The following is a 72,089-nucleotide window of genomic DNA, read 5'->3' on the forward strand; positions in this document are numbered from 1 at the left end:
AGTGTTCCTTATCAAAAATGAGAGGCTTTTTGTAAATCCTCTAGCTGTTCTAGTTAGAAATGAGGGATTCATTTGAGTAATTATCATCCCCCATGCCCTGGGCCTAACTTTTAAAATTCTCCTTTGTCATTCAGCTGCTCAGGAAGTAACCTTGGAAGCATAGCTAATTGCCTTCCAATCTGTGCTCTTGAAATATAAAGATCATAAAAAAAAAAAAAATGAGTGGTTGAGGAGATTTTGGAGAGCCCTGCTTATTCCAGATGGCTTCTTCTCCAAAGGGAGAAGCTTTTCAAGTGTCTCACACGGTCCTGAACCCTGCGGGGCCTTCTCTTTCACTCACTCAAGCACAGTATGTGAAAATCCCATGTGGGGAGGGAGAGGGGAGAGAGGATGTGGGGGGGGTGGTGAAGCAAGGTCTTCTGGGTGAATGTGCTGCGCTCCCCCCAGCACTTAGCACAGAGCCTGCCGCGGAGTAGGCCGCCAGGCAGTGCGGGCGGAGCGACTGTGATCACACTCCAACATCCCCACCTGTCAGTGGAACATCTGACACTCATACCATTTACAGCACTTGTACTAAAAACGCTATTGTACCTTATGCTTTACTTTAATTGCTCAAACTGATGTCATTTCTAGTTTTGTTCTCTCTCTCCTGATGAACCTTCAGCTACTTGTATCTTGTTTCTTCCCCATGGAAAAGTTGCATAATAATTGGTTTGATTACAAACGTGTAAGATAAATAAGGCTGTCTCAGTGCCATATATGGGTTTTAAAAAGGGCCATTTCACATGAGGCATGTGAATTTTTAAAAAATAATTTCATTGAAAATAAACTGTCTTTTCCTACATTATAGGTGCTGTCCGGTAAATGATAGAATGTGGAACTTGCTAAATCCCAAATACAGTGAATTTGCGCCTTAACAAAATAAAATACATAGTAAATTAAAAGCTGTCCACAGATCCGCTGAATTTCTCTGATGCCTCTGGTCTGTATTATGCTGCACATTTGACTGGGCAGACTGCAGGAAAATGTGAAGACAGCTTTTGTAACATTCAACCAGAATGTCATTTTGAAACTGAACATGGGTCATTTATAAATAAACAAAGGGAACACTGAGATTAAAAAAAAAAAAAAAACCCTACCCAACTACCCTAATTAGGAAGGAGCGGAATGGCCTGAGGCAACACAATGCCATATTATTTAGGACCTGTTCTGCCAACAGAGGATTAGGCTGGCAGGTTTTGTTCTGACTGATATTCTCCTGCCGTGCGTCTATGTTAGATTCAGATCGCCAGGCTGAGCCATAGCCCAGAGAGATACCTGGGAGCCACAAGCAGATGGCCACCCTTTCAGGAAAACCTAGACTCATCAGGCCCTACTGAACCTGCAGCCAGTCGTGTGTGTGCACGATAGTCCTGCTTGGGGAAGCTGATCTCTACGAAACAGAAAAGCTAAAGGCTAATTTTTGCTTGAGATGTTTAGAAATATGTCTTGGTTTTTTGGTTTTTGATTTTTTTTTTTTTAATGGAAGGCCCTGAAGCAAGGCAAAAAGTCATGGTGCTGGGGTCTCTGCATACCAGGTAGGTGACACACTTGTCTCTAGAACCTGGTTCCTCAAATCTTCACACTGTGAAGTTGCCCTGGCATCTGGGAAGATCAGAAGACTCTAGAGGGACATGGGTGACTCTTTTTGGTTTATGATGGTGTTGGCCACTAATTAAGTTTCATAGAGACTCTCCATCTTAGCAGCAGGAGACACGTTTTAGCTTTCTTTGGATGACTAAGGTATGATCTGCCCCTCTCTTTTGTTCTGACCTTTCAGCTTTATTTTGTTGTGCCTTTTAATGAACTCTGTCCCATCTGGGCAAAGGGAATTTCTGAGCCTCTATGGAAGTAAAATGCATTCACCATAAAGATCATCCTTGGAGGAGGAATATCGACGATGCCCAGTTCCTAAGGCAATATTTAACCTCATTTGCAAAGACCAGTCAGCCATAGTTTTACCCAGTTATTCAGAAGAAGAAATCCCCATGTAAGCAATGTGGGATTTGGCTGGCTCTTTTTTTTTTTTTTTTAAGATTTATTTATTTATTTCAGAGAGAGAGAGAGTGAGAGCGCAAGTGGGGGAAGGGGCAGAGGGAGAGAATCTTCAGGCAGACTCCCCACTGAGTGTGGAGCCCAACACGGGGTTCCATCTCAGCACCCATGAGATCATGACCTGAGCCAAAACCAAGAGCCAGACGCTTAACTGACTAAGCCACCCACGTGCCCCTGGCTGGCTCATATCTCATTTCTCTCCATGTATAGGAATATGTAGCCATCTGAAGATATGAAATTAATTTAGTCTAGATTCACATTTTATATTTACTCAAGTGTGAACTCATAAAAAGTTTATTGATATAATTTAGGATGTGAAGAACTAAAATACATTCCAAATATTGATCAAAATAGTGTGTGAAGTGGAGAACTTCCTATCAAAATCATTGTTATGCATTGCCCGATCCCTCTCTGTAAAATCCTTTTCCTCCTCAAAAGCACACCCTCCAGTTGGTGAATTCTTGAGCTGATTTGCTTTGCAAGGTGCCAAACATGAAGATAAAGTAAGAAGTGTAGCCAACTAGAAGGCAGAAATATAAGTGTACAAAGAAGACATTTCTGCTAGAGTCTCAGGCATTCAGGAGGTTCGTAATCTTCATACAAATATATAAAATTTCTTCATGAGCTTTTTTCATTTGAATCCATTCTCTTTCTCTTCAGTTCTTCACATCAAGCCTGCAAAAAAAAAAAAAAAAAAAAAAAAAGGAAGCATTAGTTTTGTTTTCATGAGATATATTTAGGGATAGCTTGAAAATCAGTATGACAGGTAAAAGTCAAAATTGAAGACCTCATTTTCACTTGGAAACTTCGTCTCTTGATTCCATGAATGTAAAGTGAACTATGAGTAGGTGTAACCATCAACTTTGGCTCTAGTGATTTAAGTAATTCCAAACTAAATTAGGATGGCTTCCTTCTGAAAGGATTAGAGTATAATGCTAACCTTATGTTTACGACTTGCAAGACCTTTGGTGCCTGTGGTAAATTTGCAATCATGGCTCCAGTTCTCCCCCCCTCCCTGTATCCATCCCCACTGCCGTGTAACTTTTTAGTTTCCTACTATCGTAGATGGGGTATAAATTCCTCATGTCTGAGTTTGGCCACGAGACTTGCTTCAGCGAACAGAATGAGGCAGAAGTGATGGTCTGCCACTTCTGACCATGGACCTCAAGAGATGTCACATGTGTTTGCTAACTCTCTTGCACACCTGCCATTGGCCTGCCCGCTGATAAAGGAAAAGGATGAGAAAGATGTGCAGCTGAGCCACCCCAGCTAACATGCCCCAACCAAGCCCTGTCTAACACAGAGGCCCCAGCTTATACAGATGCGTAAGTGAGCCCAGCCTAAATCAGCGGAGCCATGAGCATATGAGCCAGGATAATAAATGACTTTGTTCTAAGCCATTGGATTTGGTGGGGGGAGGGGGGTTGGTTATGTACTATTGGCTAATGGATATAGTGCCATTTCTTTTAAAATCTCTTGGAATGCAAAGATCATTTGACGTTATTTACACGTTTGTTTTCCATTATTCCTGGTGTCATTCCTTGTATTCTTTACTTACGTGAACAGGTTGAATCTTTTCTAACAAGCAGAATGCTCACATTTTTTTATTGTCAGTGGCTGGAGAAAGAAAACTCCACAAACAAAGGTCCCTCACTGCTGTAGCAGACAGTAGGGCTTGGGTCACTCCATTTCCATTCTCAACTACCTTCACCCTTGTTTTTCTCTACTACAAAGGCTAGTTGCCAAAGACTCTACCTCCCGGTATGTCTTCAAGGTAGGGTTAGCCATGGGACCCAATCATGGCTAGTGAGCCCTGAGGAGAGTTCTGTAGCTGAGGTCTTTTATTTTTATTTTTTATTAACACATAATGTATTATTTGTTTTGGGGGTACAGGTCTGTGATTCATCAGTCTTACACAATTCACAGCGCTCACCATAGCACATACCCTCCCCAATGTCCATCACCCAGCCACCCCATCCCTCCCACCCCCCACCACTCCAGCAACCCTCAGTTTGTTTCCTGAGATTAAGAGTCTCTTATGGTTTGTCTCCCTCTCTGGTTTCATCTTGTTTCATTTTTCCCCTGCCTTCCCCTATGATCCTCTGTCTTGTTTCTCAAATTCAACATATCAGGGAGATCATATGATACTTGTCTTTCTCTGATTGACTTATTTCATTTATGTAGCAGAGGTCTTTAAGAAAGCTTTGCTTTCTGGTGTTTTTTCTTAGAGCCCATTGTGTCATTGAACATTTATAGCATTGCTGTAATGCAGTTTCTGTTTATATGGGCATACCTCATCTTCTTGTGCTTCACTTTATTGCACTTTGCAGATACTGCATTTTTTACAAACTGAAGGCTTGCGGCAACCCTGTGTTGAGCAGGTCTACCGGCGCCATTTTTCCCAACAGCATCTGCTAACTTCGTGTCTCTGTCACATTTGGGTAATTTTCACAATATTTCACACATTTGCATTGTTATATTTGTTATGGTGATCCATGATCAATGATCTTTGATGTCACTATTGTAATTGTTTTGGGGTGCTATGTACCGTGCCCATGTAAGACGGCAAACTTAACAAAGGCTGTGTGTGTTCTCACTGCTCCAACGACCAGTCCTTCTCCCCGTCTCTCTCGCCTCGGGCCTCCCTATTCCCTGAGACATAACAATATTGAAATTAGGCCAGTTAATAACCCTTACAATGGCCTCTAACTGTTCAAGAGAAAGGAAGAGTCATTCGATGCAGCACACTTCACTGTTGTCTTATTTTAAGAAATCGCCACAGCCACCCCCACCTTCAGCTCCCACCACCCTGATCTGTCAGCAGCCATCAACATCAGGCAAGACCCTCCACCAGCAAAAAGAGTACAACTTGCTGAAAGCTCGGATGATGGTTAGCAGTTTTTTAGCAATAGTGTATTTTATTTAAGGCATGAACATCTTTATTTTTAGACCTAATGCTATTGCACACTTAATGGACTGCAAAACAGTGTAAACATGACTTTTATAAGCACTGGGAAACCAAAAAATTCATTTCAGTCACTTTATTGCAGTGGTCTGGAACCAAGCCCACAATGTCTCCAAAGAATGTCTGTACTCATTGTTGAGATGAAATACATAGAGGTCAAAAGGCAAAGTGAGTAGCTCCAAGTCTCATAGCTGGTGAACAGAAAAGCTGGGATTTGAACTCAGGTGTTTTGACTCTGGGGTTTTTTCCACACCACTAACAGGGAAGTTTTGGATGGTTCTAAAACCAGAGGGAAAGATAGGGAAAGATTAATAATTACACAGCTGAAAACATTATCAACAGCAGTCAGCACAGGCTTTCATATTTCTTTAGCATTTTTTTTTTTTTTTAGAAACTCGGTTTTTGGTCCACGCCAGTCACCAAGAGGAAGCAAGATACCAACTCCAGAACCCAGGAGTTCTGGCTGAAATGCATTTTGTTGACCAGCAACTTCCCAGCCTCATCCGGGCCCTCCTGCCAGTCTGTTTCTGACCACTCTCCCTCATGCACCCTGCACTCTGAGTTTGCTGGACACTTACTGCTTCTGTAACACGAGAAGAGCCCTCAGGCCTCTCCCTCTGTGCTTATAACTTTGGACTAGAATCCCCCACCCCGCCTTCACCATGACTCTCCACGTAACATGCTGCGTTGTAATTATCTATTCTGTGCATCCTCTCTGTCCTCTCATGTCTTCCCTACATAGCTGTCCTGCCACGAGGCTGTCACCTCCGGGAGTGTGTGAACGTGTCCTATTCATTTCCACATCCCACTGCCTATCACAGCACCTGGCCCATAGCAGGGCCCTGAGGACTGACGCGTGGGACCACTCGGGGAAGTGAGAACAGGAGGAGACCTGGAGTTGGAGTTACAGCCAAAGCCACGTTCGCCAGTGTGAGGCAGCAGGAATGAGCGAGGGGCCACGCAGTACCCCAGGAGTGTTGATTGGATGTGCCGCATCCCCGTGGTGCTGTCACAGCTGCCCTGGGCCCCAGCTACAGCCCCATCGTGGTATGCTCAAGCCATTTGACTGCCGTGGTGACTGTGCTGGGTGACATATGGCCAGTCCCTCTGGCTTAGTGAGAGGCCATGACAATCTGCCCTGGAAGCTGAGACATTCCTTCGGCTTCTCTGAGCAGCATGGAAAGAGTGATGAGTCATAGCAAATTGTCACTGAAGCATCTATGAGGTGTGATTTCTCTCTCAGAATTGTCCAGACTGTGAAGTGCCATCTGCAACCCAGAAATGGGAGCCATTTCTGTGATGGGCTTGCTCGGGACTTTGACCACCACATATATGTCCCCGGTGGATGAAATTATGGCTATACTGAGAAGTGCAGGATGAACCATTTGCAATGATCCCTCAGGGACCCCTCACGACTGGGGTCAGCTTGTGGACCTCTGACTTTAGGCAGTTTGGGAAACACAGGGAAATGTTGACCCAGTCTTCCCAGATCATCATCGCCATGGTAAGAGGGTCAGATGATTTAGAAAAACAAACACGTGGAGTTCTTTATGCAACACTCTTCCCGGGGGGACCGTGCTCTTTCCCCTTCACTTGCTGTACCCACAAGCCATGGGAAGCATGGGGAAGCTGGTGGAACAGGGGACTCCTGTGCCCAAATCATCGGTCTGTGCTTCATATGGGGGTGGAGAAACAGCTGATGGTGATGGCATCGGTTTTGACCACCTACTGTGCGCCACTTGACACAGTTCCTTCACTTAATCTACAGTGTGAACTCAGTTCTCCCTTGTAGAAGGAGCCAGGCAAAAGGCAGCAGATGGGACAGAGGAGTCATGGCAGTTGTCCTTCTGCAGACCACCCTGCCCCCCACCAGCTTTCCCTCTCCCTCCTGGGTCCCAGTGGAATCCAAGAGGACCCAGCAAGCCTGGAAGCAGGACACTGCGGATGGCTGCAGTCACATATGGTCCTTCCAGCCCTGCAAAGCCCCCAAAGGACCAGAGACTCCATCCTTGACCTTGTGGGACTCAGTGTGTTCTCGGAATACCTGTCGGTTACCGGAATACAAGAATGCAAGAATTCGGAGACTTGGGGTCAGGGCTCAATTTTACAAACGGGAACAATGGGAAAGGATCCAGAGCTAAAATTGCTCATGCCGCAAAGCACACTTGTTTGTCGCGTTGTTGGAATGCAAGTGTGTTGGGTGGCATCCCGGGCCGCTCCGCTTTGCTGCCTAGACAGCAGCTGTCAGTTACTCTGCTGTGTCCTTTCTCTTGTAGGGACATCTGTGAGAATGATGGGGACTATGAGGCACTCTGCTGAAAAGTCACTCTCCAGGCATCCCACACAGGTTTTGTACCCAAATCAAAAAGACACAGAGGCCCCACTTGGGAAAGACACACCCTGGCTGGTACAGGGGCGATATACCACATATCTCCCTTGTGTCACCCTAAGTCCAGGCTGAGCAACATGTGATGTTTATGCCTTGCCATGACCCATTTATAGCTGTGTTAGTCATAGTGGCCACGGCCCCTCATACATCACTTACGAAATGGAGTCCACTCAAGACTTGTCTGCATTTAGTCCTTTAACCAGACACTCGGGCACTGTGCAGTGATTACTTCCTCCTGGGTGGGGCTAAATCACAGAGCCATAAACACAGTGACACTCAAAAGTTGTCAAGAGAAAGGGTATACCTCATATTCTGTCTGGTTCCATATGCAATGGCTGACCATGCACCCAGAGCAAAGTGGCGGAAGCTTTGGAATTGGTTGGAGGGCGTCGGTAGGGTCCTCTAGAGCTGATAAAGAACATGCACGCCCATTGGCCCCTGTCGGTGCCCTCAGGGAGACGAAGGCGGCACAAGCCACACCCGCGGCTCCTCTGGAACCTCATGCACCAGTGCCAGGGAAACAGGAGGAAGTGCGCCGCCTGGAATCGCATTCCGGTTAACTCCAAACCCGGAATTCTCTTTTATCCCAAACAGCCACTCATAAGGTAAAAGAAACAAAACTCTAAGTAAACACTTTTAAAACTTTTTTCTTAAACCATGAAGCGTCCACCCAGATTGGCTTTTGTGCATCATGAGGCCTCTGGTGGAGAGAGCGAAAATGGAAATGTTTCTACCAAGACCTAGTAAAAGCAGGGAAGATGAGAAAAAGCACAAAGAGCAGGACTTTCTTTTTTTTTTTTTTTTAATTCCGCACCTAAAATCCAGATTCAAACAGTGTTCTGTGCTGGACATGGAGAATTTGAGTAAGGAAAAGGCAAATTGCGTGTCCAGGTCAAATCTCACTAAAACAAGTTCAGAAGGGTTTTGTTGTTTGTTTTGTTTTTTTTTAATCCTATTGTATTGAGAATTTGTTGTCCTGGATAATCAAGCCAGAGTTGAGGGCCGGCAGCTGAGACAACATTGAGCTTGTTTGGGGAGATCTTAGCGGAGAAAGGGGCACCGTCCGAGACCGGTCACCACTGGCACCTTCTGGCTCTGTGGTCAGTTTCTGTCCATCCAGCAGAGCACAGACCTCCCTGTTTCTAAGGGGGCCAGTGATTTACTGGAGAAACACTGACCCAAGACTTCCCACGCAAAGCAGAGCTCACGAACACCAAAGGTAGACAAGGTGATAAAACAAATGGAGTAGACTGCTGTCTTATCCAAGCGATTCTCAGAGGTTCCAAAGATGGCGAACCCCTTCTGTGTTGTTTAGGCATGAGCATTCAAGGCCTAGAGACAATGGTGCTTGCATCAGAAATAGCCAACATCCTCTTAGAACCATCTGGCAACAGAACTGTGGCAGTCACAGGTTCTGGAACATCCAAATGGTAAACTAATTAGTTGACATAAGGTTAACAGAACCGATAAAATAAATATACTGCTCTATGTCTCTCTCCCGTAAGGCATCCTGGAAAACACATTGCCATGGAGATCACCTTAGAGCTGACTGACCTTTTCTGTTTGTTTTTACAGCAGCTGATGATGGTACCAAGAGGTCCAAGGACTCAATATTCAAATAAAAACCTGGCATTTGATGTTCCATCAGGCAAAGATAGAACTACAAAGCTTTAAAACTATTTTTGAAGATGAGCAGAACTAGAATTGTAGTACTGCTCCTCGTTTTCGAAATTAGGAAATTAAAATCCAGAGGGGTTGACTCACTTTGTCCAAGGTCACACAAACTAGTTAATGGCTGGTCCAGGATTAAAAAGCCTGTCTGGAGCTCTTTCCCCCATGCTGAAACTCTTTTTCAAAACTCATATAAAATGGGCACAAGTCATTTATACATACTGGCGGTATTTAAGGCACCTTGCAGGAACAACCGATACAAAGAAATATGTCTGTAGTGTATCAATAATCTGACTTAAACACCCTTGTACTTATTCTAATGGACACCAGAATTTAACTTAAAAAATATCTCTTGCCTTCTCAGAATTTAGCAGTATTTCTTTTTAATATTTTTTTTCGAGTTAAATGGACAAATCTTAAGTGAACAACTTGATGGATTTTTGCTATGTATGTGTGTATACAGCATGTATGGCTTTTATTTGTACATAGCTTTTCAATACTACTGTATCTGCCAGCATATCCTCAAGGGCTGGGTGGTTTGTTGGTTTGTTTGAGAAATACTAGGTCCCAGAGACAATAAAACAAGTTTCACTTTTGAAAGAAAAGGAAGGGAGGGGAGAAAAAAAAAACTTGCCATGGTCAGATAAATGGAAAAATACTGGGTTAAACAAAGATAAAGCATTTTCTAAGTTTTAGGGCTGCTCAGAGCTTTATTTTCTTTCTTTTTTTTAAGTTAAATTTTAGTCAGTTAACATACAGTGCAATATTGGTTTCAGGAGTGGAATTCAGTGATTCATCACTTACATACAACAGCCAGTGCTTATCACAAGTGCCCTCTTTAATCCCCATCACCCATCTAGCCTAGCCCATCCCCCACCTGCCTCCTTCCAGCAACCCTCAGTTTGTTCTCTTTCATTAAGAGTCCTTATGGCTTGTTTTCACTCTCTCCTGTTTTTCCCCCTTCCCATATGTTCATCTGTTTTCCTTCTCAAATTCCACATATGAGTGAGATCAGATTGTATTTGTCTTTCTCTGACTGACATATTTCACTTAGCATAATACACTCTAGCTCCATCCATGTCATTGCAAATGGTAAGATTTCATTCTTTTTGATGGCTGAGTAGTATTCCATTGTGTATATATACCAATCTTCTTTATGCATTCATCAGTCAATAGACATTTGGGCTCTCTCCATAAATTGGCTATTGTTGATAATGCTGCTATAAACACTGGGGTGCATGTACCCCTTTGAATCTCTATTTTTGTATCTTTTGGGTAAATACCTAGTAGTACAATTGCTGGATTGTAAGTAGTTCTATTTTTAACTTTTTGAAGAACCTCCATACTGTTCTCCAGAGTGGCTACACCAGCTTGCACTCCCACCAACAGTGTAGGAGGGTTCCCCTTTCTCCACATCCTTGCCAACACCTGTTGTTTCTGGTGTTGTTAATTTTAGCCATTCTAACAGGTGTGAGGTGGTATCTCATCCTGGTTTTGATTTGTATTTCCCTGATGACGAGTGATGTTGAGCATCTTGTCATGTGTCTGTTAGCCATCTGGGTGTCTTCTTTGGAAAAGTGTCTATTCATGTCTTCTGCCCATTTCTTAACTGAATTATTTGGTTTTGGGGTGTTGAGTTTAATAAGTTCTTTATAGATTTTGGATACTAACCCTCTATCAGATATGTCGTTTGCAAATATCTTCTCCGATTCCGTAGGCTGCCTCTTAGTTTTGTTGACTGTTTCCTTTGCTGTGCAGAAGCTTTTTATCTTGATGAAGTCCCAATAGTTCATTTTTGCTTTTCTTTCACCTGACTCAGGAGACATGTCTAGTAAGAAGTTGCTCTGGCCAAGGTCAAAGAGGTTGATGCCTGTGTTCTCCTCAAGGATTTTGATGGATTCCTGTCTCACATTTAGGTCTTTCATCCATTTTCAATTTATTTTTGTGTGTGGTGTAAGAAAATGGTCCAGTTCATTTTTCTGCATGGGGCTGTCCAGTTTTCCCAACACCATTTGTTGAAGAGACTTTTTTCCATTGGATATTCTTTCCTGCTTTGTTGAAAATTAGTTGAGGATCCATTTCTGGGCTCTCTATTCTGTTCCCTTGATCTATGTTTCTGTTTTTGTGCCAGTACCATACTGTCTTGATGACTACAGCTTTGTAATATAACTTGAAGTCTGGAATTGTGATGACTCCAGCTTTGCTTTTCTTTTTCAGGGCTGTTTTGGCTATTTGAGGTCTTTCGTGGTTCCATACAAATTTTAGGATGGTTTGTTCTAGTTCTATGAACAATGCTATTGGTATTTTGATAGGGATCGCATTAAATGTGTAGATTGCTTTGGGTACTATAGATGTTTTCACAATGTTTGTTCTTCCAATCCATGAGCATGGAACACTTTTCCATTTCTTTGTGTCATGTTCAGTTTCTTTCATAAGTGTTCTAGAGTTTACAGAGTACATACAGATCTTTTACCCTCAGAGCTTTAAATATACAGATGTATATTGTGTGTTTTGGGTGGTGGAGATGACACCATGTAGCGTTTTCAAAATTTACTTTATTACTGAATCATTATTCTGGTTTTCTACTGCTTGTATTCTTTTTTCATTAATCATTCATTAATTCACAAATAGTGTCTGTAGTATTTCATCAAGTGGATACACTAGAGTTTACTTAATTATAATCCTATTAATGGGCATTTGGGTTTTTAATCAGTTTTGCTATCATAAATGAACAAAGCTTTTTCCACATGAACATTTTCTTTAGGATGGATTCCATCAAGGCCTAACTGGGCTGTGGGAGATAGAAATTCTTAATGGCTGGAATTTTCTCCATTTACTAAGCCCCACACCCTCACTGTGTAGGCTAGCGGGGTGCCTCCTATACAGAAGACACTCAATATCTATTGAGGGAATAAGCAAGTGTCTGTTTCATGATCATTTTCCCACTCATCTTGGTGAATATTATAAGAGGAAAATTGGTAATTCTTTTTTCACGGAGCATCCCTTTGATTATTAGTGAGGCTGCACATTTTCTCATGCTTTTCTAATTATACATCCACTTTTGTGAATTGTGAGTTCATTTCCTTTACCTGTTTATCTATTAAGGTGTTAGTGTTTTGCTTCCCAATTTTCCTGGGCTCTTTATATAATTGCACATTTCATGCAAAACAATTTTCTTGATAGAGCTTGCTGTTTAATGTTTGGATTTTTTTTCAAGTACAGACATTTTTTTAAATTAGTAAGATTTTGAGGGATGATTCTGCTGGCTCTTCTTTTCTTAATTAAAGTTTTTAAAAATTTTTTTTTATTTGACTGGAGTTGACATGTAATGTTACATTACCTTCAGGTGTACAACATATGTGATTGGACAAGTCTATACATTATGCTGTGCTCACCACAAGTGTAGCTCCCATGTGTCACCAGATGGCACTATTATAATATCACTGAATATATGGCTTTTACTTCTTTAAGAAGTTATCTGGGGAAGGTTAAACCAATGCCTTCATTTTTTTCCCAAATTATTCCAACCATGATTTTAAGTTAGTTATAGCCAAACCCTACCTTTTGAAGCCATCGTCAAAGGACTTGAATTCTATCATCTTAAAAGTGATAAGAGGTCAAAAAAGAAGGATTTTCATGGGAAGGAAAGAAGCATCACTTTGGAGATGTGAGGTCACATTTATAGGCTTTTGGAAACCACTCCCAAAGCTGTAGGGCAGGTTGTTTTTAAACTATCCGGAACAAGAAGCATAAACTTGGCTGCAAGTTAGAATCACCTGGAGAGTTTTTAAAAATCCCAAGGCCCCGGCTGCCCCCAGACCAATGATATCAGAGTCTCTGGGGGTGTGATCAGCATTCTTTAAAGCTCCCCAAGGCCTCTGATGCACAGGCAGGGTTGAGAACCGCTGGCCTAGAAGGGCTTCACAGACTTTAAAGTCCATAGAAAGCACGTAGGGATCTTGTTAAACTGCAGATTCTGACTCAGGAGGTCTGGAGTGGGGCCTAGGTTGTGTATTTCTAGCAACCTTCCAAGAGATGCTGTTTCTTTTGGTCTTTGGCCACACTTTGAGAATCCAGGGTCTAGAGGAGTCGTTCTCAGTGTGTGGTGTGGTATTTTGCCCCCTCCCACGGACATTTGGCAATATGTAGAGACATTTTTGGTTATGACATCCAGAAGGAGGAGGTGCCACTGGTGTCTGGTGGGTAGAGGCCAGGGATGCTCTAAGTATCCTACAGGGCCTGGAACAGCCCCCACCCCAAAGAGTTATCCCGCCCAAATGTGAATATTACTGAGGTTGAGAAATGCTTCTGTGAAAGAAAATGATCCCAAACCTGAGCTGGGACAGCTGTGTGCTCTGGCGCTATGAGTGGTCCCTTCTGGGGCATTTCTAATAAAACATATGAATGACTTTCTGATCAACTCCAATTAGATTAAGGGCCCCTTCTGGGAAATTAGATTTACCTGCCTCACTAAATTAGCCTTGTAACAGAGTTTCATGACCACTTCTATCTGGTCTAACAGGGTTATCTAACCACATTATTTCCTATTCCAAGTTTTTGAACTAGCCTTTTGAAGCCTCTTTAAGGAACTTTGTTTTTGTTTGTTTTATTGAAGTATAGTTGACAGGTGGACAACATAGGGATTCCACAAGTCTATATGTTAGGCTGTGCCCACAGGTGTAGCTACCGTCCATCACCGTGCAATGCTACTACAATACCACTGACCGTGTTCCCTGGGCTGTACCTTTCATCCCCCTGACTTATACAGTTCACGACTGGAAGCCTGTACTTCCTCCCCCTCCCCCTCCTTTAAGCAACTTTGGAATAAAGCTTTGACATGTACTTGCAATCAATTCATCAGAGAAATCCCTTCCACACCCTTTGCCTTGCCAGCCTCCAAACTGGTTCCCAGGTGGGGCCCTGTTTATATGTTCAGCTCATGTTTACTGAGTACCTACTATGGAGACGTTTTGGTGCAGACTCTGCTTTCATATCCCAGCTCTCCTGCTTCCTAGCTGTGTCACCTTGGGCAGGTGTTCTTTTGAAGTGCAGGAAACTAATAGTATCAAGCTTATAGGGTTGTTGGGAGCATAACTTACTAAAGCATTTAGCAGAGTACCTCCCATGTAGTAAAAGAAAAAAAAAAAAAGCTTACAAGTCCCATAAAAAGCTTCTAAGTCAACATATCTCTTCCTCCCCCTCTGTCTTCCAAGCAAGATTCAGTCTTTGCCATTTTGACTTGAAGCTCGTTGTGGTGCTGATGGTTGGTGGAGGTCTAAGTGGCTGGAGTGGAGAATTGAAAAGAGTGAACTGAGTCGAAATTACAGAAAAAAGAAGGGCAGGGCTGGGGCAGTCCGTGGATAACTGGGTTTTGGGGAAATAATGAAGAGACACTTGGGGTAAGAAGTCTGTAGGGTGAAGGGATCTTGGGCTGATCATGAATCAAGAGACTCTTGGGGTAGTTCTACTGTGTGTTTTACAATGTAAATCCTTAGATGAAGATCTGCATTCATTTTTGAGGCCATTTTTGGCAACCAATTTATGCTTCTTTCGGATGTGGCTTGGGGCTTAGATGTGCTTAAATGGTCTTAAAGGTGGACACTAAAATGCCTGGCTTTAATTTGGTTACATCATATGTCAGAAAATGTATTAGGCACTGTGGATACCCTAGGGGACAATTTATCCCCCTTCAAGAAACTGAACATCTAGAAGGACAGTCAGATAATAAAATAAGTGGTAGCTGCTGTGGGTGCTATGCAGTTAAGAGGCCATGGAAGGGCTTTTCAGAAACTGTATTTAGACTGAGACCGAATGAGAGGCAGGAGGTAGCCAGCTAATGGGTATGGGAGAAAGACTTGAAAAGAATATTCTGAGCATGTGTTGTGGCCTCATGTCAGCATGGCACCTCCATGAACGGGGAGAAGTTCACTAGGGCTGGAGCAAGGAATGCTCTGAGTGGGGCAGAAATGCAAGATGGGAAGAGCTGGTGAGTATGAGCCGTTAGTGCAGGCCCTGGGGGTCGTGAGGAGCCGCTGAAGGATGTCCTGCAGGCAGTGACATTATCACTTTTGTGATTTTTCTTTTTTTTTTTTTTTTGAAAGGTCTGTTGACTGCAGGGCTCTGGCAACCAAAAACAAGTGAGAAAAGGCTTTGAGAAGTGAAGTGCACAGGTCACTTTGACAGCTGTGGGCCATTAATGCCCCAATTGTTCAGTGAGGTCACCTGTGTGACAGCAACAAGCATGGCGGGTGAATGGAGTTTGCAAACCTTCTTTCAGGGCAAGGAGAGAGGTCAAACACGACAGAACCTCCTAGCACTTGTCCAGGGGCTCTTGCCTGAGGACTGAGAAAGGAGGCCCCTCACCATTAGCAAAGGCCCAAGGGCTCCTCAGTGAAGCTGAAGTGTTTCAGCTCCAGATATGAGACTTTCATCAAGAGCTTAGGAAAATTCCCATGGGCCACACAAGCACTACTCGGAGAACTAAATATGAAACAAATTGCAAGTGACCACAGACTGCTGGGCAGGCAGTGGGAACTCATACTGAGCTCTCACCTGTCAGTTCGCAGTATTCTGTGGGCTAGGAAGAATATGAGCTGAAATAGAGCAGAAACGGACAGTCTCTCCGATCCCATGGCTTAATTTATTGAATAGGGGAAATAAGCCTTGGGAGAGAGATAGATCCGCTCCTAACAATTTAACCATTAATAAAGCCCTGCTATAAATGGAACTCAGGAGAGAAGGTAGCACAGCAGAGGGCAAAGGAGTGGGCCCCATTAAACAAAATAGGTCAGGCAGGGAGAGAGTCGTCATGTCTCCTGACTAGTTACGGTGATCAGAGATGACAGGCCTTGTCGTTTTTTAACTGATAGAAAAGGAATAGAGAATAAAGATCAGGTTTCTTTCTTGTTGTTGTCTTTCTTAGAAGATAGCCATTTCAAAGAGGATCCTGAAGAGAAAAGAACTGATAATATTGATCAGTTCTGAGTTTTGTGCTTAAAAATCTGTGTGTGTGTGTGTCTGTGTGTGTCTATGTGTGTGTGTGTGTGTGTGTGTGTGTGTGTGTGTTTTCAGAGACATAGTTTTTACAGAAAAAATTCTATGATTCTCCTAGGGAGTCCCTGTGGCCAGATCACTATCCTTTATCTGGGATTAATGAAATCCAAACTCCTAAGGAGGGTGTTCTTGCCATTGGTTTGATTGTTGGTGATAGTCTCTGCTTTTTTCTTATTTTTTGTTTTCTTTTTCTTGTTCTTGTTCTAGTTTCACCCTCAGAAATCAAAAGAAAGAGCCGGGAAACATCACAATATGGGAACAAGCCGAGGAGAGAGAACAGCATGCAAAAGGTAAAAGTTATCCCTCAAACACTGGATTTTCAGTTCTCTTCTGGATTTGCCTTCCGTTAGAGGTTCTGCTTTTTTCTCCTTCCTTCTGGAGCATTTCCTCCCTAATGACTCAAGGAAGTGAAGAAAAACCTTTCCTGAGTGCTTGTAATATACACTTTGCTTATACGTTGTCTGGTTTCTGAAGGCTTCCTCTGTTAAAAACATCAGGGAAACTGGCTTCACATTTGGAAATAATCTTTCTAATCTTCCAAAGATAAACAACATTTGGTGTTTTAAATAAATACAAGAAATTGTGGGTGGTAAGGATCAGTGGGGTTGAAAGAAAAACAAATATTGAAATGTTAAGGCTATGTGACTTTGGGCAAACCTCACTTCTCTGGACCTCAGTGTTCTCATTGGTTTTTAAAAAAAGGATGCTATTGCAGGCATCCTCCCAAATGGCCCCCCAGTGAATCTTGCCTCCTGGTATTCATACCCTTGTGTAGTCCCGTCCAATACCAAACAGGACTGATGAGGGTAATCAATAGCATATTACGGAAATGACAGAATGTAACTTCTAAGGCTAGGTCATAAAAGCCACTGCAGATACAGATACCTTGCTCTCTCTTGGATCACTTACTCTGGGGGAAGCCAGCCACCATCTTGTGAGAGCACGCAAGCAGCCCAGTGGTGAGGTCCACATGGGAAGGCACCAAGGCCTCCTGATAACAGTCATCACCCATTAACCAGTGGCATGAGTGCACCATCTTGAAAGTGGATCTTTCAGTCTTAGTCAAGGCTTTAGAGGACTGTAGTCCCAGCTGACATTTTGACTGCAACCTCATGAGGGACCCCAGGCCGGAACCACCCAGCTCAGCCACTTCTAAATCTCTGACCCACAGAAACTGAGATAATATTTATTATTGTTTTAAGCTGCTGGGTTTGGGATAATTTGTTATGCAGCAATAGATAATACAGTTGCTCAGTAGCCAAATTGTGGAAAGAGCCCAAATGTCCATCAACTGATGAATGGATAAAGAAGAATTCATATATATCTACAATGGAATACTACTCAGCCATCAAAAAGTATGAAATCTTGCCATTTGCAATGACGTGGATGGAGCTAGGGAGTATTACGCTAAGCGAAATAAGTCAGTCAGAAAAATACAGATACCATATGATTTCACTCATATGTGGAATTTAAGAAACAAAACAAACAAACATAGGGGGGAAAAAAGAGAGAGGCAAACCAAAAAACAGACTCTTAACTATAGAGAACAAACTGATGGTTAGCAGAGGGGAGGTGGGCGGGGGGATGAGTGAAACAGGTGATGGGGATTAAGGAGGGCACTTGTCTTGATGAGCACCGGGTGATGTATGGAAGTGATGAATCACTAAATTCTACTCCTGAAATGAATATTGCACTGTATGTTAACTAGCTGGAATTTAAATAAAAACATATATATATATATATATATATGTAATACAGTTGCTATAAGCCAAGTCCAGCTCTTATATTTTATGTGTCAATGAATAGTTGTTATTTGTGGGAAGCACAAAAAATGGCACTTATGTCAAAAACCATATCCTTAGCCACAGGATAGGAACATACTGCTTCGGGCATTTTTGAAATGGTGAGTAGCCAGACATTAGAGATCTGGCATCCTGAGAACTCATGGGTTCAGTTTTGTGGGAGCAGGCCAACATAACTGACTGATCTTGAACCAAAGCTTACAGTGCAACAGTTCAGCATTCAGTGATTAGTGCCTTGCACATCATACCAAAAACATAACCCCCTTGTATTATGTTTACACTCAGAGACTGAACAAGTTAAAAGAAATGCCAATGGAATGGGACTTACTTGGACTCTCCTCTTAATGAGTCACTCCAAAGGGTGCAACTGGGATTATTTGGAGAGAACAGCAGCCTGGCAGTTTTTAGAGTGAGATGGATTGGGACAGGGCTTAAAAGTTGCTGAATTCATAGTGAAACCCAAGTGACTCTCCAGAGTAGGGGACATATCTGGAAAGCAGGGAGTATAGAGAGGACCTACTGGGCTGGGTTGGACTAAGTGACACTGATGGTCCCCTGACCTACGAGAATATGGCTGGCTAAACACACATCACAACACTGACAAGGCACAACACACTCACTAGAGGGGACCAGAGTGTCTTCAATATGGCTATTGTTCTGGAGTCAATGGCATTCTGGATAACACTATCTCTTCCCCATGTCCTACCCCAAACAGAAGCTGTGGTCACCATTGGATCACCCTATGAATAAGTGTACATCTATGCTCCATGCCTTTCCAAGAATGCTTGGCTATTTCCCACATTTAGGGACTTTCATCCTAGCAACCTTGACATTCAACCAAAGAAATACTTTCCTAAGCAAGAAATATTTCATTTTGGTTTGTCCTGAGAAGAACTGAGAAACATTCTGTAAATCAGTCCTTCTGACCCAAGCTGCACGCTGGACGAACCTTAGGGGCTTGTGAAATATCCTTCTCCTTCTAAGAGTTAAATTGGTCAGAGGTGGGGCTCAGACAAGTCCAGGTGATCCTAGGGTACAGCCCACACTGAGGATCTCAGGTCTAACTATATCCAACAGTTCACTGCTGCCTGACTCTAAGACTACGATAACTAGAATAAAAACAAGTGGTTCCCACCCAAAGCCCAAGGCCAGGCCACTCAATTGTTCAGAAACTGGCTTCAGTTCTTACGTCATAATATTTGAGAAAAGCTATACTGACTGTCAGTCAACCAAGTAGCTGTGATCCTGGTCGTGTTTTGCGTTGGACTTGAAAAGTGTTCAAATTTAGAACCTCTTTTGTGTTTTCCTTCCACTTCCTGGACATCCCTAAGTATGCTTGATGAAGATTATCAAACGCGGCTTTTTGGTCTCTGCATATATTTGAAACATGGCAAGGCCTTCCTTGGAAATATTTCTATAGAGATTGGAAAAATGATTTTTCTTCTTTCTTCCCAATCATTGCATCTGGGGATCTCTTTGTAGTATTTCTTATAACTGCATGTAAATCTAGAATTATCTCACAATAAAAAGTTTTAAAAGAAAACCAAACGGTAGGCAGGATTTTGCCTGTGGGCCCTACTTTGCCAACCCTTGGATTGTAACAGTGTTGAATCTTGATGCCACTGGCAGAATTCCTCCATCTGTTATATTAGGAGTGTCCTTCTGAATTTACACAGCACATTTCACCTCCATGGAGCTTAGCCTATCTGGTACATAGTGAGTCAACCTGGGGTAATGGGTTAAGAGCCAGACAGCCTGGTTTGAATCCTGTTTGCCCCAGTATCTAGTTGGGCTACTTTGGGGGAAGTCACATAACCTGTCTTTGCCTCAGGTTTGTCACCTGTAAAATGGAGCTCTTATGTATACTAACTCATTTAAGAATCACAAGGTAAAATACTTGGCACGGTGCCTGACCCTCAGAAGCACTATTGTAAGCATTAAAGATTGTTGCTTCATTGATGCTTTGTGAATCTGAATTTCAGCAAATAAGTTTGACCAATTTGCTCACTATACCTTTGGATACTAGCTATAAAACTGTGGACCCGATGATGGGCTAGAGATTTCCAATGTCCAGACCTAAACAATCTAAATTAGTGGCACTAGGTCAGTGGTTCTCAAAGTGTGGTCTTCAAGCCAGCAGCAGCAGCCCACAGGAACTTGTCAGAAATGCAGATTCTCGTACCCACCCTAGACCTACTGAATCAGAAACTCTGGGGGTGGGGCCCAGCAGTCTGAGTTTCAGGAAGCCCTCCATGTGAAGCCGACACAGCATGAGAAAGTTTGAGAACCACTGCTGGAGGCCAATCTAAAGGGTTTCCATTGCCACAGCCCACAGGATGCTGTCCTTGGTGCTGCCTTGTCCCCCTCTCTCCTCGAGATCTCAGTTAAAGAAAGGGATAACCTTGCTTCTTAAATTGGCGGGTCAGATACGCAAAGCCAGCACCGGGGATAACGGCACCACTGGATGCTAGAATACGGACCTGAAATGAGGTCAGTCGGCTGGGAGTGCCAGCCGAACTTCACAAAGGCGTTTTAATTTTTAATAGAGATAGCTATATTTTCACCCATTACAAGTTTCTAACTCAAGTTTCTTGGCATTTTAACTCCTACATGTTCGGTGAAGCTGTCAGTGGTGACGTGGGTCCAGGCACTGTGTTCCTAGTTAGCACCGTGGCCAGCACGGCGAGATCGCAGCGGGTTGACCTCGAGTGCGGGAGCAAAGCCTGGCCTGCAACCTCTTGGCATTTCGTAATTTGATCACCTCGTGAGAAAGGGTGCCACCCAGGAGGGACAATTGAGTCTGGAGTCAATTGTGGAAGACTGGCAGTGAGATGGTGAGGAGGTTCAGGGGCACACTGGCATTTGCCTTCTGTGCTGCTCTCCATACTCTCTCAGCGATTTTGTCTTCTCTGAACCACGAGCTCTTCTACCCATGTACGGGGAGTCCCTGCCAGCCAGGGGCTCTGAAACCAGCTGGGTTGGTGGTGTGGCCCATTCCTGGCAGTGGAAGCAGGTCTATAATTGGCCCATAATTGAATTGGATTTGGCTCAGAATGATTCCCAGGCTCTCTCTCCCCTGACAGATAACCAGCAGTAAACTTCATATATGATTCTGCAGGGAATCCAGGATGCCATTTCTTGGCTGTTGGTGACAATGGAGAGCTTTCCAAGAGAGTTTACCTTTAGGGTGATTATTTCGGGGTTTCTTAAACTGGAGTCTTCCCCGGGGGCAATTGTTTGCCACCTGGTCTTTCTGAAATGAAGACATTTCAGCCTGATTTTCAAATCTGGGATCAAATCTGTGTGTGTGTGTGTGTGCGTGTGTGCGTGTGTGTGTGTGTGTGCGTGTGTGTGTTGTATGTTTTTATGCATACAATATGGGGTGCCTGGCTGGCTCAGTCAGTAGAGCGTGTGGCTCTTGGTCTCAGAGTCATGAGTTCAAGCCCCACATTGGGCGTGTAGCCTACTTTTAAAAAATGAAATAAATAAAATGAAAGATACAATATGAGTTTTTAAAATGAGGCAGCAAGAAAACCGTAAATAAAGATGAAAGTTCAGATAGTACATTTCCTTTGAGTTATAGCTATAGATAGAAATGGATAGATTAATTCTAGCTATCTTTTCATGTCTATGAGAAAAATCCTCCTGGGTATAAACAGAGCCATTACCTATTCAGTTCTGGCCCATGGCGCGGGCAGTAACTGACTCTTCTTTGGCACCTGCTGGAGACTGTGTGGTGATCCTACTTTTCTGATTAAAAGAGATCACACCCATTTTTAAAGATGCACTTAGCTAGGCTTGATTAATAGTCTTAAAATGAACTTTCTCTGGAAGGAGATGATGACACATCCCACAGTCTTCCAACCTGTGTGAAGTTGGAAGTCACCTTAGAAGGACCTGCAAATTCAGTGCCCTGCCTGTCTCACAAACCATTGTGAGGCTCAAACGAGAACATGGAAGTACTCTGGAATTCTTAAAGTCAAATGCAAGGGCTTGTTAATATTATTGCTACTATTAGCCTCTCGCTAAAAGATGTGATTTCGTTTTTGCCATAAAACTCCAAATAAGCCTCTGTTTCCTCGTTGCCTGGCTCCTGATGCCCCCTAAGTGGTCTGTTCACAGTGGCTGAGCTGCCATGTTGTTTGGCACCTGTGTTTATTAATGTCTGCCTACTTGTTTCACTCTCACTGCAAAGTCGACATTACTTAATGATCAAGTTAAGTAACATCAGAAAGAGGGAGAAAACACTCCTGGAGAGTAATAAGAGGTGTAAGTTGGATGTGAATGGGGCATAAGCCAGGACAGGATGTCACAGAGAAGACACCCAGGGCACTTTCTGGATGTTTAGATTGATATGGATCTTGTTTTTGTTTCTAGACCAGACTCCAATAGTACCTAGTCTGTGCACCAAAGATTCCTAAAAAGATGAGACGCCTCTTTTTGGCCATCAAGCCCGTTCAAAATGCTCAGTAAAATGTGGTCTCAAATGCATTGTTTCCCTTTTCCTTGATAGTAGAATGGCAGCTTGACCTTCCAAATATTTCTTAAACTGATTTTCTTCGGGGAAAAGTCTGAGATTACAAACCAGATGTATTTGCTGCTTAAAAATGGTCGGAGGGTGGAAATCCCTTGAAGTCTCCAAAACAAAATGAAATGGCTCGAGTGAAATGTTTGTAATTTTAGTGTCGAGACAAGGGCTTTGGAAACTGGAGGTGCTGCAGGTTTTGAAAAATGGGACTGCAGCGCCTCCTCCAGGAGAAGGAGCATACGTGCAGCTTAGAAATCATCTGAACTGGCTCAAGCTCAGATGGTGCAGGGTAGGTGGAGGCTGAGACAGAGAGCCTCTGGGAGGCTTACAGTGCTTCAGTGAGCTCCTATTAGTCACAGACAACTAATAGGATTTCATTTTCAGTGAGCTCTTTCGTATTCCCTGGGAAAAGATGCAGAGCTACTCTTTAGAGAGTATGTCATTTAAAAAGCAACCAACCGATTCCTGCCCTTGGTAGAAAGGGGCAGAGGACAGAGGGTATAGGCAAGATGTGGGGCCAACAAAGGGAATGAACACTTTCTGGGTCCTGGTTCACGCCAGGTGCCCCATCTGAGTCAACTCCGTGTCTTTATGGTTTCCTCTCAAGATTGGTATTATCACTCCTATTTATAGATGTGGCTCAGAGTGAGCAGCAACTTGCCCAAGGTCACAGAGTCACTACGTGATATAGCTGGAAGCAGAGCTCAGGTGTGCTCGACTCTAGCACATCCAGTGCCCGATGGTGACATGCTGTCGTCAGTAATCATAGCTACCACTGGGCTGAGGACTTCATACACACCGTGCAATTCAGTGTTTCTCAACCTCGGCATGACTGATACTTCTTGTGGGGAGCTGTCCCGGGGAGTATTGTGGGATGGTTAGTGATCCCTGGCCTCAACCCACGAGATGCCAATAGTATGTCCCCTGAGGTGTGACAACCAAACACTTCTCCAAACATTGCAAAAGGTCCGTTAGGGTAGGGAGCAAAATCACCCCTGTCAGGTAGCTATTTTTGCTCATTTTTCAGACAAAGACACGGAGCAATTATGCCAAATCACAGACCGAGGGAATGGCAAAGCCGGGGCCTCGACCTACACCCAAATCACGTCTAAAGTGTTTGCTCTTCAACCTTCTTTCAGTAGAATATCTGTTTTCCAACCTCCTCTCTAGAATCTTCATCACCTACATCCAAAGGCTGTGTCTTGTTTCTTCATTCGTACTGCAGCCTTGATGTGCTCAGGTCCCCTCTCTCATCCTCACCCACCTGCACCGTGAGCTCCCGGAGGGGCCCTGCCCCGTAGCACTGCCTGGCCTCTGACGTAGCACTGCCTGGCCTCTGACGTAGCACTGCCTGGCCTCTAGTAGCTGTGCCGGTGTTCGCTCACCCAACGAGTAAATGATTCCAGTACGTTACGCCTTCCCATTGAAATCGTTCATGCCGCTAACTTGCATTATGAAGCAAAAGGTTAATCCAGCTAAAGTAAATTCCAAGTAGTGCATGTACAAAATGATTAAAAGATGAAACGTAATTGAGTCTGACTAAACGGACGTTTGAGCACTCAGAATTTAATAAACCTGTTTGGTAAGTTCTCAAGAATTAATCATTAGCTCTGGAACTACAGGGCAGCCATGATTCCTATCATCTGTGTCCAAAATTGGGGGCGAGGCGCGAGCGAGGCACCGCCACGTGTGTATTCCTTGTTAAGGATTAGCTGTGCCTGCTCGGCATCAGGGCAGGCCTTCTAGGGAGGGAGGAAGAGCCACTGTCCTTTCTACAGAAGGCATCCATGACTTGGGGGCAGTGGGACCCGCTTGCTTTCTGCTGTTTTTCCAGCAGTCAAGATGAATTGTTCCAAGCAGCCTTTCGCCACTTGCCTGGACGAAAGTGACTCCAATCTGTCAACCGCTTAATCGAAATTTCCCTCCGTGAGAAGCCAATTGACCGACACTGCCTGGGATGAAAGCATCCACCACCTCGCCATCTGCTTAAAGCCCTAAACCGGAGGCTGTGGAGTGATCAGTTCACAGGCAGGGAGCGGTGGCGAGGGAGTACAAGGGAAATGTGCAAGTCTTGATTTGCTCCTCGTGATTCCTTCTCCTTCTCAAATGCCACAGCGTGTGGAGGGAGTTAAAACGAGCAGTGTTGTCACGATGCAGTCGAGCCTGATTAGACAGCCTGGAATTCACTTCCCCAGTTTTTCTGTGTGGGCTGCACACAGCAGGAGAGCGAAGGAGAGAGAAAAGCCTTCACAGGGAGGAGGGGTAGGAGCCGGCTGCCTCCTGATGACACAGAGACTCCTGCCAAGCCCTCGCTCATCCCCAGAGTGGAGCGAAGGCGGCCTCTGCAGAGGCCTGGGGCTCCTCTGCTGCCGTTTTGTCAGCACCGAGCCAGCTCCCTGTCATCCCCAGCACAGCCACTGTCGCTGCCTGCCGTCCCATCCCCTTCTCCTTTCCTTCCTTCCCTTCCCTTCCTTTGCCTTTCTCTCGGTCCTTCTCTCTTTCATGCTCCCTCTGATATTCACGGACATTAACCCTCTTTTTCAAGACCTTTAAAAAGAGCACATTATTTGTGCTTCCGGGCCGCTTTCTGCACATTCACCTGAAGCCGGGTAGACAGTCTGATTCGTATTTGAGTCTACGACACTGATAGCCTCCGCACTTGGCACATGCTTTGTGCTTAATGAATGCTTGTTGAATGAATGAATGCACGCATGAATGAACGAACGAACAAACGAACGAATGAATGAAGCAACATGTCAGAGTTATAGTGTCACCTCTTTGTGAAGGTGACAGTTTCTGCAGTCTCTTTAGCCTTTGCTTGTTTTACTCCGACCTAACACAGTGAAATATTTGCAAAGCCTGGAAGATACAACTAAGAGAACATGTTAAAAGAATGCAGTGGGTGACCGTGATTAAAATGAGTGGCTGCGGAGTATGACAGATGACCGTTTGCATCTCACCTCTGTGGCTTACAAGCGGGGTGACCCTGGTCAAGTTCGTAAAGTCTCTTAGCCTTCTTTCCCCGATAAGTGGCCGGGCAGCATCGTATGTACCCCACATAGTCGGCGCGAGGAGTGGATGAGATAATGTAGTGACGCGCAAGCCGTGGCATTCGGCACCCCCTGAGCACACACTACATCTACTAATGCTAGTGAGGGCGATAGAAATGATGACGTTGACGGTGCTGATGATTACAAATGCTTAAAAGACTCGATGAGCTGCTAAGATAATCTACTGCTTTCCGATACATTTAAGATGAAAAAATAACCTACAAAAATAGTTGTGTTTAAGGCCTAGTAGTATAACTCGGGAATATTCCATATATACCATACACCAAAAATACATGTAGTTACCAGCTGACAAAAGAATCCTATTTAAGAGGGTTTTATTTTTATTCCTAAGTCTCTGATGACTGTAAAGAGATAATAAATACTGGGCCATTAATTATTATTATTTTTATTAATGTTTTAATTTCTCTAAAATACAACGCACCGATTGTTTGGAAAGGTAAGTTTGCAAAAAGTCGGTCCCGACGTCAACATTTAAGCGAGGTAAATCAGGGTTACTTACTCTCAGCACTACTAACATTTGGGACTAGATCATTCGTTGTTTGGGGCTGGGGAGAGGGGCCTGTGCTGGGCATTGTGGGACATTTCCTAGCATCCCTGGTGTCTTCGCACTAGGTGACAGTAGCAGCCCATACCCACACCTCCTCCCAGTTGTGACAACTCAAGCTGTCTGCAGACTTTGCTGCCCCCCTCCAGTCCCCAAACTACTGAGATGGGGTCATGAGTTCCCTGTGTTGCAAGCAGGCCAAGTTGTCACCATCCCTTAGCCCATGGAAATCTGCGTGCCAGTGTCCAAGGCTCTACAGTGTTGGGTCCTGAGTCACCTCGGCCTTCTACCAAGCGGCCTGGAGCAGATGTGCTTCTCTGCTCTCAGGTCTACTCCCCAAACGCTCTCTCCCCAATTCCAGCTCCCTCCCACCGGCAAGAGCGTGCACACAAACACACACACATGCACACACACACACACACACACACACACACAAGAGGCCCTCCAGATCTCTGTTTTAATAGAACCCCTCCGGATAGCTTCTGTGTGTTTGCTGAGGAGAGCCTCTTAAAGCAACTGCCACAATCAGCTTAAAGGCTTCTTATGTTCACCCTCAAGAGCACTTTGCACCCACACTGTTTATAACCAGGGCCTAGAATAATAGCTTTGCTGGTCAGGAAAACAAATGAATAAAACCTTGGTGCAGTTCAGAACCACAGCAGAACTCATCTTTATCCTAACCAAGTGGGGAGCAAAAGAAAAAAAAAAAAAAAAGAACTTCACAGATCAAAAGAAATATGGCTTCACTAGAGAGTGAAAAAAATCTCAAGATAAAGCCTTTTCCTTCCAAGAAAGTGAATAGAGCTTCTGTAATTGAGTCAAAGCGGGGAGCATTTTAAAACTGAACACAAAAAATTTCCAGCAAATCACAGAGAAGATATTTGGAGAAGTTTTTTTTTCTTTTTTTTTTAAATTTAGTTCTGTATACAACAATAAATCAGTCCTTTGTCTTCTGGAAAAGGGAAAAGGTTATGAAATCATGATAAGCCAAACACTATGAGAAATAAATCATCTTAATTCTGAAGGCCACAAAGAAGCATAAAAAATATTCTTATGGGAAAATGTAGTGTGGAAAAAGCAAGATATGAAATCGTACATGTGCTGTGAATGATGTTATGTAAGAAAAAGTAAAAGCAGAACAGGTTCCCATCTTTGCATAACTACCCTGTCCCAGGTGCCATGCCCACATATACTTTCTTAAATCTATACATCTCCCTGGTCCTTCACAACTACCCAATGAGGAAGACGCCATTTTCTGCTTTTTATGAAATGAGGGAATAGAGACCCTGAGCTCAAAATTGCAAAGGTAGAAGGTAATGAGACCAAACCTTCCATGACCCGATGGCCCCAAATCCCATATTGTTGGCAACTTTGTTGTACTGTATCCAACATGTAAACTCAGAGGAAAATCCTGGAAGGGGAGTTATCAAATTAGTATTATGCTAAAATGGTGATCTTATGGGTGATTATTTTGTATTTACCACCTTCTGTTTTGTTGTTATGGTATTTATACAAATCGATTTTTAAAGCGTACTACATCTTACCATTTGAAAAGAAAGATATTTCCATGTACACACCAATTTAATCATCTGTCACATATGTAGATATCAGTTAAGTTTAAGATAATCAAGGGCATGTTTTCCCAAAATGGAGCTGCTAATATTGATTTGACTGGTTGGTTACTGATTTGAGATCTTTCTTCTTTAACGTAAGTGTTTAGAACTATAAATTTCCCTCTCAGCCCTGCTTTTGCTGCATCCCACAAGTATATTATATTTTTGGTTTTGTTTGTCTCAGAGAATTTTCTAATTTCCCATGTGATTTCTTCTTTGACTCGTTGGTCATTCAGGAGTATGTTATTTAAGCTCCACAACTTGTGGATTTCCCAAACTTCCTTCTGTTACTGATTTCTAATTCCATTCCACTGTGCTCTGAGAACAGACTTTGCGTGATTTCATTCCTTTTAAACTTACTGAGGGACTTGCTTTATGGCCTAACCTGTGGCCTCTCCTAGACAATGTGGCATGTGCACTTTAGAAGAATGTGTCCTCTTCTGTTGTTGGGTGGAATGTTCTCTAGATGTCTGTTAGGTCTAGTTGGTTTATAGTATTATTCAAGTCTTCTATTTCTGCTGTAGACTGAATGCTTATGTCCACCCAAATTCATATGGTGAACTGGTAATCCCAATGTGATGGCATCTGGAGGTGGGGCCTTCGGGAGGTGACCAAGTCATGAGGGTGGAGCCCTCTTGAATGGGATTAGTGCCCTTAAAAAAGAGACCCCAAATGGGAGGGATGGGGTGGCTGGGTGATAGACATTGGGGAGGACATGTGCTATGGTGAGTGCTGTAAATTATGTAAGACTGTTGAATCACAGATCTGTACCTCTGAAACAAATAATACATTATATGTTAAAAAAAAAAAAAAAGAAGATAGCAGGAGGGGAAGAATGAAGGGGGGGAAATCGGAGGGGGAGACGAACCATGAGAGACTATGGACTCTGAAAAATAAACTGAGGGTTCTAGAGGGGAGGGGGTTGGGGGGATGGGTTAGCCTGGTGATGGGTATTAAAGAGGGCATGTATTGAATGGAGCACTGGGTGTTATACGCAAACAATGACTCATGGAACACTACATCAAAAACTAATGATGTAATGTATGGTGATTAACATAACATAATAATAATAAAAAAAAAAGAAAGAAAAAAAAAAGAGACCCCAGAGAGCTCCCTTATCCCTTCCACTGTGTGAGGATCCAGGGAGAAAATGGCCATCTATAAACCAGGAAGCAGGGCCTCATCAGACCGTGAATCTGCCGGCATCTCGATCTTAGACTTCCCAATTTCCAGAGGTGTGAAAAATAAATTTCTGTTATTTATAAGCCCCGCAGTCTATGGTATCCCATAATAGCATCCCCAGAAGACTAAGGCAGTTTCCTTTTTGATCTTCTGTCTACTTCTATCTACTGTTGAAAGTGGGGTATTGAAATCTCCTGTTATTATTGTTGAACTGTCTATCTCTCCTTTCAGTTCCATCAGTTTCTGCATCGTGTACTTTAGGGGTCTGTTGTTAGGTACTAAATGCACTTTTCATCAAATGTCTGGGTACATCAATTTGCCCTCCTGCCAACACTCTCAAAATTAGCCCTTGAATCAGTAGGAACAACGGTGATGCATAATACTTAACATTTAAGAGTAATGAACACCTTATGTTCTCTTCTAGCAGAAATGACATCTCCTTGGATGAATGGTTGGTAAATATGTCTTATCTGGACCTAGATGGTCTTTGAAAAATAAAGCCAAATAACTCTTGATAATTAAATTACTTTCTTCTGGTTTTACATGTTTTTCTCCCCTTCAAAGACTATGAGCCAAAGTTGACATCTTCCCTAATTTTTCAGTTTCCCAGAGGAATAATGAAGTTATAATCAATGAATTCAAGTCAAATTTCTGAGCCCTTTACTGATCATGGTCAACAAGGTTACTTTCAGACCTTGCAAGAAAAGCTAGTCTTGCTTTTAAGTAGTAATCTCCCTGAGAATACAAGGACTTGGGAAGTCTACAAGAACACACATTTCTAGGGGCCACCAGAGTTGCTATGGTCACAGCACCAGTAACATTCTACAGACATGCCTTGTGTGCTCGTGATCTATCAGGTGTTCCCCCCCCACACCTTTAAGAAGCTTTATCCTGGCATCATGAAGAAGGTATAAACAAGGAAACCAATATACCACTCTGGAAGTATTGTGACGGCATAAACAGAAGATGCTAGGGGTGGGGCAGAATGTTCGAGGCATACCCCCTCTATCAGGGCTTTGTAATGGTTCTTTTCGAACCACAAAATCCAGAAGCAAGGCTGGTTGGCTGACTTGGGGTATGGGATAGAGGCCAACTCGAGATCACGGGACTGTGTATGGCTACACAGGCATTGCAGATCATTGGAACTCACTCTCACTGCCTTACCACAGTGTTTCTCAAGAGAATGGTCCAATGCCCACTGGTTGACCTCAAAAGTCTTCCTGATGCAAAAATGCAAGTGCTTTCCTCAGTTCTTTTTTTTCCATTTTTTAAATTTAAATTCAATTAATTAACATATAATGTATTATTAGTTTCAGAGGTAAAGTCAGTGATTCATTAGTCTTCTTTAATACCCAGTGCTCATTACATCAGGTGCCCTCCTTCATGCACATCACCCAGTTACCTCATCCCCCACCCCCTTCCCTTCCAGCAACCTTCAGTTTGTTTCCTAGAGATAAGAGTCTCTTATGGTTTGTCTCCCTCTCTGATGCTTTCCTCAGTTCTTAACGGCAAATGGGGATTAAGTCCATAGATTTTCACTTACATGCATGACCAAAAGCTATTGAGTTATTAAGAATCACTAAATTTCACATCTTTCTAAAAGCCTGGTGTAGTAAGTGAGCATGAAATCTGGCTGCCACACAACATGTGGTCAGGCCGCAATGTCCACCACAGAGAGGGAGAATTCCTGCAACCTCAGAACGAGTTTCTTTCTACGGCTTCATGGGTCCCAGGACTTTTGATTGCTGCTCTTTGTGCTCATTAACATAATTGTAGACTTATTCTTAGGATTTACCTTTGTTAATCATTTTGTTTGTAACTGCTGCATGGCTACCACTTTGATACTTATTTTGTTCCTCTGCAATTCTTTGTTATCACTGAGTTCTTTTACTGCTGGAAAAAAGAGAAGAGATGATGGTGTGGGACGGTTGTAGGATCTTGTTTTGTTCTGCTCCAGAAGTTTAAGGATATTGCCCTAGAGGAACGGTTTGATCTCACTAGGCTTGTCTATTAATCATGTTCTGGACATTCAATATGTCCAGAAGCTAATTCTGAGCCTCTGTTAAACTATTCCATTCCCACCACCTCCTTCAAATTGTCCCTGAACCAAAATCATCACGAGTTTCCCCTCTCATACATCATAACATTGGTTATCTTTACTGCCTACTTAGGGGGTCATAAACAGCCATTAGATATCTTGAATCGCTGAGCTGCTGTCTAATTCTTTTTTTTAAGATTTTATTTATTTACTTGAGAGAGAGAAAGGGAGAAGTAGACTCCCCACTGAGCAAGGAGCCTGACGTGGAGCTCCATCCCAGGACTCTGAGATGATGACCTGAGCAGAAGGCAGATGGTTAATCAACTGAGCCACCACCCAGGTGCTCCCGCTCTCTAATTCTTGAATTGCCTTTTGAAGTATTTTGTCTTTCCACCAAGATCGAAGTATCCTGAGAGCGGAGACCAAGTATGACATCTATATATCTTAGCACAGAATGAAGAAAATGCCCGTGGTACAGAAACTAGTCATAGAGGTTCTTTACAGGGCCCCTGTGGTCTGATCTGAGGATTGAGAGGGAGCAGAAATGGACACACGGTGCTGGACACCAGCCCTGAATAGTCCTCTGGGTTCTCCAGATCCCTGTCTATGAAGTCTGAGGTGGAATCTGCTGTAGCTACAAGCAAACAAGCCGATGGTGTCTTCTGACCGTAGACACGGGGGATTCCTGCTCAAGCAGCAAACAGCAGGTGCAGGAGTGTTGGAGGGCTCTTAGTTTTCAGACATTGCCTCTGGTTCTGTCTCTTCATCTGGCCTTGTTTAATGCCCTTACCAGCCTGGATTGGGGTCCCGTTTGGGATACTCCGGTGTCTCTTGGTCTTGACTCAGTACGTGCTGTCCTTGTGTAGCCTGGCTCTGGTTCCCGGTTGGGTCCAGGCCCTAAGTCCTTTGCCAAAAGCCATGATTCCTGATCCCTAACTGGCTAGTCACTGTCCTTTTTGGTTCCTATCCCATAATGTTTTAAACCGATTTCCATGAACAATTCTAGCCATGGCACAGGGCATGGAAAGAATCTGAAATCCCACTAAAAAGGAGTCACTGATCTCAGCTGGAAGGACATGCTGGTCCATCTTATATGTTAACGTATTGTAGTAGTTATAACCTGGACTTTGAGCCTTGGGTCACGTGGTGTTCACAGTGTTTGATACTATGGACTTACTCAAACTTCAGACAACAATCTGTTTGATCAAATCATTGAACAGGACATGGTGAGGGTAGGTGACAAAGTGGTGGCCCAAGAAGGAAGAAATCAATCCAACCAGTAAGGGGCTAAATGATGGCTGGTCCAGGATATTTACTGCTTATGAGTCCAGTGAATTGATCAATGTTAAAAAAATGCTCTCCCTCTGTGACCACAAACCATGACCATGGAAGTCTCAAAATCTGACATAATTGCAGGAGAAGAATTGATAGGTCAAAAGCAAACCAGACTAATACCTCTCCTATGAGAAATAAAGATCATTCCTTGGCTTAAAACAACGACGGTGCTCATTTGGAATTTGGATCAATTACCCTGACAAGGGGCACCTGGGTGGCTCAGTCATTAAGCGGCTGCCTTCAGCTCAGGTCATGATCACAGGGTCCTGGGATTGAGCCCCGCATCGGGCTCCCTGCTCAGCAGAGATCCTGCTTCTCCCTCTCCCTCTGCCTGCCTGCCGCTCCCCCTGCTTGTGCTCTCTCTCTCTATGTCAAATAAATAAATAAAATCTTTTTTAAAAAAGTTAAAAAAAATTACCCTGACAACGTAGGTTTTCACATTCCTGTAAGAATAAGGAAAAACAGGCCTCTCTGAGTGGTTTTGCCTTATTAGAATTTGTTCAGGAAAGAAGAATCATTAAAGTCTTTCCTGAGAAAATGAAGTAACAAAAACTTGTCCTGGATATTCTGGTAACTTTTTGATATTTTATCGAGTTGATATCGTTCCCCGTTCCTGTAATCACTGCCAGAGAACACTACAAGATCCTCTCTGAGCTCATTTTATTTATTTTTTTTACAGATAAACAGTGATTTATTTTATTTTATTTTATTATGTTATGTTAATCACCATACATTACATCATTAGTTTTTGATGTAGTGTTCCATGATTCATTGTTTGCGTATAACACCCAGTGCTCCATGCAATATGTGCCCTCCTTAATACCCATCACCAGGCTAACCCATCCCCCCACCCCCCTCCCCTCTAGAACCCTCAGTTTGTTTCCTGGAGTCCATAGTCTCTCATGGTTCATCTCCCCCTCCAATTTCCCCCCCTTCATTTTTCCCTTCCTACTATCTTTTTTTTTTTACATATAATGTATTATTTGTTTCAGAGGTACAGGTCTGTGATTCATCGGTCTTAACACAATTCACAGCACTCACCATAGCACATACCCTCCCCAATGTCTATCACCCAGCCACCCCATCCCTCCCACCCCCCACCCCTCCAGCAACCCTCAGTTTGTTTCCTGAGATTAAGAATTTCTCATATCAGTGAGATCATATGATACATGTCTTTCTCTGATTGACATATTTAGCTTGGCATAATACCCTCTAGTTCCATCCATGTCGTTGCAAATGGCAAGATTTCAATTTTTTGATGGCTGCATAATATTCCATTGTATATATATACCACTTCTTCTTTATCCATTCATCTGTTGATGGACATCTTGGCTCTTTCCATAGTTTGGCTATTGTGGACATTGCTGCTATAAACATTGGGAGTGCACGTACCCCTTCGGATCCCTACATTTGTATCTTTGGGGTAAATACCCAGTAGTGCAATTGCTGGGCCATACGGTAGCTCTATTTTCAACTTTTTGAGGAACCTCCATACTGTTTTCCAGAGTGGCTGCACCAGCTTGTATTCCCACCAACAGTGTAGGAGGGTTTCCCTTTCTCTGAGCTCATTTTAAATCAGCATTCCTTTGAATCTTCAAAACCAAGTTCTTCTGAAACTGTAACTGGGGTTAAATTTAGGTCGACACAGATTTCATAAAAGCAAAATCCTTTAAAGTTTACATTAAAGTTTCATGTGTCTAACTGGCCTTGTTTGGGTGATGGTAATAAATATTACAAAACATTAATTTCTTCCCTGGGTTTTCTCACAAGAAAGTTCTGCGGCTTCGTCCCAAGCCTATTGGAGTATTTCATCTCAGCTGGGCTATATAAGCAGGACTGAGTGTCATGATACTCCTCATCAACTTGTTTCATTCTGTCATAAATAATAACAAGTGTGGGGGCGCCTGGGTGTCTCATTCGGTTAAGCTTCTGCCTTCGGCTCAGGTCATGATCCCAGGGTCCTGGGATCGAGCCCCGCATCGGGCTCCCTCTCAGCGGGAAGCCTGCTTCTCCCTCTCCCTCTGCCTGCCTGCCTGCCTGCCTGCTTGTGATCTCTCTCTCTTTCTCTCTGTCAAATAAATAAATAAATAAATATTTTTTTAAAAAAAACTTAATAATAACAAGTGTGTCTAGCCACACTTCAGGTCAGTTCCTGCTGGCGTCACTTTGTCCCCAACCAGGTTCCTGGGATTCATTCTAGAGTCAGAGACTCCACAGTATTTTATCCTGACTCCTTTGTTATTTTATGTAACTGTGCTGCAAACACCAGATACTGTTGTGTTATTTTAATTCAAAACAGCTCCTCTTTCTCTGTGCTATAAAGAAATCTTTTCCTCAGAACTAACTTGCAAATGTCTTGGTAAGCCAGCATAAGCATGACACAAGGAACATCGCCACTACACTTGGGATTATCTCAGAGAACATTCTGTTCTTCGTTATGTCTACAGAAGAAGGCGTGGCAGGGCTCCAGTGCTGTGCTTGCCTCGACCTACATAGTCAGAGGATTTCACCCTGACACCTATAGGAAGAGTGCAATCCCTCCGTAAGGTGCGTAAGGTGCGGTAGGAGGAAGGGATGAAGCGGAGTAGGAAGCTGAGTGACAGCACTAACTTTGAAGTCACACGCCCTCTTGAGGATGCACGACAGATGGGGAAAACCAGTGCTCCTGTAAAAGTCCTCTCAAGAATGGGAGCAGTAAGTGGGTATCATAAGGCTTAACAGAAACAGTGGATACGAGGCTCTTCACACAGTATCTGGCATATGGTATATAATTAACAAATGTTTCTAGTGCTCAGCACATAGCGGATGCTCAGTAAATATCAGTTGAAGAAATGAGCACGTTGATGAACAAACGAATGAATGGGCAGTCAGCCAGGTAAATACCTGTTTTATGTTACCAATATAGATTCCTCTCTTCTAAATTTAAACGTCTGCTTAAGAAATGGAATCAACTGTGCATGGTGGGATTCAGTAATGTTGGATAAAATAGATTTGCTCTCAGGGTCCCACAGGAGAGTTGGAAAGGACAGGCCAATTCCACATGCCCCCTGCTGGCAGAATTCGCACACGTCAGGTCTGCAGATGGAGGTCAGGGCTGAGCCCTCACCAGAGGGTCATCATTGAACAGATCCAATAACAATGAAAATAAGGTCACAGGTCCTGCCTGCACTGCCTCCTCGGGAGGGTGGCAGGTACAGTTTTGAGCCTGCCCTTCCTTCGTGCACATTCTCAGTCATCACTGTGTCCGCATGGTCTGCTTTGCACACACCCGCGTTACTCGTCTCAAGGCCTGACCTGGTCTCTACCCCCTTTACACTTCGAGACTTCCTCAGCACCTTGCTCCGATGAGCCTCTCCTCAGGACTAGCTCATCACTCTTTGTGGCATCGGGGTGAGGAAACTGAGGCATGGAACGACAGAGGCCCTCTCCCTGGACCCCAAGATGAAAAGCTCCTCAGGGCCCCCTCCCAAGCATCTTCCTTCTCTCAACCCTGTCCTCCCCCAACTAAGAAGGTGAGCAGAAAGGGGTTGGCAGGCAAACATCCTCGATGGCTCTCTGGCTGGTTTTGAAATATGACAGGCCCCAAAGCTCGGCTTTACCAGAAAACCTTTGCACCAGAAAAACTGGTCTAAAGTGAAGGCCCTGGTACTTAATGAATGCTTCCGGAATTCCAGACTCCTTCTATGGAAGGCTTCCTTAATCCATTTTATAGCAGTCTTTTTAAGTGGAAGGAAATAATTTTTCACTCACCTCCCTTCTTCCAACTACTGCTCAGCTTTGGGGACATACTTCAGTTCACTTTTAATATTCTGGATCTCTGAAAGATTGACCGCAGGTCCCAGAGGTTTCTTCGCTCCTGGCATTGGCTTCTTCTCCTCATCCGAGGTGGGAGGAACACCCTGAAGGGAAAGAAAAGAAAAAAGGGATCAGCTCACTGAAGAAGGCATTTGGTCTCTGTCAAAGTGTGATTCTAGCTGCGTCACTTCTTCCTGTGCTACTGAGACACCCCCAGAGCTTCCAGAAGATCTGAAGTTTGTAGACAAATATGGAATAAAGTTGGAAGAAGAAAACAAGTCATCTTCACATGACTTAGAAAACACAAGAGTAGTCAACGTCTGATAACTAACAAAAATTAGACTAGTTAGGACTTGTGTTTCCAAGAGAAGCACCTTACGAGAGCGAATTTAATTTGGCCTCTTACGATCCTAATATGCCTGAACAGCAGAGATTTGTAGAATGTTAGTGCACAGTTGGCTCTAACAGTGACTTAGTCCAGAAGCCTAAAATTCTTTTGTTTGGGGTGCACAGTAGCTGCCAGACTTTGTTCCAACATCTCCGGGAAGCATAAACAAACGGATATTGACATACGCAAAAACTTCTCGAATGTGGGTGGCGTGAGATGGAGCCACAGAGGAGGCCCAGTTCTCCCTCCCGGCTTTGGGAACTATTTTCTTTTTTTTTTTTTTTTTCAAGATTTTATTTATTTATTTGACAGAGAGAGAGAGACAGCGAGAGAGGGAACACAAGCAGGGGGGAGTGGGGGAGGGAGAAGCAGGCTTCACGCGAAGCAGGGAGCCCGATGCGGGGCTCGATCCCAGGACCCTGGGATCATGACCCGAGCCGAAGGCAGACGCTCAACGACTGAGCCACCCAGGCGCCCCTGGGAACGATTTTCAACTTCCTATTATCTAATGTTTTTATGCTGTTGCAGCTTTAGGGCAGGACCACATCCTATACTTTCTTTGAGGCTCCTCCGATGCCTGGTTCAGACGTGCGCACTTGTCCAATGCTGTTCAGCTGATTGATCCCAAGAATGTACCATAATGACAAATACACGCCTCTGTGTACATACGCCAACCAGACCCATTAACAGTGACTATAGACAGTAACAGTAACAGAGATCAGTTGCTGTGTGTGGAGCTTAGAACACCTAAGCCATTACTACAGAAGAAAACTGCCTATTAACTCTTTCCTCCTCTGCTAGAGGTGGGATACTCTGCAGCCCCAAAGGAAGGTGTTGGAGGAACATTTGGTCACCGTGGCAGCCACAAGAGCACGCCTCCCTGATCAGTTTTCTCCTGGGAGGGTAATTAAATGACCCCAGCTGCTTTGCTCTGCAACCCGTCCATCAGCACGCTGAGGTCACACTTCCCACAGCTGCTCCTGCCCAATGACTGAGTGTCACAGGATCCTAAGGCCGGCCCGTGCCTGGGAGACAAGAGACTCCTGGGGAGGAACTTGGGCTCGAGAATTTTCCTTAGAACTGCAGCGAGGCCTAAGAGGTTTCGCCCCGGCCCTCTGTCGCACTCTTCTTCACCCACATCACAGGTCTAACCACCCTCCCATTTTTCCTTAAAAGTGGTTTCGCCAATAAATATTTTGCACGTCTAAGCCTGTCGTTGTGTCGGCTTCTTGGAGGACCCAAACTAACAGTCGCAGTGTGGGACTGCCAGGGCTTCATCTGCTCGGCCAACAACTGAGTGAACCAGTACAGCTCCGGCGAAAAGGAGGAAGAAAACACATGTTTGGGCGCCTGGGTGGCTCAGTCGGTTAAGCGGCTGCCTTCAGCTCAGGTCATGATCCCAGGGTCCTGGGATTGAGCCCCGCATCCAGTTCCCTGCTCAGCGGAGAGCCTGCTTCTCCTTCTCCTTCTGCCTGCAGCTCTGCCTACTTGTGCTCTCTCTCTATCTCTCTGCCAAATAAATAAAATCTTTAAAAAAAAAAAAGAAAAGAAAGGAAAACACACATTTGCCTCTGGTTCAAGCCCTAAGGCCCATACTTGTTGCCGGCCTAACCAGGCAGCCTTGTGACTTGGGTATTAAAGCTAATGCTGGGCTTTGCCCCCATCTGGCTCCTATGTCTAGTTCTCAAACTGTCTAGAACCTAAAGGAGAAGGGAAGAAACTGTTCAAGATTCCCACCCTCTAACCAATTATTTGGTAGAGGGGTGTTTTTTATAGAATTGCCTGTTTGAGGGGTGAGGTGAAATATAAAATACTGAGGTGCTGTTCTTCTACTAAGGGCTAATGGTTTTTCCTATAGTCATTTTCTTTGAATCTTGGCGCAGCACTGATGAAAGAGCTAACGTGTCTCCCACACAAAATGATAAAGTAATTCAGTGTAGACTGTACCTGTTGTAAATATCTGGAAAATATTGTTTCCTTAGGCCAACGTACATACAGAGCGATAGGATCGGCTTCCTTTTATCATGCACACGCACTCATCATTTATAAATGCAGATTTAGAAGCAATCATTAAAACGATTAAACATCCACTTGGAGGACCAGGTATTCGAAAATGTTCTTTCCTAGGCTTTTGGAAAGAGGTTTAAAACAAGGCTATAAATTGGGTTTGTTTTAATATGTGTAGCAGTGAAATGAAAAATGTTTCCTCACTTAGGAATGTTCTCATGGTTGTTAGGTGGGTAGATCTTAATAAAGAAGCATGAAGAAGAAAAATGTTTCTAATTCCTTCTGTTAAGTTCCTGGGTACGTCACATTCACTGTGTTTGTAATATCAAAATGTGCTATTTTGGCACATTGAATGTGTAGAGCCAATGTGTGTTGCTACGCGTCTACGTGCAAAGACTCATTATGTGAACATACACGGATAGAGGATGATAATATTTAATATTAGGCCCTTTCAAGTTATTAAAACCTCAATACGCTGTGTTTTTTTTATAAGGTAAGACTTTTAGCAGTTGATTTGGCACAGTCACATATAATGGAAATTATAAGTGGATATTTTCAATCAGTAGACATGACATTGACTCAGGAAGGGGTTAATGGTGGGGCATTTCTTAAACGAATCTTCTCTCGTCTTTTAAAAAAATGGGAATCGGATTCCATTTCTTCTAAAATTTATTATAAGAATTATTAGAAATAAAGGCATGAGTAAGCAGGGCTCCAGATGGCCCCATTTGGCTAATACAGAGTACTTTTTTTTCTTCTGTACATACATATTTGAATTGAGAAGGGACATGGAAGACGTTCTTTGGTTGAAATAAAGAGAGCTGGAGAAAGGGCTTATCAGCCCCAGCACCTTTACCTGTTTCGGGAATGGCTGTTGTCAAGGGAAGCGTCCCCGTGGGGGGTAACAGAGTATTCGTAAAATTTGGCAAAATGGTGAACTGTTTTCCTGCTGTCTCACCTTCATGTCCCCCTTTTCTACTCGGCGCCCTGGTGAGTTTTCCCCTAACCACACCTCTGCGGGGTGATAGAGTCTGCTGTGCTCGTGCGCGCTCAGACACTGAGGACTTAGCAGTAACAGTACGCACTTACACTGCTAGCTGTTCCAAGTTACACGTGCCAACTCATGTAATCCTCACGCCAGCCCTATAAACCTGCTACTATTATCCCCGTTTTATAGCTGAGGAAACTGAGGCCCAAGGCAGGGAGGGAAGGAGTAAGAGACTTGCCCCTGGCCTCACAGCTAGGAAAGAGTGGGACCGGAATTAAATAGTGTGTCTGCATCTTGTGAAGGGACAAGATGGAGAGGGAAATAATCAACAGAAAGTCCCAACATGCTATTTTCTGGCTTCATAACGATGGAATTACGGTCAAAAGAGAGATTTGGGAGGCAGAGTGGAGGCTTGTCAATACCCTTCAAGTCACTTCAAGCAAGCAGCTGCCTTGTCTCATCCAAAAGGTGGGCCCTGCTTGTAAGGATTTGGCTGTAAGGCCTCTGTGTCGGGCACATGCCAAACTCTGGCTGGGCTGAGCAGACGGAGGGTGGGCTCCAGCTCTGTGAGCAGAACAAAGGGCTTACTGAGACCATAGGTGGGCTGGAGACCCAGCCAGTGCTCCCAGGCCTGGTCAGACGGCCACAGGCTGATCCTGGCTTCCTGCTGGAGTACATCCTCTTCAAGTATGAGATAGTGTCAGGATTGAGATGGGGGAGCTACTGGCTGTGATCGAGGTGGCCTGTTATGTTCAGGGATGGTATGTTATGATCTCCATTTTATACCGTGATTATCTTCACGCAAGGCTAGGCAACAAATACCAAAACTAGGTACGTAAGCAATTCCAGGTTTGCAAACTAGACAATTTTTTTGAAGTGTGGCTGTAGAATTTATTTTTATTTCAGATTCCATTTTCCCCTCCAAACTATGGAACAAAAGGTGGCAAACCCACAAAATCCTACTTAACGCACCTTGTAGCCAAGCCAGGCTGCCTAACTGCTCCCCTTGCAATGCTGTTTCCATGAGAAACTTACTCCAAGGTCCAACCTAGACCTTGAGTCATTAGATCCTACCCCTACCTAAGACCCCACGAGTCCCGAGAGCTCATTTCTGCTCAGACAGTAATGGAATACCACCCTCAGCTCCACCCTCCCAGCCCATGAGCCCCATGCAAAAGGTATAGCTCAGTTCAAGAAACACTCCTGGGGTCTCTGGGTCTCTGTGGCTACCTCACTCCCTCCATCCTGTGAAGAATATTGATTAGCCAGTTGTACATGTGACTTATCATAAAGTAGGTGTTCACAAACAGGGTATATCAGTTCTTGTCTATTTTAGAATGTGCTGGAACTGTCAGACAAGAGTGAGAGCAACGTGATTTCCCAACCCCCTAACTGGGACACTTATGAGGAGGAAAGTACCAGTTGTACAGAGAAGAACTGAGGGTCATCTGTACCACAGAGGGAAGATGAGATGCAAGCCTCCAAAACAACTGTTAACGTCCGTCAGTTTAGTGAGAAAACTGGGTCAAGCTACCTTTTGACCGACGGCCATGGTAGTGACACACACGGCTTAATTAATAATTACAGATAAATGGAGGTGTGGGAAGAATTTCCCTGTCCTCTCTTCAACCTCCCCATGCCTTCTTCTTACAACGCGCCAAGTAATAGGCCTCGGAGTCCTTCATGAAAATTGGATAATTAGATCAATTGATGAACAATCATTTACTGAACGCTTGCTAGGCTATGCCATGTCCGTTATATCGCTGACTCCTCTCAGCAACCCTCTGAAGAAAAGAGTGGATCGTATTTGGCAGACGTAGACTCAGAAATGCTTGACCAAAGTCCCAAAGGGAGGGCTCATGATCAGGAGTGAACTGGATAGCCAAGTATGTAGCGTCACAGTTTGAGATTATATACCAGAAACGCAGGGTAGTGCTGGGTCTTTTCAACTTGTGCATTCAAAATTTTTATTCATCAAAGGTGACTTAGTGGCAGAAATTCCAAAACTTGGTGGTGTCACTCAAATACTTCATCTCCTTCTTTGGAAAATTATCTTCCTATTGATAAGAGGCTGGAATTACTAACTTAGGACCATGTCAGTAATTATTTACAGGGAAGAAGAGGTTAGATGAGGGACAACCGAAGTTTTATTAGGAAACTTTGAAATGGTGATAGGTGTTCTTTGGGGGCAAATATCAAAAAGGTCACCTACAAAAGTTACAAGAAAAGAGTGCCTTTTTAAAAAGACGAAATACAATTGGCTATGCCCTGTGGCCTTGTTTAATTCCATTTTCCATGTCTTGTGCGAATGACATGGTCCAAAACTTGAATTTTTTTTTCCAGAACCGGACCTTCCAGGTTTCATCAGAAAAGTCACAGTTGGTGAAGGAATCCAGACATTTGGGGGGGGCACCCTTCTCTATTTAATGCACTTACTCATTTTAGCCTCCATTTCAGCCAAACGGGCATATGAATTTGGAAGAGGTAAAGGATTAGAGGGAGGAAAAGAAGACAGAAATTGATCGGCTCCTTTGCAAAGTCCTCTTTTCAAAGGAAATACCCAGAGATTGGGGCTTTTTGTTTGAATCCACAAGTAATTTAACATGCTTATTACCTGAGCTCCCACTGGGGTTTGTCACTCATCAGAAGTTGTACTAAAGACATCCTGCTCGGTTCAGTATAAGCTCCGAGGAAAACCTTACCGAGCTAGTGACTGTGGCCAGACCGAGAGCATTTGAGAGGCTATTCGCCCCCAACACACACACACACACACACTCTCACTCAGTCAACAAACTGCATGTTAAACTCAGCATCTTCAAGTAACTGTGGCAGGCGCTTAAAGAGCTGAAAGGAAGTGAGGAGCAGTGTGTTTCATGGCTAAGTGAGCAAGACAGTCAAAGAAATGTAGACACTATGTGGTGACTCCTTGCCCCACATCCATTCCTGCCTCCCTTGTCCTGGGGAGCCGACCCTCGCCTTGCCTTTGTCCCCGCTCTAGTCAGGAGTCTGGAGGGGAAAGACAGGGCTGAGCTCTGCCAGCTAAGTTTTCCTCACCTCCTCCGCTTCCGGAGTACACTCTTTTCTTCTGGGGGGTTGCCCAGCTCCCGGCCGAAAGGCTCCCATTGGGATGTTGATATTTGCCTAAAAGAAAAAAGGAGGGAAGATTGAGCTCGAAAAGGGTAGGAACTTGCAGTGACACTGGGAGACCGAATTCATTATGAGGAAAAACGCATCTGAAAAGCTTTTAACCTCAAGAAAATTGCCATAATGACAGGACAAAATATGCAAAGGAAAATTTGACATTTATTACAAATTTCTGGAACTCATCCTTAGGTCTGTGCGGTGATTTCACAATTCCTTGTTGGATAGAAGAATTTCAAGACAGTTTGTTCTGGATGCTGCCCTCCTGCGGTGCTTAATATTTTCCTCTCCCTCAGATGAGGAAGGAACACATAATGACAGGAAAGGAGGAGACAGCAAGCACAGAAGCCATCCCACACCTTAGTCCTCCTTCAGCTTACTTCAGACTCACCCTAGGAGGGCTGCGTTCACACCTCCTAAACCACCTCCTCCTTTCCATAATGTCCTATGACTGTGCCAGCACTTCCTGAGGTCTCTCCATAAACGACACTCCTCTACCTTCTCCCCAGCACACCACTATGTGGGTCAGTGCATAAGGAGAGTGCTGGAAAGTCAAGTTCATTGGTGTCACACTTCATAGATTCTTGTCTTTAATTAAGATAACATGTGGGGCGCCCGCTTGTGCTCTCTCACTCCCTCTCTCTCTCTGACAAATAAGTAAATAAAAATCTTTTTTAAAAAGCATGAATTCTTTAAAAAAAAAACAACTTTTTTTTAAGGGGTGCCTGGGTGGCTCAGTTGGTTAAGCATCTGACTCTTGATTTCGGCTCAGGTCATGATCTCAGGGTCGTGAGATCAAGCCGTGCATTGGGCTCTGTGCCGGTCGTGGAGCCTGCTTAAGATTCTCTCTCTCCCTCTGCCTCTCCCCCTCAATTGTGCTCGCTCTCTCTAAAAACAAAAACAAAACAAAAACTTTTTTTAAGGTAGAACACAATTTTTCTGCTTAAGATAAAGTGTTGCCTTATGAGCAATTGGATATGTGGACTTGAAAAATTGAAATTGCACTTTGCTGTTATGCATGAAAATGATGCCTGAGCAAAAGGGACAAAATATTTTACTACCTTATGATACAGTTTGGACAATTTTGGTGCCACATCAAACAAAATTATTAGGAACCGTAGTAAGGTCCGTTTGGAACTGCCTGATATGAGCTCTGTTGCCAGGGGAATGTTTAACTCAAGACACAGGAAATATCCAGGGTCCATGTTCAGGCAACATGGCAGATCTGTGTTCTCCCAAGAGCAGAAAGTGATGTTTTCCTCCTAGAGTCTTTCCAATTCCCTTTCCTACTAGAATAATGCTGATCCCACAGAAAGGAAACAGATCCAAAGTGTTCATGGAGGGTATCAAAAGAGGTACGTCACCATTCCTAGGGCCAACAAGCCAAGAGTTTTTTTCATCAGTGTGTACTCTATATGCCAAAATATATGTGCAGCACAATTTTTGACGGAAGTATGTTGGAAAGTCTAAGGCTGAGCCTTCTATGCTATTCCTCTGCTTAATGGAAATATCAGGTGGCCTAGAGTGGGAGGAGGGAGGGGCAGAAGGCAAGGGGGAAAATATGTCTTATACGGTGGCAAATATGGTAGCATACTTCATGAATTCCAAGATGTACCTCTTTTAATATCTCTGAAATCAAAATGTGTCTTACAACCAGTGGTTTCTTAAATTTTTAATTGGCACATGTGTTTTATTTTTTAGCAGGACATAACATAATGGTATTTTACAATTGGCAGTGTCTTAGGCTGGATGAAATATCATTAGGGTCCTGAAATAAGATCAAAGCCATGTAAATAAGACCCGCAGACAATTATCTATATTGAAGCAATAACTATCTCCATTGCTACAGTTTGATTGAAAAAGGGGGAAAGTAGATATAGGGACTTTGGGGAGAAGGTTAACTGGTTAAAAGTTTAATTGGATCATCACTACCCTGACCCATTTATTAAGCATCTACAGAGGGCATCTTCCTAATGGTGAGTTGAAGTTAATATACAGTTTCTGAAAGACTTGCCTACTAAACTAACCTATTTGATGAAGTGTGCATGCTCTGTAGTGGGTTATAGTTTTCAGTAAAGGAATACATAAGGTCATCCAGGATAATGTATTCGGTAAAGCACATGCTATGGGAACACCACCTTTTCTTGCTGAGTTCAATTTTAGCAATGCGTGTCGCCTCTCCACGGTTAAACGGGTGCCTTCTGCTAGGGCAAAGAGCCCAGGGCTAGGAGTTGTTACAGATTCTCTGTACTTGAAAAAATGACAGCTCTTCTGGGTCTCATCTTTCCCGCTTGTAATATGAATATTAGGCTTTGTCAGTGGTTTTCAAACCTTTCAGCTACGGAACCCTTCCTTTAAGTAAAGTATTGTGAGAACATCTAAAATGCAAACTAGGTGGAGATAGAGGTAGAGCTGCTCTGGCTAAGGTGGTAGGGAGTGCAGAACGACATCTGCTTCCCCCAAACCGTGGACCATGAGCAGTTCCTTCCAGTGAGGAGGGGGGTGCCCAATCTGACAACCATTGAAAGAGATCATCCTTAAGTGGATGAGTATTGACATGTATTTAAAATTTTCGTTCTTTGGCGCCTGGGTGGCTCAGTCGTTAATCGTCTGCCTCGGCTCAGGTCATGATCCCGGGGTCCTGGGATCGAGCCCCGCATCAGGCTCCCTGCTCCGCGGGAAGCCTGCTTCTCCCTCTCCCACTCCCCCTGCTTGTGTTCCCGCTCTCGCTGTGTCTCTCTCTGTCAAATAAATAAATAAAATCTTTGAAAATAAAATAAAATAAAATGTTCGTTCTTCCCATTGTTAGGTTGTCTGTAATTTACTTTTAACCAGCATAGACCGTATGATATTTTACATGTTCAGGTTGGTTTAAACTGCAGCTCTAGAGAATTCTACTGCTCTAAGTGAGAGTTTATCCTCGTAGGGTGGTGATGAGGTGGTAAAATATCACTAAGACCACATTCCCACGGTTGCTACTCCAAGTCCTTCTGTTAGCCATCTGTCCACTAACACCTGAGGTTTTGATGTCTAAAGAAATGTCAATAGGGGGAATAATAGCATGAGCATTAGAAATGGCTCTTGTTAAAGAAATTAGAGGAAGTTAGGGTATGTAGATTGGTTAAAATGTTTTGGAGACAATCCCTCCCCCCTGCTGAACAGAGTGTAAGAATCTGAGAGCCTATACATTGCATCTTCAGAGACCGAGCTCGAGGAGTGAGCCCTAAATGGGCCTGTCTCCAGCCACTGATAATGAGGATTTCCAGCTGGGTGCTGCCACCGAGGGGCACAGAATCTCCACCTGCCTCATGTGAGCCTGTTATGTGAGGTGACAGTCACTTGGAGACTTAAAGGCACAAGAGCCGAGGCTTCCTGGAGCTCACAGACAGACTGCATGGACGGTTTTGTGCTGGCTTACTAATGAATGTGTGTTTAATAAACGTCTGTACATGTGGCAGAGTTGGGTTTGAGACTGGCTTCCATCTTAACCCCATGCGAGGTTGGGGGTAGTAACTACTCCCCAGCCACCCACCACACACTCCTTTAGCCGCCCCCAAACCCCGATTCAGCCTAGGTCCTACAGCCTCACAACAAACTGCTGAAGAAAAAACTGAGCCTCAGAGAAGTTAGATGTCACACAAAGAGTTCGAGGAAAAGCCAAGATTCCAAATCAGAGCTGCCTGACCTTAGGGACAGACCTTTACACTCTATCAAGGCCTCTCCAAAGAGCTCTTTTTACTTGACCAAAGTGAGCTCTAACCACTCTAAAATGTTCTAAACTGCACAAAAATTACAGGCTTACACTTTGAGAGTGGCCTTGGAAAAGGGGCACACAAAATGGATAATTCCAAAATAGGTGTCAAAGAAAAGCCACATTGAAAAATGAGCCATTAACTCAGTGACTTGATGCTTTTTCATCTTTAAGGCATCACTCAAGAAACCAGGAACCTAAATGGGTTTTTGACAGCAAATATTGACAGGATCCAAAGCAGCCCAAGAATGCGTCAAATATCTAGTCATTAATGTACACCTGAAGGGAGTGGCAGAAGAGTGATTTGTAAATGATTAGAGATGTTTCATTAATATAATTGTAGGGTGGTGATATTTGAGTGACAAATTATAGACTAAATTATAGCCATAAGAAAAATTCCTTATAACTTGAATTTGATCGAAAAACATAGACCTTAGCTCTCTTTTTTATTCCACGGCCAGAGAATTGAGTCATACTGTTGTTTTTCACTGATTCACTCTGTTCGAATTCAAATAAAATATCTCAATGATTAATTTTTCCATCTGCAAATTGGGTATGGTATTCGCTATTCAAAATGGATTTCAAATATAAGGTACATTTTTATGAAAGAAAATGGAGTCAGTCCAGGTCATTGATGTTCGACTTTCTCTGTGTTGAGGTGACTCCCTATCATTGATGTGATTAGACTTTTTCTAGATTTGTTTATTGTACAAGGTTGGACTTCTTCCTTCTCTTTATAGACTCTGTATAAATGCAAACGAGGCAGGCTTTTGTTTTTTTCCTTTTATAACACATTCCCTTGCATTTCTTTTCCCTCCTTGAGTTTTATTCATCTTAGATATTTTTAAATATGCCTGGACGCAGCAAGCCCAGCGCATCGCTTTCCCAAGCTATACATAATTTGTACATCCTCGAAGTTGGGAATGGAAAAAAATCTACTAGATCATCTTTTGCCAGAACAGGATACAGTTCCCTGATAATGGACCTATCTGATGTGAAATGAATACTACACTTGATCTCACCAGGTGAAGAAAAGTAGAAAGAATTCCCTGTAAGTTAATTCCACTACTCCCTTAATTATTTGTATTGTTCTCCTGCTTGGCTCCAGGCTTTGAGCCCGAGGATTCTGGAAACAATATTCCCTCCCCAGCCACTCCTGTGTGACTTCCAATGGAGTGACATCTTCTCTCCCCAGTGGGTTGGATTCTGATAGCTGCCCACCACCGACTCCCTTCAATCCCTATCCACTTCGCTTTCCATAGCCAGTGTTCTCTTATCTCTCCCTCCCTGTCCTCCCTGTTGGCGCCCACTCTGTCTCTCCTTTCAGTGTTGAGGCTTTTGGAGTTTCCTCCCATTGCATATTTGTTTCAGATAACCCCCCCACACACACTGATTCTATCTTTAGTTTTCAAAGGTCTCCAGCCGCTCCAGCCAGAATCTATAGCCACCCCCACCATGCCATCCTCCCAGGCCACAGGCAGAGGAAACCCTACAGGGTTGCATTTTGCAGTACTTCTTTCTGCACTTTCCTATTCTTAGTGCCCTAGACCTTCTCTGAATGGAGCAGGAGATGACATTTTGAGATTTCTAGCATCTTCATAGAAGACTTTCAGAAAGAGCTGAAATAGCTGATTAGAAAATGAAATTCTTGGGCCACCTGGGTGGCTCAGATGGTTAAGCGTCTGCCTTCGGCTCAGGTCATGATCCCGGGGTCCTGGGATCGAGCCCCGCATTGGGCTCCTGGCTCAGCGGGGAGCCTGCTTCTCCCTCTCCCTCTGCCTCTCTCCCTGCTCATGCTTTCTCTCTCTCTCTCTCTGTATCTCTGTGTCTCAAATGAATAAATAAAATCTTGAAGAAAATGAGATTCTTATTTGATTTAGTAGCCTAAATTAAGAGAGACAGATGAACCTACCAACTAAAATACAGTCCAACCTATTTTAAAATACAGTTCTATATCACTAGAATGTAACTTCTTTGTCTTTAGGGATTCTTGAAATCTGGAAAGGATTCAGAACATACAAAACTTACCCTCTCGACACAACCTTGAGAAATTCCCACGCAGCCACTGTCCATCACCCATGGTGTTCCATACTGAAAGGTTTTCGTCTCTCTCTCTCTCTCTCTCTCTCTCTGTTCTCATCACTTTGTTTTTTTCAGTAATTTCCTGAATGACTCAACTGTAGTGTTGTCATCCAGGGAAAAGCAGATTTCAAGAATGCATTATGGCTATTAACATAATGTGTACAAATGATTGAGGGCAAGTCATATATCTGAGGTACTTGTAAAGGTCAGCCTCAAGAAATGACATATTTTGGCCAACACATAGACTACTTGCTTCATGTTACTAATATGGGGCCCTGGTCAGAGCAGCAAAGATTATCAGCTGGAGGTAGCACTGAACCCACTCTAGAGTCAGTCTGCCAACATTCAACTTCTGGCTACATGTTAAAGAAACCAGGGTTAGAAATGATAAACAATGTATTAGAGTGGTTTATATAAGAAAGAAGCTGTAGATCCATGATCAAAGAAAAGGCTTTGACTCTACATTAAAACAAGTGGCAAATGAAAGTTCATTTTTAATTTTTAAATTTAAATTATATGTTAAAGGAAGGTATGTATCATAATGTTATTTTTAGCTTTAACCAATGTATTTGGTTACTGGCCAGACATGGGTAGTGATAGTTTATTCCTTCATACCAAGGATCGTCATGGACCTGGAATCCTTTTTAAACTAGAAACCCCAGTCAGGAAGCACTTATAGTCTCTGACACCTGTCTGTAAAGACTTTGGTCAGGCTGTTTTCTTCTTCCATGGAGCCTTTATGCCCTGGGCAATGGGAAGTGGAAGAGCAATGATAATGGGTGGGGAAGGGAAAGAAATATTAAAGCTTGGGGCTTCACGATATTCTGTTCTGCACATGGATTGGGTGGCAACGGACAAGTTCCCATAAGAGGCCACAAACTAACGATGCAGGGTTCATGTAATCATTCCTTTAAAATGTATAATAAGAGTTAGGTTTACTTTCACAAGCAGCTTGGTTAAGTGAATTAAGCAGAGAGGTGGTAATTCAGTGGCCATGGCTGTTTGTATTTTGAGACCATGCTTGTCACCAAGTCTCTTTACTTTGTACTTTTCGCTCCCAGCCAACTTACGTTTAAGATGACTTTATTTTTTTTAAAGATTTTATTTATTAATTTGACAGAGAGAGACACAGCGAGAGAGGGAACACAACCAGGGGGAGTGGGAGAGGGAGAAGCAGGCTTCCTGCTGAGCAGGGAGCCCGATGTGGGGCTCGAACCCAGGACCCTGAGATCATGACCTGAGCCGAAGGCAGACACTTAACGACTGAGCCACCCAGGCGCCCTTAAGATGACTTTAATCAGGGTGGGCTATTAGCTTCTTCCCTAAAATGCTGACACTCTTTCTGAATGTCACTTGAGCTCTTTAAAAGGGAGGACCCGGCTTCGTATTTATGATTACCCTAGTTAGATGGTCCCACCCACTCCTCCATCCTCACTCTCCATGCCAGGGTGGGGATGGTAAGTAATGAGACTAGAGAATGTTGTAGAGTGGTTCCACACATGGGCTTTGGGATCAGACAACTTGATCTCGGGTCCTGACTCACAAGCTGTGTGATCCTGGGCGAGTTGTTTCACTTCTCTAAACCTTTCATTATAATTCATGGAGATCTCATTGCACTGTGCCAAGTACATAGTAAACCCTGAAGAAATTGTGACTATTATTATAATCCTAATAATAAACCTTAGAAGTTATTCTCAGGAAGTTCATAGATTATTAGAAGCTACACAGAGGCTTGGAGGCCATATAATGTAACACCTTCCTTTGCAGATCATGGAGACGGGGGGGTGAAGTCACAGAGCAGGGCTAAGACTAGGGTACAGGACTCTTTTCCATTCAACCATGAAGCTCACGGATCTCATGAGGGAGGACAAATAATACTCAGCTCACTTTGGTCAACGGCAGAGAGAAAAGCCAGTGATGACCCAGAGAACACTGGCTCTGGGTGAGCTGAGGCCCTAGGGAGGTCCATGGTGGTTTCCAAAGGGGGTGTGTTCAGGAGGAAGGGGAAGGACGGGCAGGTGCTGCCGGTGACCAGTGTCACTTGGTCTCATTAGAAAGACTTGCCGAGCAGATCACCGAAGGGACTGGATTTCCCAGCAGCTCTAGCTTTCCCCACCTGTCATGTCAAATGTTTTCATCGGAAGGGATCAGCCCCACTATGCTGAGTGCGCTGATGTTACCTTGGTTGCAACTCCATCCCCATCAACAGTGGGGTGTAACAAGCAGCCTGGAGAGGACAGAATGAGGGCCAGTAAACTATGGCCCATGGACCAAATCCAACCGGCCACCTGTTTTTATAAATAAAGTGGCATTGGCACACAGCCACCCTCATTCATTTATGCATTGCCTATGTCTGCTTTTGTGCTCTAATGGCAGAGTTGGGTAGTTAGAACAGAGACCCAATGATGTGCAAATCCTAAAATATTCACAATCTTGCCCTTTATAGAAAAGATTTGCCGACATCTGGTATACAGCCTTATAGCTGCTTTGGGAGACAAAGGCCCTGTCCAGGCAAAGGAAGGATCAATTGATTCCATCAGGATATTTTTATGTCCCGGGCATAAATGTGATTTCATTAGTACAACTGAAAAGAAACATCGACTTAGATAGAATTCCCTTATAATTCAAAGGCCACCTTTTCCATGTGGGTATGAAAGACAGCTGTCCAAGCCCTCCCAGGGCAGTTCTGGCCTCCCTGTTAATCTGGGGCATGGCGGGGATGGAACCAGTTGAAGAGAAACCAAGGCCATTTCATGCTTTACTTGGGCAGTTAGAAGAGTCATCTCTTAAGGAACTGTGTGCTATAAACCAGGCACTTGCCATTCATTAGTTTATTCATTATAACAATCCTTTCAAGTAGTATGATTGTCCCCGTTTTACAGAAGGGTAAACTAAGGGTGAATGAAGGTCCCAGAGTGAGTGAGTGCCAGGCAGAGATTTGTAACCATTTGGCTCCATGTTGTCTGATGCACATAGGCGCAGTAGTTCAACTATCTAAATGCCTGACTGTTTTAAGTATAGCTGACAGTGGCTTAAGTTTGCTCAATCCAGACAAAATAGAGATCGAAGTCATTATTTTCTAGAAGTTTCACTGCAAAATACTATGCTGCCAAATACTCATTTGAAAGTTCCTGTATGTTTTGAAAACTCTGCCTACATCCCACTTTCTTAAAAATATACAAAGCCATTAGGAAGTTATGGACTCTGAGAAATCCTGCAGTAAAAATCCTATTCAACTTTGCTGAATTTAGTGTTTCCCAAACACTTTATCATGGAACCCTTTAATTAACAAATGACATCCCATAAAACTAGTATTCCAAGAGACACACCTTGGGAACTGTTGAACTAGATGATGGTGTAGATGGTGATATGGTGATGATGATGATGATGATGATGACTGATGACTGATGATAACAGCTAATATTTATTAAGCAATTATAACCAGCCAGGCACTGGCCTAAGCATTCACATGTATTAATTCATTTAACTCTCACAGCAACCCTATGAGACCAGTACTGTTATTAAATCCCCCACTCGATAGATGAGAAAACCAAGGCACAAAGAACATAAACAACTTGCCCAAAGTCACACAGCTAGTAAGGCCTGGAGACAACAAGCTCCTCAAACAGAGGGATCAGGTATCAATTCATCTTTGCATGGCCTGCACTTTCCACAGTGCCTGTCACAAAGACCCAGGAAATGACAGTTGAACTGCATTGGAAATAAGATCCTAATAAAAAGGAGAAGAAGGGGCGCCTGGGTGGCTCATTCGTTAAGCATCTGTCTTCGGCTCAGGTCATGATCCTGGGGTCCTGGGATCAAGCCCCACATCATGCTCTCTGCTCCGCGGGAGGCCTGCTTCTCCCTCCCCCACTCTCCCTGCTTGTGTTCCCTCTCTCTCTGTGTCTCTCTCTGTCAAATAAATGAATAAAATCTTTTAAAAAAATAAAATAAAAAGGAGAAGCAACTAGAACATGTTGAATAGAACATTTAACATCTCTAAGTGGTATTTACACAATGAGGGCACTCCTCATCATTTGGGGTTTCTATTTGTTCCAGACATGACTGTACCCTAGATAATGTTACTACTATAAACCATTTCTACAGTGTAACCATTTTCAAATTTTATTTAATAGACCCTACTTTAGGTTAATGAAGAGATGATAGAAAAATATCAGATAGTATAGATCCTATTTAGCCATGAGAAATAATATTTCATTTGAAGGTGCATTAAATTAGGCATAAAATATATTGAAAGAGGCAAAACCACATCCATAAGGAAGCACTCTATTGCCTTTGTTGGTAGAGTGGATGGAATTTTTTAAATGCAGTAAAACAACACTTACTGAGAAGAGTCCATAGCAGCTTTTTAAATATTACAGACCTAAAAATATATCAAGGTCAGAATTAGTAGATAAAATACTGGTGAATTTTCAGTGTAGATTTGAGGGAAGCCAGAAAGCACTAAGGAAGAAAAATCAACACACTTTCAGCTTTAAAAGGAAGAGAAGCAAAGACAGACTGAGAGAAGACTATGTTTTTGTGTCCTGCAAAATAAAAAGGAAATTTTATGTTTAGCACCTTGGGAGCTTCAAATGCAGTGATTAAATGGTATTATTTCTCATCACGTTAACAAAGAACATTCCTGAATGATAATTACTATGATAATAGTTGACCCTTAATGAGGGCTTACTGTGCTGTTTTAAGCAACTTGTATGTGTAGCTCTAGGACGTGAGCACTGTTATCATCCCCATTTTACAGATGTAGAAAGAGAAGCAGAGAGATAAAGTAGTTTTCCCGTGATTCCACACCTGTATGGATTAAGGATTCAAACTCCAGTAAAGAAGGTTCAAAGGCTCAAGGATGCCCACAGGTCTGGGAGGCAAAATAAATTCCACTACCAATGTCAAGGTATGTCAAAGACTCATTAGGTAGACACAAAAGGGCCAAACATGGCAATGCGGAGTTGGATCCTTGCCAATAGGCTCTTCCTTGGTAGTTCATTCTATGACAAGTTTCCAGGGGTTGTAATACATCTTGCCACTTAAGAAGCCCATCCACTTAAGACTGTGCATTAGTCTTGACAGGTTAAAGATCTGTCCCTCCACCCACCTCTACCACTGGCGTGTGCTAGGATTTCTAACCCCACAACCTGGCCACATGCACGCCCTTCCAAAATACGGTCAATCACTTATGTTTATGCTGTGATGGTGTATCAGACCCCAAATATTCAGGAACTGTGCCACACGTCCTGCGGTATTCAGAAAAGTCCAGGAAAAAAAAAAGTTTAAACGTTCCTTTAGAGGTAGCATGGATGACTCTAGGTCAATGCAAGAGAAAGATGGAATGTTACAATAAAGGATCATGCCCGGCATCACAGTGTGGGGGCCATTTGAGAATTAAGCACAAAAACCTTAAGAGAATAACAAGTATGGAGTAAAAACAAATACTGGAAGTTATTTTCATAATTGTATTTGTGTTCCAAAATGCCTGTGTCCCCCTCCCCTTTTTTGGGGTGACTCTTAAGTCAGTTGAAGCAACCGAAGAATTTGTTTGCTGGGAAGGCATGAGGAGATATAACAGCACCCAGACTTTACACGATGCATACCCAAGCCTTAGAAAGGACGCTTGACAAGAAATGATATGTTCTAAACAGATGAGTCAACAAATTCAGTTAGATATAAAAATGGGAAGTGAATTTTTCAATTCGTATCAATGAGCCTATCAAAAACATGTACATCGGGGCGCCTGGGAGGTTCAGTCAGTTAAGCGGCTGCCTTCAGCTCAGGTCATGATCCCGGGGTGCTGGGATCGAGCCCCACATCGGGCTCCCTGCTCCGCAGGAAGCCTGCTTCTCCCTCTCCCACTCCCCCTGCTTGTGTTCCCTCTCTCGCTCTCTCTCTCTCTGTGAAATAAATAAAATCCTAAAATATATATATATATATATATATATGTATGTGTGTGTATATATATATATGTATGTATGTATATATATATACATCGAAAAACATATCCAAAAACTAAACACTGCATTTTTGTAGACGACCAATTAAGATTGTCTCACAATTCAGCACAGTTGAACACTAGCTTCTCCCTCCTCAGTCCTACCTTCCCAACCTCAGATCCTGTCTCATTTGTGCCCTAGGGGTCAGTCTTTTCTTGAAGTGAATTACCAAGTTAGGGGTGAACAATCGCAAAAGGTCTGATTTATTAAAGCAAACAAGCGAGGAGTCGCAGAGCTGATGTTAAAACGCAAATACACCTACTTACCTGGATGGCTCTGACATTGGAAACCGGCTGTTTTGACATATTCACGGGGTCTTATCCCTAAAAAAACAAGTGAGAAACTGTTAGAGGTGGCGGCATTCAGATTCTCCGGCTTGATAAATTAGAACTTAACTCATGATTCAACTGGGCAGTCACCCCTTTCAGTGGCCCTATATTCTTTCAGTCTCAGTTTCTGAAGTTACTTAGAGACTCTCCTTCCCAATGCCTCGGGGAGAGGGAACACTAGAGCGCCCGGATAAATCATTCAGGAGGAGAAATGCTGAGATGCCTCGCCCCTGATCGAATGATAGGCAATCAGAAACTTGAAAGGCCCTATCATCCCCTTCCCTGCCCTCCTGCCCCCACTGCCGAGAGCAGCAAAGCAAAGGGGTTGTGGGAATAAAACACCTTTGTCTGGGGCCTCGGAAGCTCTCCGCTTGAAACTGAACGAGCTGTTGCCAGGGCTGTGTGTCAGCCCATTGGGAGCTCCTCCTCTCCATTGAGCACCCAAAGAGAAAGGGCCTGGACTACGTCCGCACTACTGCGCCGCCCTCTGCCCGCCGCGCACGCACGCGTCTGTTCCACCCGGGGTCCTGGGAGACGCTGTGAGCCCCGGGCCACCATCTCCCCACTCTGGGTGTCCGCGGCCGGGGCTCTGTAAACACAGGCAGCCGCAAGCTTCGCCCGGCCGCTTTGCTTTTAACGGAAGAGACTCACAAGGCAAATAAGGATTTACACGACCATGTCATTTCCCCAAGATATAGCAGTGCTTCCTTCCCAAAGGACTTGTGCTTCCTCTCAGGTGGGGAGACCTGACTTACAGGTGACTAGTGGCCAAGGTTTGCTGGTGGGAGGGGCACGGGGGACAGCCCGGCTTGGGCCTGTTCTCACACCTCTAAGTATTGTCATAGCTGGGTCTATGACATGTTGACAGGCCCAACGGAAAAAGTTAAAAAATTCAGGGAATGGAAAACATGCTGACACGTTTTGGATTTAAACCCAAACCATACAATGGGTTGACTGACTTTCCTCTACTGCCTGGTGTAAATGCATGTGCTAACCTGTGAGCAAATGAACACAGGCAACAGGGTGGGCGTTTGCGACCCGTCCCGCGTCACGTGGCCGGTGTCACTCAACATTTCTAGGCCCTTTTCCTCTCCCTTAAATTTTACCTGATTCTTAGGCTGTGGTGAGAATCAAAATGACATAATGTTCCCAAAACTGCCTCGGGAACTCTAGAGCATGATGCAAATATTGATGGTTTCATCGCCATTGTCCACAGCTCATGACTTTTCAGTAATTTACTGACCTACAGCTTCAAGTACAGAGTAAGAATTGAGGTAGTCACAACGCCCCTCACCACTTGTACATATAAAAGATCTGAGAACTCTGAAGAACATTGTTTTTGAGATCTTCAAAGTCGTAGGCCCTGTTATATGAAGTTAAACAATTACATAATTTTTAAAAATCTCTAGTATATCCAAATGTAAGTCTTTGGAGTCACATTCATGAAAACAATGAGTTTTTTTCTTTTTTTAAGTTTCACCTGCATGTTTTGGTAGTAGATAGATATAGATAGCCTCCAACCAGAAGGGTCTAGGTAGAATTATTCTTGCTTTGGTTAAAAAGTTAAAAAGCAACAACAAATTGAACAATGAGGACTGCATTTTTCTCTATGATATGTTTCAAATAGATTTGTATCTTCCGCGCAGTGTCAAAGAGTCAATGAAGGCTTTTTAATTTTCGGATCTAGGATACACAGTTCAATATCAAAAGGAAAAGTTTGGTAGTTTAATTTTTAATGTTTCTATTCCTCAAAAGCTGTTAGAAGTCATGCAAAGCAACAATTCTCACAGGACTTGAAACATCTCAGCATATAGTTTTCTCTCTGCATGGACAGCTACAGTTTAACCAAGATCACTTGGGAGCTTACAGAAAGTTACTGCACATCGATTTGAAACACAGGAAGTAGGAAATTTCTTTTGTTATTACAATAGCATGTTGAAATGTAAAAAAGAAATCAGGCATTGAATGATTGTGTTATTTATATTGCATTGATTTTTTTTTTTAATTAGGCTGATTTTGTTTTTTCACTACACTATTGGATCGCTTTGTTTTTTGTGGACCTCTGAGCCTAAAGGATAGATAGACCTTGGGCCTCGTCTCCGGTATGGCCTTGGTATATCTCATTTGCATATGAATTCCTTCTGAACATATATGTCAATCTGCGATAGAGACATCTTTCGAAAGTTGGTCAGATCCCAGCTCTCATTCCTTGCAAACAGGCTATATAACATTTGTGTAAATCCGTCCTGCAGCAGTTCCCACTGTCCTCATTATTCGCAGAGAAATCAGGGCAAAGCACACTGATGAATAAAAATAGACAGTGTTCCCTGGCTGTTTCCCTGGCCATGCATTCACCTCCGTTAGGGATGCAGTATAGAATGCACCTGCTTTCTTTATCTGCGTGCCTCGTCCCACAACCAAAAAACACAGCTATGTCTTAGAGGCACAACTCTACTCACAGCTGACCACAGCTCTTCATCCAAAGAGGTACCGTTTAAAGTACTCTATTACTGTGTCTCCTGGTTCGGGCTAAAATTTGGAAACGTGGAAAGTTCGACAAGACATATATTGACTTTTACAAAGCCTATACTATAAAGGAAATGTTTGCCAGCTTAGCACAGTTGTGTTGGGTTTTCCTGGAAGATCTGCAAGTCAGTGGGGAACTTTAATGGGGTCTGTATGCTGAGTCATATACAATATATCTCTGCTGGTTTTTTGATTGAGCAACACCTAAAATCTGACTTCTAAGTAAGACTCTTTCCCTTACTAAAAATTTGTCAACATTAATATCACTAATTTAATAAGAAGGGATTCAGAGTAAAATAAATCAATATTTGGATAGAAGGGGCTTTGTTTGTTCTTTTTAAAGGTCTATTAGATGGCTAAAGCTCACTCTCAAAGGGAATTATCTTCTGTCCTGAAGCTAAAAATAATTCCTGAGAAGGGTGTAGAAAGATGTTCAGCTGTCTGAACTGACTAACTCCTTATTCACTTTGCCTGAAATATGCCGAGAGGCAAGAGGCACTCATCGTTGCCGGGTCTCAGAACCCGGTGTCCACACAGAGAAAGACAGGTACTGCCCTCCACCCTGCTGGGTACAGGGAACGCCGTGACCAAAGCAGGGCTTTCAAAAAGATGGTTTTGTGATGTTAATCGATCTGTACGTTGATGGAACTTTATCATTGAAGCCAAGCCTGGCGCTGAGGGAGAGGGGAGAAGCACTTTAAACTTGTACTGGGTAACAATAATTTGCATTTAGGTAAATCAGAGAGCTAGCATGATAGCCTTCCTCTGCTGCACTTTCTCCTGATTATTTCTAGGCTTCCAGCCCGAATCGGTCTGCAGCTGACTGACTGTAACCCTGGCCATAAGAATGAAAATGACATAGATACATTCATCCTCTGTGGACTGTGGAAATTTTCTTAATGTCACGATCAATGAAAAGTACTTTTAGTTCAATATTCTTTCAAACAGCCCCCCCAAACACACACAATTTCTAAAAACAGAATCAGCAACACCACCAATGAATAGTGAATTTACAAGGAAGCTATATCCACTAGTTACAAGCCTACAAAGTTATAAGTAGTCACTTCAAGTTAGGTATCAAGGAAATTTCCTTCAGAAAGCCCAGTTGCCCGAGCTGGGTCCTCCTGCTTACCTGCTCTATGTATTTGTTTACTGCTTAAGGAAAGTCCCAGGCAGCCAGGTGCAAGAATACAAGGCTCCTCAGAAGGTGGAAGGGGCGCCCGGTGTCCTCTGAGCTGTGATCTCAATTCCGATGCTTTGCATGTGGCTGAAATAGCTCAAGTGCTCGGTGCCTCACTCGGTACTGAGAGCTGCTCCCTGCTCGGGGCTGGAGGGAAACTCGGTGTACGGCTAAGTGTTAAAAGAGAATTCCTGTCATAGCTCACAGTTGTTCTTCCTAAATATAGAGTTTGATACAAGCCATATACTGGCTGCCTCCGAAAGGCTTGACCGTGCTGAAAGCAGGGCTCAAATGTCAGCCGGAAGGTGGCTACGGAATCTTCCTGCCCTCCTAATCTTCCAGAAGATGCTGGCTGCGCTTTCTCACATGTTCTGAGGGGGCACAGTGAAGTTTGAAAAGTAGGAAAAGTTTCTATCTTTAGCGTTATTACCTGGAGGCCAGAAGACGAGGAGCATTGGATAAAAACTAGACAGAAGCAGCATGGCCCCAACCTTCTTAGCAGGGGCACCGCCATCAAGCACCTTTTGAGTCCTAGCTTGGTCACTTAGGAGCTGTTAAAATTCTTTCATGATCAGCAGTCAATAAACGCTCACCAAATGATGATAATTATAATATTACGTTGAACTGTAAGACATCACCCTTTTTGTGGGTCATACATGGTCCCAGATCATTCCACTCAAACGTGGTGCCAGGGCCGAGTCCTTGCTGTCTCCGCTCTTCTGCCTCCTACTGGTGACAATGACTTGGGCCACAGAGCGCAGGAGACCACGGCACAAAACCAAACAAAGAGGAAATACCTATTTTAAGTGTGACAGGGGCCAGGACCAGGTATGAGGCAGAACACTTTTTCAACAAGAACACGGCCAAATACTGAGGCACATTATCTTTGTTTTGGGTTGGTTTTTGGGTTTTGGCGGTTGAGGAGGGTTGTTTTTTTTCTTTTTCCTGTGCTCATCATTTTTAACACTGCTTTTATTAATCGATTAATTTACTTGGCTTCTTCAGTCTCTGAAACTACCTTTACACAGTTCCCTTCAGTAGAAGGATCAAACAGAGTGAGCACACTTCTAATTCACCCACTGGATGAAGGTGACTCCATATCTGAGTCCCCCACAGTGTAGTCAGCCACTGAACCACCACTAGCAACCGTCTCCCTCCCAGTCCCCTCGCTCCATGAAGAAAAGAAGTTCGGTTCATAGGAGCCCCTGAAGTCATGTTCCTGTTCCGTGCAGCTGAATGCGTTCCAAACAGAAGCAACCAGCTTGTTTTCAGGTTGGTAAAAAGAAAACCAACTTTCTGTAATTAGGAGGTCTGCAGATAATTGTGGTTCATCTCAGTTTGGAGCTCACCATTCTGTTCTATTCATGTGCTGCTTAAAAGAACCTTTAAAGTTCCTGGGGCACCTGGGTGGCACAGTCAGTTGAGCATCTGACTCTTGGTTTTGGCTTGCGTCGTGATCTCAGGGCCATGAGATCGGGCCCTGTGTCCAGCTCCACGCTGAGCACAGTCCACTTGAGGTTCTCTCTCCCTCTCCCTCTGCCCCTCCCACTCGTTTTCTTTCTCTCTCTCTCTCTCTAAAATAGATAAATAAATCTTTTTCCAAAAAAAGAATCTTTAAAGTCCAGTTTAAACATCACGCTTTGCGATGATCTGGCACCAGAAGTGAGTTATTTTTCACTGGAGAAGAGACCGTAGTGAGCACCTTCCCATTTCCCCAGCTGTTTGGCTACTCTTACGTGTTCGGAGTACTTCAGCAGACAGTAGGTGGCATCACTCCATGGACAGAAAACAACAATGAGCCATTCTTGACTCCTTGCCCTGCAGTCAGCGCATAAATTCTGCCACAGTCCTTTTGCCTTCCGTGCCCCCTCAGTAGCCAGTGGTGTCATACATGTCAAGGAAAGTGCAATGCCTTGTACCCCGGGCTGGCCCGACGTGGGTGTGGCTGCCTCTGGGGGAAGAACTGAGGTGAGCGGCATTATCGGGACTCCTTTGGTCGTAAGAGACAGAAATGCAGAGAGAACCAGTTTAAGCCAAGAGGGGGTGTGGCAGACACTGTCGATGCCTTTCTCAATATCACCTCTGCCCACCTGAGTTTTCCTGCAGCTGTAGACAGTTCCCAGTACACTGTCAGCCTCACACTTCAAAAGCCTGAGTCTCTCGGCCTCTCTGCACTGGGGCTCTCTCCATCTCCGAGACAGGTTGCCTGGGTGTGCTGCAGGCATGACCCATAATTGCCAGGGAGCAGACACCCTAGGGACCAACCTCAAGCAATGGGGATAGTGGGAAATACCCCGCCTCCTGTCCTCCCGATCCCTCGGCGTGGTCTACAGTTTCCCAGGGGTCTCCAGCAGAATTGAGCTCCGGTGGCTCACAGCAGGAACCTGCTCACTAATATACCCTTTTAGCTTTCTCTTTTCCCTTTCTCACATCCCCACTCCCTCACTTGTGTTCTCTAGGATCATGACCCAAATACACTGCCTGCAACCAAGCCCTTGTCTCCATGTCTGGCTTTGAGACAATGCAAACCAAGACAGAGAGGTTCATTGGGAAAGTTTCATATTGCGGCAGGGGTGGAGGTGACCCTTAGAGATAACCAGAACCGAGAACTCAGACCTCCCTAGAGAGTGCCAAATCTATTTCTCCAACTCCAGTTTTTAAAATCCCAGGGTTCTGATTGCCCCCAGCCTGAGTCAATCACCCAACTCCTGGCCAGGGGCAAGGTCACCTAGCATAGAGGAGGCCCCTGGGGTTCACATCTATGGATAAGGTTCTTCCAGAGAGGGGAATAGCTGTGAGCTGAACATCCCCCCAGCTGGGGTCTCCCAGAAGCACCAAGAAGCCAAATGCTTGTCCTTGACCTCCTGCCACAACCCCTTGCCATTTCCACTCCCGTTGTCATTTCATCAGTGTAAGGCCCCTACACAACAGAAGAAGCCCCAGGCACACACCAGCACATAACTGGATTGGTGAGTGACAATTAACTGGGACCAAGGGGATGGGCACAGCGTGAGTCCATTTCTCACTGGGAGAAGCAACTGGAAGGAGAGGGAAAAAGAAACAGTGTTTAAGTATGGGAAACAGTGCTGGGCACTGAGCGGACAGCTTGAGACCTTTGGGAATATTTCAGTGGAGGTCACCGAAGAGGGGCAGGGTGAGGGATTGCTGGCAAAAACAGAATTCACCTAAGTAATTCCTGCCTGCATGCCTTTATCCCTTGTCCACTACAGTCCAGCAGCAGGAGGATCTCTAACACCTTCTGTCCGTATAGCCCTTGTTGAGCTGCAAAGCACTTTCATTTGTATTATTTTACTGAGTCCTCCCAGCAGCTCCACGGGTTAAGTGGTATTATTCCAATTGTACAGGTCAATAAGTCCAGGTTCAGAGTGTTAAAGCAGGGCCAGTTACCCCCAGGTTTCAACTCTCATATTCAGTGCTCTCTCCTGTTCTACCACAATGACTTCAAGGAAACACACTCCCATGCACAGCCCCACATAAGCACTATACACACGGTATCGGTTAGGATGCATTGGCTGCAAGTAATGGAATACCTGAGTAGCAGTGATTCAATCAGTAAAGTCATTTAGTCATCTCACTAGCCTAGAAACCTGGAGGGAGGTAGTTCCAGATTGGTTCAAAAATTGTATAAAGTCAAAAAGCCCCAGGCAATTTCTAGTTCTTTACTCTGCCACTCTCAACAAGTCAGTTTTTCATCCTCATGCTTCTTACTTCCTGTTCCCAAGATGGCTGCCACAGCTCCGAGAATCAGGATCTTGCACTAGCATTCAAACGAGAAGGAACAGCAGGGATGGTGGGGAAAGGGGCTTTCCTCCTCTCAGGGAAGAACCTCTCCCAGAAGCCCCAGCAGACTCCCCCTTACATTTCGTTAGCTGGAACTAGATCTCATGGTTGCACAGGAGAAATGAGAAAATCTTCATTTTATAAATGACAAAACACCTTGAAAAAGGTAAAGTCACACAACTAAGAAGTGTCCGTGTCGGAACCCTAATCTAGGTCTTCAGGCTCCAAATACCAGAGGTTTCTGCTTGTTCCTCTACATGCAAGCCAACAGAAAAAGCCAGGTTGCCCGAAAAAAAAAAAAAAAGGCCAGGCTGCTCATTCCATTGCCCCATCTCTGAATGCCCTCATGGACACTTATCCTGTGCCTCAAATTACAGTCTTCTTTTGGGGGTCCTCTTTGCTCAGTTCTACTCTATCATAAGTCACCTACAGTTTGGGCAAAGAGTAAAATAAATCATATTATGGAAAATTTTAAATGAATTAATAGATAACTATCTATACCATTATGTATAAAGATGTAATCCCCAAAAACTTTATAGGCTGACAGAGAGAAGAAAATTAATAAATGAAGAATGATTAACTATGAAGAAAGAATTATGAAAAAGAAACTAGCTATGATCTATGAAAACACTTTATTTTGCCATAACATTTACTTCTATGCTGAATTTTAATTTTTGACACGGTAACTGTGAACAAATCAATGCTTGTTTTTAATCCAGGAGAGCAGGTGACAAGTTTTGTCCCCTGGGGTGCATGCTGTGCAATGACTTCCTTCCTTCTGTGATTTCTTGAGCCAAACCACTTCTCTCCTTAACCCCAGTCCTTCACGGTGATGTAGCAGCCATGTTTACGACTCTTTCCTTGGAATTTACCTTACTGCATGAGTAGCCACAGAGAGGAAAAATCGCTTTTCCAAAAAGAAGTAATGTGCAGAGTTATAACTCTACCCACATGAAAAACTCTTTTACAGGGCACCTGGGCGGCTCAGTGGGTTGAACGTCCGACTCTTGATTTCAGCTCAGATTGTGATCTCAGAGTCCTGGGATCAAGCTCCGCGTTGGGCTCCCAGCTCATGGGGGAGTCCGCTTCTCTCTCTCTCTCTCTCTTCCCGCCCCCTCTGACCCGCCTCCTACACGCGCATGCTCGCTATCTCTGTCTCTCTCTGTCTCAAATAAATAAATCTTTTTTAAAAAAAGAAAAAACCTTTTACATAATTATGCAGAACAGTTTAGAATCTCCTCATCTGAAAACTTTTCATTTCAAAAAGGGACCTTTGTTTCACCTTTTGTGTAGTTAACAGCTTTTTTCCCCCAAAGTATTTTCCTTCCAGAAATAAAAGAGCTGCCTAGCCTCAGAAGGGAAATTCAGACCTCCATCTCCAAAAACATGGTGCGGTTTCTCCATGCTCAGAGGAAATTGCTGGCATCCACCTCTCAGTCACTCCCAGCTGGGAGAATAAGATTCCATTCATTTATCCATGCATTCATTTATCATTTATTAAGTGCTTACTGTGATTCAGGCACTGTGCTAGATACTGAGGGTTTAAAAATAAGTTAGAGATAGTTCTGTGTTCTAGGAGCCTGTTCACCATGGTCTGGTGGAGGAGACAAGTAAGCAACAACATGGTTATTAGATTTCTGTGGTATCTTCAAACCGTTAGCAGAATCCACAGGAAGGTTGCCCCTAACCCTCCCATGGCGCTGAAGGGTTCACAGAGAAGGACATGTTTACGCAGAATGCCCTGAGTGTCTACTAAATGCCAGCACTGTTCTGTCTCCACTGTCACTGGGGTGAAAAGAGCGAGTAAGCCTATGTTCCTGCCCTCAGAGCTTACAGTGGGGGAAAGAGGGTACAGACAAAGCTAAGTAAACAACTACACAAGATAATTGTAAATCCTATTAAGTGATATAAAGACAAACAAAAGGCTGAGGAAGAGGATAAGCTAGGGGAGATGTGGCTGGAGCAGCATTTCCCCAAGAAGAAGTGAGATTGATAGGGCGAGAAAAGAATATTTCAGGCAGAGGGGACCGCATGTGCAAAGGCCCTGGGATAGGAAAGTATGTTCTCAGGACTCAAAGAAAAACAATGCAGCCCAAACATAGAGAAGAACTGCATGAGGCTAGCAGGGCCTTCGGAGGCCATCTTGACAAGAGATGCTGATTTTCTTCCAAGTGTAGTAGGAACCCTTAGAAGGTTTTAAGCAGTGGAGTTGCCTGATTTCAGCTTTGATGAGCTCACTCTCACTGCCATGTGGAAAGAGGACCCTACTAGAATGAGCAGGAAAGAAGAGAGAACCATTAAAAGGCTAGAGATGATGGTGCCCCGAACAAAGGCGTTGGCAGTGAAGATAAAGACAAGAAGAGAGGTTCAAGGTATATTTTAGTAATAAAGTCAAAAGTAACCTTGCTGGGGCGCCTGGGTAGCTCAGTCGGTTGAGCGTCTGCCTTCTGCTCAGGTCGTGATCTCAGGGTCGTGGGATTCAGCCCCGCGTCTGCTTTGTGCTCAGCAGGGAGTCTGCTTCTCTCGGTCTCTCCCTCTGCCCCTCCCCCCTAAAAAAAAAGTAGCCTTGCTAACTGATTGGATGTGGGAGGACAAAAGGGAGAAACATGGTGCTTTGGGGGAGGAGTGAAGTAATGAATCAGAAAGCCAGTGTTGACCTCAGAGGGAAGCGTTTCCATAGACTGTGGGGGCTGGTTCACAAACCAGGTCACTGCAGGTTGTGGGGCGAATGAAGAGTTGAGGCTGCAAATGGGCCCGTCTCTTCTAGCCCCGTGACTAAGAACAGAGAAAAAGGATAGTAGTTGGGTTTGGAGATTTCCAATATGGAGAGAATTCGGGGGGCTGTATCTTATAACGATCTGAACAATATTTCAACCTGTTTAGAAGCCAGAGTGACAAGGATAATAAAGGTCAGAAGGAGGTCACCGATGAGCGGAGTCCAAAGGAGGGGAGGCAGGAACACATATTCTTTCCTCTGAGAAGGAACTAAGCTGATCCCAAAAAGGTCGTCAGAGGGTCTGTGGGGTTAGGGAGGAGGAACAGGGAAAACGGAGGCCACCTGGCAGCCCGCCTCACTCTTCTAAGGGTCTTGAAAAAGAAATCAGTCATAGAGAGCAGGGAAGAGCTGAAAGTACCACCCAGCAGTGTTGAGGCTCCATCTGAGGCTGGAAACCTTGCCGCCTGGGACACGGCGATTCTGTCAACATGGTGACTGCTTTGCGGGGGTGTTAGTTCTAAAGGACACATGTCTTCGGTTGGGTCCCTCCAGAAGCCAATCTTGAAATGAGGAATTGTGTATAAGTGGTTAATTAAGAAAATGTTTCCAGGAAAAACTGGGGTAACAAAGATGGGATCTCAAGTCCCACAGAAGGTATCTTCCTTCTGATCCTGTAAGAGAGCTCTGGAGTGTGAGAACTGATGCCATAGAGTTGTCCTACCTCAGGCAAGGGGCGGGGGCTGTCTATCCTAAGTTCAGGGCTGCCCCGGGGTGGGGGGAACAAATTCCCAGGGCTTTTGGCTCTCCTTACCAGCTGCAAAGGCCTGCTCCAGAGGCCCTAGGGCAGGCCTCCAAAGGAGCACTGAGGTGTTGGAAACAAAGGCCCGATGAAGCCAGGAACAGACAACAAATGGGGAAATGGATCTGAAGGGACCTGGGCAGAGCTCCGTCATTGTCTGCCCAACACAGCTGTCCTTTGTGGCACTAGGCCGCAGCAAAGTCCTTCTGAACTACGTTGGCACCTTGTCTCTAAAAAGCCTAGTTTATTTGAACCAATCTTACAAAGTTATATTATTGCAGCGTTGAGCACTTCTGTTTCTTATTAGTCATTTTCTAATGAGTGTTGAAATGGACAATGTTTGCAGAGTTTTGGCAGCCTATAAATGTATTTAGAATTACGTTGTCCTGCATTGTCACATGAGACCTCTATAACCTGGCTCTTTTTCAAAAATGAGGTAACTCTAGTCCCTTTGGTGACACATGGTAGATGGGGGAGGGTCCTCCTCCAGGGTCCGAAGCAGTAACAGTGACCAGTGACACATGCACCCGAGATCTGGAATGTGACCGAAACATCACTGTGGCCCGTGTGCCCTTGAACTAATTTTTACCCAACTGGGATTCTACCCAAGGTCAGGATCTATAAAACTGGAGAGAATCACAGTTGTACCATACGCTGTGCAGGGAGGGCAGTTTCCCCGCTCTCCTTTCCTGACTGCCCTGCAAAGTTGGGGTTTTTTTCTAACCTAGACTTTTTTTAAAGATTTTATTTATTTATTTGAGAGAGAGAGAGAACAGAGCAAGACAGAGCACACAAGTGGGGGGGAGGGACAGAGGGAGGGGGTGGGGCAGAGGGAGAGGGAGGGAAGGAGATAGGGAGAGGGAGAAGCAGTGGAAATGGTGACCCATCACTGTTATTTTCCTTCTCTTTTCCTTAACTAAAGTCTCCCACTGTTTCCAACTTGTCTGCTTTCTTGAAGCCTTGAGATAATCCTGTCTGTTACTTTGTAGGCCTTGAGTCTCTGCTTTGTTAAACAACACTATTGAGAATGTTCTCAGACTATTTCATATTCCAAGGTCTTAATCTTCCAAGCCTGTAGAATCTGACAAAATGGGCCCATTTTAGGGGTGCCTGGGTGGCTCAGTCGGTTAAGTGTCCGCCTTCGACTCGGGTCATGATCCCGGGGTCCCGGGATCGAGCCCCGCATCAGGCTCCTTGTTCAGCAGGGAGTCTGCTTCTCCCTCTCCCTCTGCCCCTCCCCTACTTCTGCTCATGTTCTCTCTCTCTCTCAGATAAATAAAATCTTTAAAAAATAAATAAAAATAAAATCTTTTTAAAAAATAAATAAAATCTTTTTTTAAAATGGGCCTGTTTTAACCTTAGTAATATTGCCATCAAGTCATCCATGGCCTGACCTCCCCCACTTTCTGAAAGTTTTCCCAGCTGTCTCGGTAAGCCATTCAAAGCAGGGGGAAATGAACATGTAAAAGAGGCTCCCAATTCAGAGGAAGAAAACAGCCTAAATTCATTCATTTGTTCATTCGGCCATTCAACAAATATCTTTTGAGCACGCACTGTGTGCCAGAAACTGCACTAAGCCATGAAAATAAAGCAATGAACAAGGCAGGCGTAGGCCGCGTCCTCACAGAGGTCGCAGTCTAGGAAGAAGACATTAACACAAAGTCACTACAAAGAGGGGTGGCTGCAGTCAAGGGAGAGAAACCCAATGTAGCTGGAGAATCAGAAAAGGAATCTGTATTAAAAGCAGATGCTGAGAGAAATTGGGTGCCGGCAGTTGCTTTGGGAAGTTATCCCTAGGAACAGGAACAAGGGAGCAGGGAGAATGAGATGGAAAGATTTTTATAAAAGCCACTGAGAGGTGCCATAGTGAGCAATTGCCTTTGTGGGCAACTGAGGCTCAGTCCTGCTGGGGACCCTTCAAGAAACTGTGTGGAACACACCTCAGAGTTACCTCACCAGAAGACAGGGAGCCTCAGGTATTTACCCAAGGGCTCTGTCCTCTATTCCTTGAGGCCTGCCCCCAGAAGCGTTAGCACGCGCGTGTGCTCACACACACACACACACACACACACACCGCATACACATACACACACTTCTGAGTCGTATCACCATCAGGGTTTCTTGGCCTGGCACTACTGACATTTGGGCCGGATTGTTCTTTGTTTGGGGGGCTGGGGGTCCTGCGCATTATCGGCTATTCGGCAGCAGCCCTGGCGTCTACCCACTGGATACCAGTAGCATTCCTACGCACAGCAAAGTGTGACGAGCAGACACGGCCAAGTGTCCCCTGGTCTACACGCAGCTGTGCGAGGCTCCAGTGCCAGAACATTCCCTCGGTTCAAGGAAAAGATGCTGGCGATGAGGAGGAAGCAGCGGGGACGTGGGGCCGAGCACCTACAGCAGCCACGGCAACTTCCCTGAGGACGTGATGGCGGCTAAGCCGGGACTTCAAGAACGAGTAGGAATGGCCCTTTGGAAGTGGAAAGCAAGACTGCCAGCACACTTGTTCTGCTGATGATGGCAGCCCAGCCCCCAGCACAGTGCCCAGTGACATGTAGTAGGAGCTCAGTTCAATCCTGGGCTGCTGCAAGTCGACGGAAATGCGGAGGAACATAAATCAGGTGAGCAAAAGGACCGAGCTCCACGAAAACCTTCGGTCTTCAACATACCGCCCTCGCTCCCGGACGGTGCAGCCCCACAGGCACAGGGCTTGCCAAACGGGGGGTGCTTGGCTGACTTTCAGCCCCACGTGCCCCGCTGTCCAGCCCCGTGTATATCTGGCAGCCCCACCGTAGGCCCCACCCTGCACACCCCTCACCCCTTCATGCCTCCTGATCACCATGGACAGTCTGTGCCGTGTGGGGAGGAGCCTGTGGCGTAAGGGAGGAGTGTGGGAGCATCACACAGCTTGATAAAGAACTTTTTTTTTAAGATTCTATTTATTTGTTTGACAGAGAGAGAGTGAGAGAGCACAGGCAGGGGGAGTGGGAGAGAGAGAAGCAGGCTTCCCGCGGAGCAGGGAGCCCGATGCGGGACTCGACCCCCGGACCCTGGGATCATGACCTGAGCGGAAGGCAGACGCTTAATGACTGAGCCACCCAGGCGCCCCACTTGAGAAACACCTTTAAGCTACTGTCCCGAATGTCCTCGGCTCCTCCCGCTGTGGGCAGCACCAGTATAAAGTGTCTCTAGCTGCCTTTCTACCCGGCCTCTGCACTCTGCCCTATTGCTCTCTCCGACCTGCTCTCCTCGGATCTCTTCGTGGTTGTCTCTATCTGCGGCTCTGTGTGCACTTGGCTCTCTTTATCGTTCTTTGGCTCCCTGTCTGTTGGTCTCTGTGTCCCCCTCTGTAACTTCTGATCCTTCCTTCCAGTTTTTTATCTCCCCCTTTATTATGTTCTCTCTCCACCATGGCAGCCCACTCAGGGTCATTTGTCCTGCATTAAAAGGTTTGGGGAGGCAGCTCTAACCCCTGAGACAAACATGCTCATTTGCTGGGTCTCTCTCACCCCATTTCCTCCTGCACAAGTGGAAAGGTGTGGCCTTCTGCACTTAGAAGGGCCAAGACTCAACCTAGGTTTAGGCTCTGAAAAGAAGGCTGTTTTTTTAGGTGAAGCTAGACGAGGTAAAGGAATTTTCTGTGATATCCATGAGCTGGCTGTGTGGTTGGAAGCCACAACTCTGCGAAGTGATATTGCTGGTTTGCCCACTGTGTGCATCTCTTTCCCTTGAGGACCATATCTGGGGGTGGGGTGGAGGAGATAATGACTAGTAAAAGATTACTTTGGATATTCCTAAGCCCCTTTAAGAACTTTCTCTTAAGTTCATGTTCTTAAAATCACCCCAGAACTAGGTGTAAGAAGAATAACTGTAAAGTTTCTAAAGTAGGCACCTGCTTGTCATGCTGAACCAAATGGCTTTAGAGCAATAAGCCAGAGGGGTAGAAGGAAAGGTAGATCCACAGTTAGATCGTGTAAAGCCTTAGAGAATCTTCTATGTACCAGGAGCAATTCTAGGTGCTGGAGGTACCTCAGCAGACGAAACAGGAATCCCTGCCCTCTTGGATCTTATATTCTAGGAAGAACCCCCAGCTCCAAGCCTGAGCAAGTCAGTGAATGGTGAGGTGGGAAATTCTGGGTTGAGGCCACTATGCAAGAAGCAGATTTGGGGGGCAGAAAACAAAGTTTGGTTTGGATAATCTTAAGTTCATGATGCCTATTAGATGTCTAAATGGAGATATGAAAGAAGTTGGATATCCAAATATAGAGTTCAGGAAAGAAGTCCAGGCTGCGATCCAAAGTTGGGGGTCACCATTGTGGAGTTGGTATCTGACACCAGGTTAGATGAGATCTCCCAGAGGAGTGTAACTAGAGCAGAGATAGGGTCAAAGCACTGAACCCTGGAGCATGACAACATTTAGAAGTCCAGGAGAGACTAAGGAGTGGGGGAGGTGTGGGGGCTAGGGTTTCATAGGTCCAGCGCTTCCATTTTGCAAAGTGAAAAGAGTTCTGTGGATGGAGGGAGGGTAGTGATGGCAGCACAACACTGTGAATGTACTTAATGCCACTGAGGTATACCCTTAAAAATGGTTAAGATGGTAAATTTTATGTTATGTGTATTTTACTACAACTTTTTTTAAAGAAATCTTTTAAAGATTTATTTATTTACTTATTTATTTGACATGGAGAGAGACAGAGAGAGAGAGAGAGAGAGAGCACAAGCAGGGGGAGCAGCAGAGGGAGAGAGAGAAGCAGGCTCTCCGCTGAACAGGGAGCCCGACATGGGGCTTGATCCCAGGACCCCGGGATCATGACCTGAGCCGAAGGCAGACGCTTAACCAACTGAGCCACCCAGGCACCCCTTACTACAACTTTTAAAAAAGGAAGAGAGAGAGAGAGAGAGATAAATGGGTACAAAAACCCAAATGAAAGAAGAGTTTCCAGAAGGCAGGAGGGATCAACCAAGTCAAATACTGCTGATAAATCAATAAGAGTTAACCATTGGTTTTGGCAATGTGGAGAGCGGCAGTGACCTTGAGAACGAAACAGGTGGAGGTAAATGCTTGCTTGAAGCAAGCTCAAAGGCATCGGGAGGATGAGTTAGGCAAGACGGAGAAGGTGGCTAACTCCTCAGGCAGCAGAAAAATGAATACAGTGGCTGGAAGTGGTCATAGGAGGAGTCTTCTTTTAACACGAAAGATAACACATCGGATTTCAAGGCTGAGGTTGAAATGGTCCCACAGAGAGAGAAACAGTCATGAAACAGGAAAGAGAAGGGACACTCATTGCTAAGCCTCGAGCAGCCACAAATGGTAGGGATCTGATTTGCAAGGATGGCGGGGCTGGCCTCTGTAGGAGCAAAGGCTGCTGGCCAGTGTGACAAGAGGGGACAAGGCATGGGGATACAGAGGCAAGCAGGTTTGTTCAGTTGCCAGGGGGATGTGCTTTTCTGATGGAAAATAACTTTTCAGTGAAATAAGCAAGGTTGGCAGCTGAGAGTGAGGATTGAAGAAGAAGTTTGGGAATTTTGAGAAGGTTTATGATAGCCCTCTCTTAGAGAGAGAAGAAATTGCCCTGGAAAACGTAGTTGGGCTGTGAGGTGGTTCTTAGGGCCCAATTAAGTTCATAAATTTCAAGTGAGACCAGGATAGCCTTCATCTGAAGATATTTTCATTAATATTTTCTTAATAGTGTGTCATTTCAGTTTTGATTTCCTCTTTTATTCATGTGTTATATACAAGAATTTTTTAATATTTTTAAGAAATTAAGAGTATTTTTAATACAAATATAAGCCACCAAAATATATCAATCATGAATCTCTAAGTACTGACAACAGTTTATCAAAATAAAGAGAACAGAGACTATTTTAAATAGAAAAAAAGTTCTGACAAAACACCTCTTCAGAATTTGGAAAACTATCTAGTTAAAAATAGATACAAAAGAGTGTAATACTACAGTTATTAAACCTGATTGACTATATATATGTACATACATACATGATTATACACACAGACATAAATGTTTAATTTGGCATTCATTTCTTACTGCCATGAAATATTTTTTTAAAGATTTTATCCATCCATTTTTGACACTGAAAACGAGCACGAGTGGAGGGAGAGACAGAGGGAGAAGCAGACTCCCCACTGAGCAGGGAGCCCAACGTGGGACTAGATCCCAGGAACCCGAGATCACAACCCAAGCTGAAGGCAGACGCTTAGCCAACTGAGCCACCCGGGGGCCCCTGCCATGAAATATTTTAAAAAGTGTTAAGGTACAATGAGACCAAGAAAACCTGAA

General features: G+C 44.2%; 1 protein-coding gene across 2 annotated transcripts; it reads right to left on the minus strand.

The window, feature by feature from the left end:
• Window positions 1–5,171: 5,171 nt before the first annotated feature.
• Window positions 5,172–58,635, minus strand: SMPX (small muscle protein X-linked). 2 transcript variants are annotated; one of them, XM_032389665.1, is made up of 5 exons: window positions 58,430–58,635; window positions 54,709–54,765; window positions 42,518–42,604; window positions 36,036–36,184; window positions 5,172–5,338 (listed from the first exon to the last, which is right to left on the minus strand). In XM_032389665.1, exons 2-4 carry the CDS (start codon window positions 54,745–54,747, stop codon window positions 36,050–36,052), a joined length of 261 nt encoding a protein of 86 aa, XP_032245556.1. In that variant the 5' UTR covers window positions 54,748–54,765; window positions 58,430–58,635; the 3' UTR covers window positions 5,172–5,338; window positions 36,036–36,049. The 2 variants fall into 2 exon arrangements, with proteins under 2 accessions (XP_032245556.1, XP_032245555.1); XM_032389664.1 differs by lacking the exons at window positions 54,709–54,765; window positions 58,430–58,635 and adding an exon at window positions 48,384–48,454.
• Window positions 58,636–72,089: the final 13,454 nt, after the last annotated feature.

The sequence above is a fragment of the Phoca vitulina genome, unplaced genomic scaffold (assembly GCF_004348235.1).
Source record: "Phoca vitulina isolate PV1807 unplaced genomic scaffold, GSC_HSeal_1.0 scaffold55, whole genome shotgun sequence".
NCBI lineage: Eukaryota > Metazoa > Chordata > Mammalia > Carnivora > Phocidae > Phoca > Phoca vitulina.

Bases quoted from the DNA above. Each gene is read 5' to 3' on its own strand.
- SMPX (XM_032389664.1), bottom strand. From the start codon at position 48,428: ATGGACAGTGGCTGCGTGGGAATTTCTCAAGGTTGTGTCGAGAGG. The intron at 42,605-48,383 runs GTAAGTTTTGTA...TTTTTCTTTTAG, and splicing joins CTCAAGGTTGTGTCGAGAGG to GCAAATATCAACATCCCAAT. The intron at 36,185-42,517 runs GTGAGGAAAACT...CTTTCCCTTCAG, and splicing joins GTACTCCGGAAGCGGAGGAG to GGTGTTCCTCCCACCTCGGA.